At 39.5% G+C, this 72,089-nt stretch overlaps 2 protein-coding genes across 2 annotated transcripts; one reads left to right on the top strand and one right to left on the bottom strand.

The window, feature by feature from the left end:
• Window positions 1-16,413: 16,413 nt before the first annotated feature.
• FBXO15 (F-box protein 15) lies at window positions 16,414-44,442 on the bottom strand. The gene is made up of 10 exons (XM_062568523.1): window positions 44,330-44,442; window positions 41,127-41,246; window positions 39,115-39,219; window positions 33,065-33,307; window positions 32,605-32,814; window positions 29,956-30,085; window positions 27,517-27,599; window positions 26,239-26,384; window positions 19,994-20,118; window positions 16,414-16,746 (listed from the first exon to the last, which is right to left on the bottom strand). The coding sequence occupies exons 1-10, from the start codon at window positions 44,440-44,442 to the stop codon at window positions 16,477-16,479; spliced, it is 1,545 nt and encodes a 514-aa protein (XP_062424507.1). The 3' UTR covers window positions 16,414-16,476.
• Window positions 44,443-45,438: 996 nt separating this feature from the next.
• TIMM21 (translocase of inner mitochondrial membrane 21) lies at window positions 45,439-53,114 on the top strand. The gene is made up of 6 exons (XM_062570067.1): window positions 45,439-46,027; window positions 48,288-48,350; window positions 48,463-48,560; window positions 49,916-49,989; window positions 52,433-52,538; window positions 52,634-53,114. Exons 1-6 carry the CDS (start codon window positions 45,724-45,726, stop codon window positions 52,724-52,726), a joined length of 738 nt encoding a protein of 245 aa, XP_062426051.1. The 5' UTR covers window positions 45,439-45,723; the 3' UTR covers window positions 52,727-53,114.
• Window positions 53,115-72,089: the final 18,975 nt, after the last annotated feature.

Genomic DNA, 72,089 nt, shown 5'->3' with positions numbered 1-72,089 from the left:
TAGTTAGACAGGCTATTGCAACCTACCTGCTTTGAGCTGGATGTCAGCCGCCAAATTAGGGTTTTCATGGACTTCACTCCCTACTGCTGCTAAAATACTCATTTTAACTTGAGAGAAATATTCACAATGCAAATAAAGTGTAACAGTACAAGGGATAAGAAAAAATTGGCAGAGTTGATGTCACATACAGCATACTAGACATACTAGATGCCATAGTAGGCAGGATTTTTTTTTCCTCCTCGTTTCCCCTCCAAGTCAGACTTCTTTGAGTCAATTCATCTAACCAGGACAGTATTTGAAAACCTTAATGAAGCTTATTTACTTCTATTTCAGTGTTTTTCTGTTCTGGTTGCTCACATTTAATGGCTTATCTTTTGTTGGGTAGGGAAAAGACTACATATGAATCTAAAGGAGGAAGGACCCTTAGGAAGATACACTATGCAGTCACATAGTAAAGAAAGAAAAGACCACTCAGGAAATTTATTTTATACAGTTATGATTATTTACTCTGTAACAGTTATTTTGATTGAAAGATTTTATTTCTGTTAAGTTATGCCATTAACTTAGATGACTGTGTCCACACATGTGCATGTGTGCACCCCATCTCCTTCCCCACAAATACACTTTTTCCCTACTGGCCAGGGACTGCAGTTTAAAAAAAAAACGCAGTACAAATAATTACAAAGACTATGCACTGTTCATACCTATCTATTTATTCAAATACATACCAAAACTAATAGGGTGCAGTAAAGAAATCCAACTGAGTCTACAATAAAAATGCATCCCCTACAAGAAACATGTACCGCTGTGAATAATTCAAAGCTTTTAAATGCCATCAGCATGCAAGAAAACAGAAGATTACAGGTCAATTTATACCACAGATTCAAGTGCACTTTCCAGCTGTTATAATAAATTATTCTTTTATGCATAACAGAGCATTTGAGGCAAACTATGTCCTGCAAATACCTGATTAAAACCAGCTCTGTTGAGTATAATGTACAGCATGCAGCACGTTCCTTACACGGGAACATCAAATGTCATTTGATGAGAAGCAATAGAGCACAGAATGACCACTATTATTGCATTTTTCCTTTACCTTTTCTACTAAAAAAAAAACCCTACAAAGTTTGCAAGTCGCTCAGCATCTATGGCATTTTCCATAACACAGTAATGAATTGTCCCAGTTCAATCTTACTAGAAGTTAGCTGCTGTAATGCACAACTTTCTTATCTCAGAGAAGTCCGTATCTACCACTCTTGGCTAGAATCATCTTTCAGCACTGCACATCAGGTCAAATTACTTACTGCAAACAACAGCAACTTGCCCTGTCATTGGGCTTCAACACAGGCTGACCCATCCTTGTCCATCAGATATCAGAAATATTGTAGGGTCTCTATTATAGTTACGTCTCATTTAACCTCAATCCCACACATAACAGAATTGTTCTTGGCAACCTTAGGATTCTGCACATCAGTTCCAGAAGCAGTATAGCCTGTAGATTTAATTAATTTATTTTTAAATCAGGAGAAGGACTGTCTAACAACTGAGAACCTTCACAGATTGATTTTCAGCCTTGAGGCTGCTTTTTTTTATTATTATTAAATCATTTAACATTTTGTGTGCTGTGCAGCAGCACTCAGCAAAATACCCAGATAATACTAATACTATAGCTTCCAGTTCCAGAATTGCATCAATGCAGCCCTACGTCAACACATTAACCCGATGTTGTCATAGCTACTCTAGTCTTTGAACCTGCACAAGGATCTCTGAATGTTCTTGCTCAATGCAGTTTCAGTACCTATCTCAGAGTCATCATTTGCACTGCATTGCCAAAAGCAGTAATGTATCACATGATGCTAATGTGTCTTAAGGTAGGCTTCTTTCTCCACAGCACAGTTACAACCTAAGAATAGTGAATAAAGAATATACCAATGGTGACAGATGTAGAACAATTATTCATATTAAACCTCTAAGTTCTCAAACATTTTTATAGTCAGTTCTCACAGTCAGGATAAAAAAAACTTGTCTATATAGAAGCACTTCTCTGTAGATGCTGGTGCTCCTCAGGATACCATTATACCTTGCAAAGATCTTCTTAGGCTGTTTGTTTGTTTTACTAACTGCTGGTTAAATAAATGCAGCCAAGGCAAGGACATCTTCAATTATTTTCAGCTTCTAAAGCCTGGCACATAGAAGCTTCTATGCTTTACATCATCATAAGTAGTAAGAAACGCTGGTAGACCTCTACGACGCTGCCATTTGTACTGGCAGCCTGCTGACTCTCAGCAGGTAACAGAAATTCCAGGTCAACATTTAGGCATGAGGGAAACAAGGTTGTCACCTCCAAAGCTCAGCATACAAAATGATTTTTCCAACAGTGACTGTGTAGCATCTCAATGAGCTACAATAGGCTTTGGAAATGAAACACAGGAAAAACAAAATAGCAGAATGGAACAGATGAATCTGGAACAGAGGCTCTAAAACACCAAAACCACAACCCTGTCAAAGGCATAAACACAAATGACCTGATCTTTCAAACTACAGTAAAAATAATACAGGATTACTCCCTAAGAACTTTGCTCTTTGAGGTTTTTTGTTGAAGATGGAACATTATCTGAATCTTTGCAACTTTGTGCTCTGTAGAAAATGAAGCAGTTCTAAGGAAGCACTGGACAACGGCAGAAATAATTGCAAATTGTTATGATATTGAAGTCAAATATATAGCTGTTTGCATAGTGTGAGTGACAAAGAGTTTTAAAATCTATACAGATTCTTGAGCCTTCAGTCAAAGGACTGCTGGCATAAGAAACTTATTTCAAAGCAATCTCCTGTTTCAGCTTAGAGGAAGAGTTATGTTTTCAATAAGAGCAGTTAACCAAGAGGAACTGAATTATGATCCATTTTTAGTGTATAACTTAGGAAAGTCCATCTCTGACTGCATTTGCACACTGTACAGTGGAACCTTCCCGGCTCTTCCATCCAAAGAAAGTGACTCTCTGTGCATTACAGAAGTTAGTGCTGCAATGTATAGAGAGGCTGCATATGGACACAAGCATGACGAAAACAAGAAGCCTGGAACATAATTCACAGGAGAGGCTCGAACTGCTAGATGGTAGCTAGAGAGCTACTGAAAGAAAAAAAAGAAAAAAAAACTACATTAAAACAAAATATGCAGAAGCCCAATGGCAAACAAGTATGACCTAGGACCGCACATTCAGTAGCTTTTCAGCTTGACTCTAGGGCAGTAATAACTAAGCACATATAATCAAATTAATCCTGACCTACAAACTGAAATTGCTAATCAGCGTAACCACATGGGGAGAGCATTTACTAGGAATGGATATTTGTGTGACTATCCCTGTACTTAGTGCAACAGTTTCAAAATTACGTTGGCTGGAAGCAGAAAAACAGAAAGGAAAGGACATGAACTTCATTCTGTTCAGTTAGCTCAGCAAAAGTAGCTCTGTACTCCAGCCATGCTTGGAATTCTTTTCCATACCCTTTCAAATCATTTGTCCACCTTCACTTCTCAGAAAAAAAAGTTTTTGAGAGAGAAAAAAAATTATCCCAAAACTAACCTGACTATGAACCATTCAAAAAAAAAAAAGGAATGTTAGCATTATATTTTAAAGTGCCTGCACTTTAACACAAGAACACTGCTTCTCATACAGTACTGAAAAGACACAGAAAGAAATATTCCAGTGATAGCATTAGATAGGAATAAAACTTCTCATAAAGGCAATGAGGCAAATGTGATTGTAAAAAGCAAATGATGCAGCAACAGAGATTTAGACTTTCTAATGCACGCTCACATGCTTAACTACTACTGTTGCCATCTAAGCCCTGCTGGTACGAAACCCCTTCCCACAGATATATTTCTGTTAACATTCTCACTGAAAAATTCAGGACTATGGGAAAAATAGGTGGTGATTTGATTCCCAAAAAGCAATGGTATATGTATGCATAGATATTTTAAGTGAGATTTTGTAATAAAAAAGTAATGTTTCAAGTGTGGTTAAAATTCAGTGAAAGGAATCCAACATAGCCTTTTTTCATTATCAAATAAGCTATGCTACCTTACAGTTATTCCAAAATAGCAGGTTACCATCAGCCATGTAACTGCAAAGCAGGTAACACAAATATAAACTGCTTGCATATCAAAACCTTTTTGTCCCCAGTTACTCACCAAATTGGTGAGTTCATCCCATTTCAGGATAGAATTAATGAATGAGGATGATGCTAACTTGTTGCATCATCCTGAGCACCTCTAGAGGCAGCAAAGATGAAAGGATGCTGAGATACTTGTACATGCCCTGAGGTGACCTTCCCAAGGTGCTGCTGCTGAGAGACCTCAATGCCACCCATGCTGTGCCATTCTTGGTCTACTTAGAACATTTCTGCCTGAAGGAAGCACTTTCCACAGCCTTAAATCCACTTAAAATGCAATCTAGGAAAAACATCGCCTCTACTATCATCATGAACTTTTAAAACCTAATGAATAAGATTAACCAATTTCAGGGCAAATTACAAAATTCTTTTCAGTTAGAATAACTCATTGACTTCCATTACATGCTAACTTTTTTCTGGCTAAACATGCAATTTCTACTATTGAATTGGAAATTCACAGTATAAGTTAAGCTAAATATTTCTACCAAAGCTCCATCTCTTTTTCTCCTTCCTCATTTTACACACTGAAGATGCTACCAGCTGGGACAGATCTCATACCTTTGTGATTTCTCTCACTGTATGACACAAGAGCGTAATGTGAAAATAAGCATTAATGAAAGGGGCAGGGAAAGGTGCTGATTTATGACCTTTACAGAATAGATGGTTAGAAAGTTCACTAAATCTGTTTCCAGACCGCAGGTAACATACGTAGTATGTATTAAATTTATGCTTCAGTTCACATTTTTCTTTCAAATAGCTGAAATGTGTTCTATTAACCCGTTCTGTTTCTGCCCGTGGTAACCAGATGCTACCAATACTGGCATATTCTGTACAACCTCTGCTGTTTTACAGGTATTATAGCTGAAATCTTCTGTTTCCCAATTGCTTTAACCCCTGGACTACTGGACAGTTACTGTTATTTTGAGGAGCGACATCAGGAATTGCCCACAGTAAAATACTTAGTTCCATACTTGTTGGAAGAGATCAGACAGGATTTATTGTAAACACCATTTGATAATATCATTTGCCTGACACCGATGAAGTTGAGAAGGGTCCTGGCAGTTCCTAGCAGCAGTCTTCCCTAATACTCAGCAGATATGCAAAAGAGATATCTCTCTGGTCTCCTCTGTGGTTTCCACTGGGATTAGGAAAAGATAGGCAATGCCTAAGGGGAAAAGCTTCGCAAAAAACGGGTAAAGCAAAAGTTACATGAAAAATGAAAGAAAAAGGGAGACAGAGGTTGAAGTCTGAAGTACAGTACTTTTTACACCTTCAACTCCTCCCCTTGTCTACTTCATTACATACACTGACCTGTTTCTACTTTTACTTGCAGTCTCCTGATGCTTTCTCCAAGGAGGATGATTAACATTTATTGTCTGGATTTGCTGCACCAAACTTGCACTGCATTTCCTGAATCCTCAGCAGTGGTCCACGCCACAGGAGACTAGCAAAAGCAATGAAACAAACCAGAAAGGCTAGTCCAGAACTCCAGTTGTGATTGAGACTGCCAGCTCACGACTAAACTTTGTATTATGAGGATTTCCTGAAAATAAAAGAATTCACCTATGCGTAAGGATTACAGCTAACCAGTGAGCTACTTGGGTCACCCAAACCTCCTCCCTGCTTCCTCCCAGATACCATCCCTCTTGGGACTACTCATGACAACCTCTTTGACAATGAAGATCCATGCTGTAGCTTGATGCAACCCCCCCCCCCCCCCCAAAAAAAAAAAAAAAAAAACAAAACAGAACAAATAATCCCATGGACTCAAAGGCCTACATTTGTCTCACCTGCTTCTATGTGCCTTAACAGAGGCATGTGGGGTTGAAATCTTGTTCCTGCAGTCTCCCACCAGCTCCGGCAGCAGGGAGAGCCGAGCAGGAACAACAGTTCCTTTTCCTCCATGACAGCAGATCTCAGTGCTGCTCTTTGGTTTTTGCATGGTTTGGGACTCTGCCTGGTACATGGCAAACATCGGTAGCGGCCAGTTCCTGAAAGATCTGCTGTTGCCTGTCTTGTGCCTGTCAAACACATTCTTCCCCTGTCCCTGTACAAAAAGCTTTATGAGAAGGGCATGCAGCAGGAGAGGGAAGGAGAAGAGGAGAGAGCAGATAAGCGTATACAAGACGGAATCTTTCAACAAAAACTGATTACAAGGGCATCCAACCGCCAGCTATCCTGGTGCTTTGAGAAAAAGCTAGTGAACAGCAGGGGAAAAAAAAAAAGAAAGAAAAAAAAAGCTTAACTGCAGGTGACCTTGCACAAATTCCAGCTACTAACCACACAAAAAATAGAGCGAGTTATCATGGGCCATTCACTATGAACAAGACTTTGTGTGTGCTCCAGTTAGTGTGTGTTATTTTATACATCACACTGAAATGAGAAAAGGAAATGAAAGGAATAAGGTTGCTCCACACACGACCTGTCTGGAATGCCAAATGCACACCAAGGTTATTAAAAGGTGATGTGTGCTTCCATGGGGCTAGGGGAAAAAAAAAAGAAAAGTACAAAATGAGAAAACATCCTGCCTGAAATCTGCTATAATGCTTACAGCATAGGACTCAAGGGAAAAAAAAAAAAATCCAGGTCCTTAAAATCCTCTTTGGTCTTTTTGTTTCTAAGCCAATTTTTCAAAAAGCTCAGAAAAACTTTCAAGTCATAAACTTATAAGAAGGCAGCACATTATAACTCCAGCTTGTCATCATACATTTTCTATCTGGGAATAAACAAGGTTGCACACACATGCGTACTTTCTACCTAGGTGAGTATGTCTACATTATAATCGCAGGAATGTAATGAAATCCCTGCAAAAATCATTAAGGAAACAGGTAAATCAAATTTTATTATTCTTATCTCTAAAAGAGAGGACATTACTGAACCTCAGAGAAAGAAGTAGCAGTCAAATTGTGTGCATCATTTTCAGTTATATTGAACAGTCATGTATTTGGTGCAGTTTGGTAAAGTCTGAGAATTAGTGTCTCTATAAATTTCCAGGAGCAAGAATGAAAACTGCTTTTATGCTGATTCCCAGGCATTAGTTGCAGCCTGAGGTTATCTGATTAAACTAGATTTTTAATAGTCAAGGAAAAACTATCAACATGAATCACAAAACTTAAATTTTTTTCTTCCTCTTATTGAATTTACTTCCGCTCAGTTTCACTGCTAAAAAAATTACTGCAGTTCTTGCAGAGACACATTATAAGTGACATTTACATTGTAAATTGTTACTGACGAATTAGTAAGAATGAACATAAAAGAGATGAGCCAGATTAAAGTAAACCATAACAGACTGAAACTCTAGTTTTAATAAATGCAAGAATAAATGCCTCGTGTAACACAAATATGCCCAGTTTGCTGATGGGTCTCTATTTGGCCTTTAAATCTTCAGAAATTTGACTGCTCTGCACCCAAATTTTATTGCACACTATTACTGCAGGTGCAAAATTAGGGACCAAGGCACAGTATGAGAAGAGTCTCAGAGACAGCTTGGTGACAGTGAATTAAAATTCCACCTCTGAGGGTGTCTCTATCGTATCAGTAACGTACATGCAAGGCACCTAGTCCATGTGAGATTACATTACACTTGCAGGCAGTCACTGTGGAAAGATGCAATAAAGTAGTCGTTTTTTTTCTTTCTCAAGAGCAACCAGCTCTGCAGCAGCTGATTTTTATTTCCCATTTTGTTTGTTGGAAATGAGGCAATGTGAGAACATCCTCATTGGAAATGGATAAGTCTTTGCATTCATGCTTTTGAGAAGGAGCGTACTGTTTGGGAATCGGGTTTTAATGGAACAGAGCTGCAGTAAAAAAAAAAAAAAAAAAAAAAAAGTCTACATACAGATAGATTAACCAGCTCTTCAGTTTCAAAGAATATCTTAAACCAATCCCACACAAAGGTCTTTGCCTGCACAAAACTGGAGCCCAGGGAGCTTTGTTCCCACGGGAATACTGAATAAACTGGGCTGGAGTCCTTGTGCTCCACACAAACCTACAGATAAAAAAATTAATCCAATTTATGGTCCAAAATATGTACTTTCTCCTCATGCTTTGCTCATGTCAAAGTCTGTTACATGAATTTAATCTCCGGTGAATTAAGTGCTGAGTTGGCCCCTCACTCCAATCCAACACCTTGCTCAATCTTCTATACCGTGCTGATCTCAAACTTCACTTCCAGCAGGCTCAGACAGGTCACATGCCCATTTCCAATCAGCTCGACCAGTAATTTCACATGACCTGCATATTAATTCTGCAAGAGCATTACAGATCTTTAACTGGGCCTTAACATACATAAATATATGCAGATGACTTATTTCTTCAGGAAGCTCCATAACAACTAACTGTGGAGAGAAAAATGGAACAGGATTGTTAACATCAGAACATCACCTGCTTAATATGCAACAGGAAGCAAGATTCAGACATAAATCTGTGGGTCTCACAGTAAGGCATAGCTCAAGTTCAGTAACTTAAAGCTCTGTCCACACAAGCACAATTTGTACTTCTTTTTTTTTTTTTTAAGAACATATACAAGATGGCAAACTGAAATGCTGAAATAAGAGAGACATCGGCATGTCGTTTTACTTGTACGAGTTAAAACCAGCGTATTTCCAACTCAATCTATGTCCTACAATATGTGAAAGTAGATTTAAAGTAAAAAAAAAAATCTAATAATCCTATTATCCATTATTTATTCACGAAATCTCTTTTCAGTATAGCAAAACAGGAGCATTACACTCTACAAAAATCTTTCTTACTTCACACACAAGTACTCCACTTTTTTATAAAAAAGCTCCCTACAAAAGAATTGAACAGTAGGAAATTTTAAGATCCTTATATATTTGTAGAAAAATAAAATATGCTGGACATTTTTTTCTCATAAAGATATCATTTTACTTAACACACTTCACCAATAGCAAACGTTGAATATAATCACCTAATTTCAGAGTGTGTTACCTCTCTTTTAAGGTTTCTGTCACTCATTTTCACGTAGTATGCACACGTGTATGCATGCGCACCCCACCCACTCTGTCCCTTCATCAAGGTCACTGTTGAATAAGCTGAACAAGACTGGCCCCGGTACTGACCTCTGGGGGACATCACTAGCTGCAGGCATCCATCTAGCCTCTAGGCCCCTGACCACGACCCTCTTAGCTCTGCCTTTCAGCCAGTTCACAGCCCACCTCACTGTCCCCTCATCTAGCCTGTGCTTCCAGAGCTTCTTTAAAAGGATGTTATGGGAGGCAGTGTCAAAAGCCTTGCTGAAGTCAAGGTACACAACGTCCACTGCTCTCCCCTCGTCTACCCAGCCAGTCATCCCATCACAGAAGGCTATCAGATTGGCTAAGCCACGGTGAATCCATGCTTACTGCTCCTGATCACCTTATTTTCCTTCACATGCACAAGAGAGGCCGTTCAGGATGATCTGGTCCATCGCCTTTCTGGGGATTTTTCTAAACATTGAGAGTGTTTTTCAGTGTTTCTAAAATTATTTTTTATCTTTAGTAAGGACAAAATAGATAGTACTGAATTCTGGTAAGCTAAGCATTTGGCATTGGCTCAAAGGGTTTGTGGTTTGGGGTTTTTTTTGTTTGTTTAATAGTTAAATACTTTTCTGTCCCTGAGGACTAAACTGATTTGTGGTATTTCATCATTCAGGGAATAAACAGAACATTACCTCACTATGACACATTCTTTGCTGTCTTGCATTTATTTGGATAAGATTTCATCAGAGCAGCTGAATTTAACTTTGTGCATGACTGATTCAGAGCAGAAAAAGTTTCTGTGCATTAGAAGTGGTCTGGATGCAGAAATCCTACCTGCTAACATATGATCAAGTGCATTTCTCTCTATAGGTTCCTAGGTCCGGTACAGAGAACATGCTTCTGGGAGATAAAAAACTTAAGATCAAATCCAGAAAGTGTAAGTTTTCCACTTCAATTTTCAATGTGTTCAAAAGCTTTCTATTTTTCTACTTTATTATTATCACTTCTTTAGTTAGCAAGTACAGAGTAACGTTACTCCTTTTTCACAGGCATTTCAGAGAGGTCACAGCATGAGAAAGACTCCTAAATGGGCTTTATGTTTGAGAACAAAAACAAAGTGATGCTTTGACATTCACTACATCCTCCCTTGTCACACACTGCTCACTGCAGCCATCCATGTTACCATCATTTCCCTTTTTGATTCATGGCAACAGCCATGAAAACAGCTGATGGTGTTTTAAAATGCCACAATGCCCTTCCAACCCACTACAAACAAACAGATTGAAGCTCACAGCTTGTTCTCAGTGTGATTTGTAGAAGCACTGTTTCTAATACAGTTATATTTGAGTTTAGATTCATTAGTTGATGAGGCCTTCTACAGACAGCTGGAGGTAGCCTCACGACCACAGGCCCAGGTTCTCATGGGGGACTTCAACCACACTGACATCTGCTGGAAGGGCAACACAGCAAGGCACAAACAGTCCAGGAGGCTCCTGCAATGCATTGATGATAACTTCTTGTTGCAAATGGTGGAAGAGCCTATGAGGAAGGGTGTCCTGCTAGACCTTGTCCTTACCAACAGAGAGGGACTGATCAGAGATGTGAAGATTGGGGGCAGCCTTGGCTGCTGTGACCATGAGATGGTGGAGTTCAGGATCCTGCAGGAAAGAAGTAAGGCAACAAGCAGGATTGCAACCCTGGACTTCAGGAGAGCAGACTTTGGGCTCTTCAGAGACCTAATTGGTGGAGTCTCACGGGTTAAGGCCCTAGAAGGAAGGGGGGTCCGGGAGAGCTGGCTAGTATTCAAACATAACCTCCTCCAAGCTCAAGAGCGGTGCATCCCTATGAGTAAGAAGTACAGCAAAAGGGGCAGGAGACCTGCATGGGCGAGCAAGGAGCTCTTGGCCAAATTCAGACAGAAGAAGAAAGTACACAGAATGTGGAAGAGGGGACAGGCTACTTGGGAGAATTATAGGAATGGAGTCAGAGTATGTAGAGATGTGGTGAGGAAGGCTAAGGCCCAGCTGGAATTGAGTCTGGCAAGGGATGTCAAGGACAGCAGGAAGGGCTTCTTCAAATACATCAGCAGCAGGAGGAGGAGTAGGGACAATGTGGGGCCGCTACTGAATGGGGCGGGGGCCCTGGTGACAAGGGATACAGAGAAGGCAGAGTTACTGAATGCCTTCTTTGCTTCAGTCTTCACTGCTAAGGGCAGCCCTCAGGAATCCTGTAGCCTGGACGTGAGGGAGAAAGTCTGGAGAAGGGAAGACTTTCCTTTGGTTGAGGAGGAAAGGATTAGAGACCTTCTGGCCAAGCTAGACATCCACAAATCCATGGGCCTGGGTGGGATGCACCCACGGGTGTTGAGGGAGCTGGCAAATGTTGTTGCCAGGCCGCTCTCCATCATCTTGGAAAGGTCCTGGAGAACTGGAGAGCTGCCTGAGGACTGGAAGAAAGCCAGTGTCACTCCAGCGTTCAAAATGGACAAGATGGAGGACCCAGGCAACTCTAGGCCCGTCAGCCTCACCTCCATCCCTGGAAAGCTGATGGAACAGCTCCTTCTGGATGTCATCTCCAGACAGATGGAGGAGAAGGTGATCAGGAGTAGCCAGCAAGGATTCACCAAGGGGAAATCCTGCTTAACCAATCTGAGAGCCTTCCATGATGGAATGACTGGCTGGGTAGATGAGGGCAGAGCAGTGGACATTGTGTACCTTGACTTCAGCAAGGCTTTTGACACTGCCTGCCCTAACATCAACCTAGAGAAGCTCAGGAAGTGTGCGTTAGACGAGTGGACAGCGAGGTGGATTGAGAACTGGCTGAAAGGCAGAGCTCAGAGGGTCGTCATCAGTGGCGTGCAGTCCAGTTGGAGGCCTGTGGCTAGTGGTGTCCCCCAGGGATCAGTCCTGGGTCCCATCCTCTTCAACTTTTTCATCAGTGACCTGGATGAGGGGACAGAGTGCCTCCTCAGCAAGTTTGCCAATGATACCAAGCTCGGACAAGTGGCTGACACACCACACATAACAGAAGGCTGCCATTCAGAGAGACCTGGAAAGGCTGGAGAGTTGGCCGGAGAGGAACCTCCTGAGGTTCAACAAGGGCAGGTGCAGAGTCCTGCACCTAGGGAAAAAGAACCCTCGGCACCAGGACAAGCTGGGGGCTGACCTGCTGGAGAGCAGCTCTGCAGAGAAGGACCTGGGAGTGCTGCTGGATGACAAGTTGACCATGAGCCAGCAATGTGCCCTTGTGGCCAGGAAGGCCAAGGGTCTCCTGGGGTACATTGGGAAGAGTGTTGCCAGCAGGTCGAGGGAGGTGATCCTCCCTCTCTACTCAGCCCTGCTGAGGCCTCAAGTACTGCGTCCAGTTCTGGGCTTCCCAGGACAAGAGAGACAAGGAGCCACTGGAGAGAGTCCAGCGTAGGGCTATGAAGATGATCAGAGGGCTGGAGCACCTGCCCTGTGAGGAACGGCCGCGAGAGCTGGGCCTCTTCAGCCTGGGGAAGAGAAGACTGAGGGGGGATCTTATCAATGTGTACAAGTACCTGAAGGGAGGGTGTCAAGGGGACAGGGACAAACTCTTTTCAGTTGCCCCGTGTGACAGGACAAGAGGCAATGGGCAGAAATTGAAGCACAGGAAGTTCCGCCTGAACGTGAGGGGGAATTTCTCCCCTGTGAGAGTGACGGAGCACTGGAACAGGTTGCCCAGAGAGGTTGTGGAGTCTCCTTCTCTGGAGATCTTCAAGGCCCTCCTGGATGCAACCCTGTCTACCATGCTCCAGGTGACCCTGCTGAGCAGAGAGGATGGACTAGATGATCTCCAGAGGTCCCTTCCAACCTTACTGATTCTGTGATTCTATGATTCAGATACCACATCTTAGTGACTCATTACATGTCAACTGAGTTGTAAGTAATGCACCCGAAATGCTTTTGCCTGAATCTCCTCCTGGCCCTTTGAATGTGTTGGAACACCAGGTCAACGCAAGGTAAGCTACTGCTTGTTTGTTCTTGTGCAGTAACTTATTCAGATAGAGTAACTTGATCACTTGTCTAAATCCTTGGTCTGAAATAATATTAATCTATTTCAGCTTATGCTAATCTTAGTATAATGTATTTTTCCTTTTGCTAAGTACTCAGCCACTAGCACCAGACAGCCCTTAGCTCTCTGAACAACAAGACAGTCCTTGTCTCAAAATGCATGCATAAGGTGATACTGGGAACACTTTCACTGAAACTGAGATCATATGTAGAGGAACAATGAATGAATCCAAATCAAAAGCTGTCTGCTGAGTAGGGAGAGCGCTGTGATGAGGCATTCTAGCATAGAACTGCTTTATGTATACAGACATACCAAAAACACATGTGCAGCAGAAATGCATCATGAAAGCAAAGTTGCTCCCTAACAGCAATGGCAAAAGCTAGGCAGAAAAAGCAGAACTGTAAGGCCAGTTTGAGGAAGAAGTAATACAATTACTAGCCTACACTACAACAATTTCATAAATACACAGCTGCTATTATTTCCCCACTGAAGGAAAGCATTGTAAAGAGCATCAATCCCAGAATGGCAGTGTTACAATTAAGGTCAATTCTTCAGCTGATATAAATCAGTATAGTTCCAATTCATATCAGTGGAAGATCATGTTCAGAGCCCAAGAATATTAACGAATCATCTGTTTAAAAGGTTTGCCATTACAAGTATCCCTCTCCCTCCTCCACCAAAAACAAAATAAAAAACCACTCCACAAGAACAAAGAAGCATTTGTGTACACAGTAAACATCTGGCAAAGCAGTAATAAATAGGAGGGTTAATATTTTGATGTAGTTCCATTAAAAAGAACACTCTTCCACTGCTGGAATAGTTTCAAAAAATGTTCTTTCATTAAATCAGTCTGTCACACTAATAGATTCCTTCTCAAAGCAATTTAAGCTCATTATGTTAAATGAACACTATTATATATGCAATAAAGTAAACATAAGTACTATTTTTACGCTTGCCTACCAGGTAAATCACCCTTTTAAAGATACCACAGTTCTATCTGATGCAGAGTAGTTAAACGTACACATTTAAAAGTTGCTGGTGTTTCCTCTCTTTTCAATTTGACAAGCTGGTCCCTGAAGCACACACAAATTACCAAAAAAAAAAACACAAAGAAAAAAAAAACCACTAACTTCTCACATTTCTTTCACTTAGAAGTGCTTATACTCTTGAACACAGAAATTGTCCTAATATTTGGCTAAACAATGCTATTAGGACCAATCTCGTCTTCAGTATGGAATACTAAAAAATAAACAACACAAACAAACAAAAAAAAACATTAGAAGCAGCAAGAAACCCTATGCACATTCTTGTTTGTGAACAGTGGAAATGATGAGCTGGCAATATATCCTGAGGAGAATCTGTTTTACTCTGTATCACGTTTTAGAGATTGATAATAGAGGTTGACAATATTAAAGATTTATCCTATTTCCTCATTAACTCAGGTAAACTTGTGGGCTGCTAGATTCCAGTGCTAGAGACAAGAACAGTGTACTTTCTTCGTTCATTTCTAATAGTGATACAAGTAATTTGTTATAATGCTGTCTGTCAATTGTTAATACAATCAAATGCTTTAGGACTTGAAATTAGCCCCCCCACCCACGCACCTTTTTAACATCGGACATGTAATGAAAATTCAGCTAGAGTAAGCAGCAATGACACACTTACCATCTCATAGCTGCCAAGTGGCCAGTACGCTGGTGGTTTCACAGCAGGTCCAAGAACACACTTGCACATTACCAAGTATAAACACAGCTAGAACAGTCCTATACCTTAGTTTACAGGCTTGATATGAAGACAAAGACTGAGAGAACATTGGGACTGAACTACCATTTCCTTGCTAAAGATCGTCCCTTAAAAATCAGGCTTCTGGCAAAAGAAAATTTTGACTGGTTGCTTCATATACGGCACCTTTCCACACAGCATGAACTTCAGCATCTATTGTTCATCACAAATTCACCACACACACACACACCACACTTACTAAAATATTTACATTATTCCAAGGGATCACAGTCATCAGCAGCAGTCAGGAAGAAAGGAGATGGAATGCTTGTTACAGTGGCTAACCATCAAAACTACAAGTGTTTTTACTTCTTCATTAGGCAAGGTTACAAGTCAAACTGGAACTGAATCACCCTTAACTTTATTATCTTTGAAAGTCACACTAAGAAACAATCCATATCAAGTGCTTATGCATAGACATTGTTTACATGAATGAATAAATCTACTTAAACAAATGAAAGGGAACACAGACATATTTTCAAGGAAATCACTTTCATAATACAGTCACAGAAACCAACAATATAGTTGTGCTTTTTTCTTAACAGCATACTAAGAAATTGCACAGATTTACCCTGGTGTGTAACACATCACAGAAATGACACTATTACTTTTTTCATCAGGGAGTAGATTAGGTCATAAAGTTACTTCAAGCAACCTGAAAAATCAGGCACATAAGCCCACTGCTTTTATGAATACCTATCATCAGATAAATCATGTAAATAATTCATTGTTTCTGAAGCAATCGAATGTCAGCTAGGTTCACGAGGACCAGATGTCAGCTCAGCCCTTCTGATAATCATGACAATCATTCAAGGGCTAATACATGAGGCAAGCGCATAGATTTGAGTTAGAGAGAAGGTCAGAACAAGGGAAAACAAATAGAGCAAACAGAAATTTGGACATCTCACAAGAGATATTACACAAGTGATTTTCTTGACAAATGCCTTACTGCCCCTACTATTCAGATATCAATTCTAGTCTACCTTTTAATTGTTCTACTATAATGTATTAAAGTATTTGTACTTTTAAAATATAGTATTTCTATATTTAATAATAGTAGTCATTTATCAGTAATACTCTAATGAATCAGAACACAAGAGCACACATGCTATTTTATTATTTTAGGCATAAAGTTCAGTGTTCTCAAAAACAGTGTAGCTCACATAAGAATAAGGCTTCTTCACAGTATGGTAAGCAGAAGGCGACATGCATTCATATATATTAAAAGTATCTATAGTAACAATTGTTCCTAAAATAATTTCTAATATGCCCAGTACCAGAAGCAGACTAACCATACGGTGTTCAACAGGGGAGAAAATCATTAAACTATGAATTTATATAAACATCTCTTTACATCCCTCCAACGCTAATTAAAATGAATACATGCAACTGTACTTCCACTACCGAAAATCTGAAAAGCACAAAACCTGCAACAGCAGTATTACTAATTAATATCAATTTTAATAATCAAAAATTTAATTTCCTAACTTAAAACGTTACCTACTCAATTAAATCAGTAATTTGTTCCATACCAGCTGTTAACCTTTTTGGTGCTTATGTAAAGAACCAGATTGACTACATAATATTCCTTGGTTTCTTCCAACCATACCAAGTCAATACTGACTTTACCCTCTGAATCTGCATACTCTGTGGTATAGATATGACCCATGCAGTCATAAAGGCCAGATGTCTTGGAGGACAGTTCCATGCGGACTGGTGCACTGAAACACCAGAAGGGCCTTCGAGTTTCATCCAAGACAGTAACATCCATCAAGTAACAACCCTACAAGCACAAGCAAAATAGATTAATTTCCTACGCCATGGCACAGTCAACCAGATCTGTCACCAATTTTAGAAGAAATACTAGGGGTTCAACACACAGCAAATTTTGGTATGAAGGCTAAAAATTCAAAATGCTCCATAATGCTCCACTGACTACTGCAAAGCAACAGATATTTACTTAGAAATTTCTAATAGACTTTAAAAATTGCAGCCTACAGACAGAAAAATTGTGTGTTGTCAAACTGTAGGTGGCACTGCCAATCTAGATCAGATGTTATTTCTAGAAGTCTAACCCCTGGGGGGAAAAAAATTTTTGTATTTCTAAATAATTACAATGCAAGTAATAATAGCTTTCTTACTCATATTGAAAGGACTAAGTTTAAACATAGGTGCCAAGTTTCTATGAATGCAGTAATGCTTGCAGAGAAACTTAAAGAGACCACCTCCAAAGCAGCAGATGAGGGAAAAGTTTATGTACGCAGAGACAGCAGTTGCCCTTAAATGCTAGTTGTAAGTGAATGGGAAATAACACTTTCTGAACTGATACAGGCTTCAGTTCCCCCCAAAATAATATTAATATAGGTCTCCCCTACAAGTAATTCTTCCTGGTAAGAATTATTGGAAATACTTCTTAAATCACTACACAATTACATCATTTTATAATACTAAAGTCAGGCTGCCAATTCTTAGGCACTGCAACATAAAGGTTTCAAGTATAAGCATACAAGTTGTGCACCATTGTTAATACCAGCTTTTACCTACTCTCATGAGTTCTGAATCGCTCAAAGAATAAAACTTAATTATGTTGTACATACACGTTATTCCTAGGAGTATCATTTGTCCCAAAGGCTTAAACTAACTAACATCGCAAACTGAGTATCAAAATATTAATTTAGAATGCTTTGTTTCATTGTATTACAGCTGAGCTTCTGTTGCTTTAACAATTCTTTCAATATTATTGTACTTTAGTCAAATAACACAAAGCAGATTGCACATAAAGCTTATGATATAGTTTTCACAAATTTGATACTGTAGATTGCTGAAAATATGAAATTCAAATCAAACTTGCATAATACTTTATAGGAGCTAAAAATTAATTCAAACTAGAGGGAAAAAAAACAACTACTCCCTGGTCTGACATCTTTTATAAGAAAGGTAAATTAAGAGCTTGACTGAAGAGGGTTCTTTCTTTCTATATATCCCAAAGTGCCTGTACTTCAATGGTTAAGTCTCATTAAAAAAATCCCAAATTACCAGAAGAAAAAATTTTTTGAGGTGTCAGCAAAATTCCAAGATTTTCTATTTTTTATACATTATAAATTCAATGTATTGGTATATTCTGCTGCTGTGGCTGATCTCCTTTGGCCTTCACACATTTTAAGAATTTCATAAAGATCTATGTTAAAGCTAAATTGGACTCTATCTGTAGCTATTTGTTGACATGCACAATTTCTCATCAAAAAGTGAGAGTTTAAAAAAAATGATGTTGTTTATATTAAGTATTAGTTTTTGGAAAAAAAAAATTGTAAGCACATAGGACAGAGCTAAACTAGAAGACTGCTACCTTAGCACTCTGTTCCCTCTGACAGTTAATTTATTATTTTATTTTTAATTTATTTTTATGTGGTTATTTTCACAAAAAATAATCTGGTCATGCAACCGTCAATCAGGTAGTTTTCTGGTATCTACCTAGTACTGCAGCAAGTTTTCCTATCTCCTATTGTATTTTTTTCAGTCAGGTGAAGCACCCTCTCTAGTTATGCGCTGATACCCCATTAACTTTAAGCACGTGAGCAGTTCTTCTGAAATTAATAAATGCAAAACAAATAATAGCTCGGTGTGAACTCTGTGTGAACTCTGTTGACAAATTCAAGTCTGACATTTCTAAGAAACCTTAAAAAAAAAGCATCCATTCTGCATTTTGTTTCTGAATAAGTATTCACAGAAATAAAAAGCAAGATTTCAAACAATTGTCTTTAAAGTGTTGTTTTGTTGTTAGCTTGAATTCCTTTTACTTCACAAGGCACGATGTTTTTATTGACATGCATAACAGAAGGATTTCTTCTTTTGAAATAAACACTTAAAGAACAGAGTTTACCACAAGCTAAGAAAAAAATGCAAATGAACTAGGTAGTTCATGGCATTTTTTTCCTTCCAATTCCTCTTGTTGCATAGGGACACTTAGAAAGGGAGGGCTTAACAGGAATTGTAATGCAAGCTCGACTGTAACTGATACTCCAGACAAAAAAAAAACAATAGTAGGTTACTCAGCTCCAAGATGAATTTTCCATCTCTTTTTGCACAGGAATGCTGATTGATACCATAAACATTAAAGCAAGTATATTAATGTAACTGAACAAAGTGTCACAATATCAAACATTATTTCATTTTGCAGTTATGCAAGATTATCAAAAGGGAAGTTTTATTAACTATGTTTATTTTCTCCAAGTATTTTCAAAATGTCAAAATTGAAAGCAACTCAATCTTTTTTCAGTAGGGCTTCAATTATGCTTATCAGAATTTTGGGTAGTTTTGAAGTGCACATGCAGCTCAATTATGTTTAAAAATATGCACCTTCACCACTACTGTAAAATCTACAGGAATATTTTCAATCTCTCTTTAAAATCATTCTTGTAGGAACTTGATACAAGAGAATGAATGAACAGTTCTCTAGAATATGAACACTCAAATGGGACAATAAATCCAACGGTCCCATTTACATCACTCAGGAGCTAGCTGCCGACAGTGTTAACACAGGCCCTAGTTTCTGCCCATGTCCATTCGCATTTTAATATTCTCCAGCAGTACCCAGAGTTTCATTGCACATATACACCACAACAGAAATGCACAGTATTTCCCCTAGGGTTCCAGAATTATTGCCCATACCAGAACAAAAAAAAAAAAAACAAAAAAACACACACACACACACACAGATTTGCAGTACATTTTTTGTCCAGCATTTCCAAGAAGTGTTGGTCACACACAGCATCTCTGAGGAGCAGAAAGCATTGCAGTCACCATTCATGCATAGTGTGTCTATCATTCAATCTATCCTCTAACACAGAAAGGATAGATGCTATTTTTCTACACATTCATATTGTTTTAGCAATATTTGAATCTTAAGAGATTTTTCTAGTATATATACCTTCACAAAGAAAAACAGTTAAAAATTTGCATAATCAGGATGCATAAATTTCATTCTATTTTGAGATAAGCATTTCAAGAAACAAAAAATATTACTGACCGACCTTTACATTGCCTTTAAAGGCATCTGTTTTCCAGGATAAGCCAACTGTCCCAATAATAGGCAAGTGTTTCGCATTATCCTTTACGCTTACAACCGTTAGCCTCAAATATCCATTTTGAATGTCACCTGAAAATATTAACAATATATAGCATAACATTACTATGAATCAAACTAAGCCAATACACTCTGAATGTTCTGTCTGCTTCTCTCCCCATCTTCCAGCAAGGAACTCTGACACACACCAACAGCTACATATCTAGCACGTTAGAGTGAATTTGAGTCATTGTTCAGGGTTTTGATTTTGCGAACTATAGTAGAAGCAGCAGCGAAAACACTTCTTGGATCTGAGTACCAAAATCTGAAGCCCGCTGAGAGGGCCTACAGAAGGATGCAAGGAGCAGGTTCCATGTTTGATATTTCAATCCCATATCACCAGTGGCTCCATCATCTTGGAAGTCAAGTTCAACACACAACACATGAAATAAAAGGAAGGATCCCTCCCCCTCCTTGTTTCTTAATATAATCCTTCCGCTCTGTCTGATGAGTTAAATAACCCTACACTCTAAATGATCAGTCCTCCCTAGAAAGTCAGACGATCCATTTAAATTGATAAGCAGTAAGTCTTGATTTGAATCAAGGTTTTAAATTACAGATCTCGAGGTTTTTTGTTTTTTGTTTTTTTTATTGCTTCCCACAGGTTCACCTTCAGTTTTGGACAGAATTATTAGAACTTTGTTACTTTTTTTTTTTTTTTTTTTAATACTGAACAACCTTCTTTGTTTGGTATGTCTCTCTCTCCTCCCAGAGGAGACTGCTATTTTTAATTGCTATTTTTTTCTCCTCCTACTAGATAAAGGAGATTTAACAGGAAATCCAAAGGTCTAACTATAATTAGAGGTACATCATAATAAACTAGATCTCTGACTACCAAGGAGAAAAAAAAAAAAAAAAAAAAAAAAAAAAAAAAAAAAAGCTATATCATGACACAAGCAAGTGTCTTAATAGGACTTTCATAAAAGTTCTATTATCCTAGATAAAAGATACTAACTCTCTCTAAAGGCAGAAAGAAGGCACTAGAGACATGGAAGAAAAAGAGGATCAGAAGCTGTGCTTGCAGGAGGCAGACAGCGAAAGACAGGAGTGCCTCACAAAGATACAGCTTGCCAGTATCTAGGAGTGGGCTCTGGATGATAATTTAAGGAGCTTGTAGAGTGAGGTGGTTTAAGATGCAAAAGTGAGTAAGAGAGAAATAGTTTGCCTCTGGTTCTCCTTCGGTCTTCAGCAGCAAGAGACTGACGGTAGATCAACAACAGAAGGGCTGGCTTATCGTCTTCTTTGTGCTAAAAAGCTAAAGCCTAAGTGCAGGAGCAGGGAAAGCTTTGTGTGGTGGCTGCTGAAGGCAGTCAGCCAGAGGCAAAGCGCCAGAGAAAGATCGAGCCTAAAGCTCACCAGGGAAGCCAGAACCTTCCCTGAATGGGCGCTGTGGGACTAAGTGGCACCCACGAGAGGCCTGAGCACACATCAACGCCAGGAAAGCATCTCTCGCAAGTAAGGGTCCAAAGAGCACTCACTCTGCCAAGCATAAGGGACAGAGGAAGAGAGGGTTGGTACAGTGTTTTGAATGTGAATGCGAGTATGGTGTAAAACTCAACTGTGCCCATGGAATATTTTGTACAGTTTAAGGAAAAACACATCCAGACAGTGATACCGAGTGTCTTCGCAGTAATGTCCCAGAGAACTCAATGAAGAAAACACAAGCAGAACTCACATCCAGAATCCAGCTGAAAATGCAAAAAATAATGGTATTAGGTATAGGAGATACTTACCCAGTTAAGTTCCAGACCTCAGTAAATTAAATCCAATGACAATATTTCATTCAAGATAATAGATTTGAGATAAACAGTCAAGTTTTACTGAACAAACATTAAGAGCTTCCATTTAAAAATGAGCTTTTATAGATGAGCTTTTATACAGGAAATGTTAAATAAAATTAGTCAACAAGCTTTTTTTTTTTCCCCCTTTCCCCAAAGGGCTATTCAGTTATCTACAATTAAGATTCAAATAGAAACAGCTATTCTTCTCACTCACTCCAAATAAATGAAATTTTTACTTAAATTTGAAAAAAAAGAGAAAAAGAAAAATTGGAAAAAAAAATACTGCTAAGTTTAAGCAGCTCAGGACACTACCATTATTGCAAGACATTAATAACATCAGCTACCACATTGCCAGATGGGCCGCCTGGCTAAGGTGTAAGTTATAAATCCCCTTTTGCAGTTACTTGTCAGCTTCCAAGTCAGAGCAGAAAGAAGTGACACAGAACCAGGAACTTGAAGGCTAATTATTCATCCATTAATTAATGTGATCTTTATAACTTTAAGTAGAAAAGCTCCATTCCAGTCCTCACACCCAGAAGAAAGGAAACATATATCTAAAAGTTAGTAACAAGTCAAAGCGCTGCGCTTTGGAAGCATTGGGATCTCCCCTCTCCATCTCAGTCTGATAGGGATCAGAAATCAAAGGGCAAAGCAAGCTATATTAAAAATACCAAGGGAAACAACGAGAGCACAAACCAGCCAGGGCTCTCCTCAGCCTGATCTAGAATTTGCTTCATGAGCCCTATTATGATACAGTTGAGAGCTTCTACAAGACAGCAAAGAACCCTTTAATCAGTATAGTTTATAAGGAACAGGTATTTCCAAACAAAGAGAATGTCAGTAAAGAGGATCACGTACTCAATCATCAGAGGAAAGAAACAAATAGTCCAATAGTTCAAAGGTACTTATTTATGCTATAAGTTTGATTTGCTAACTAAAGGCTTTGTTGTAAGTTATAACTTAATTGTTAACCAAAGCGTTCCCTGTGAAAATAACAGGAATTCTGGCTGGCAACAACCAAACTTTCCATGATGAAATGAACATTTAAATTTGCAAATCAATCTTCAGATAAAAACATTTCAAGTTCCCATGGGATATTCTGAAAACACACAAAATTCATCCTGATACATTTTACAAGCAAAAACACATCAATTTATACTAAATAGGAATAACACTGAAAAGCTCAGACTACTATGCAGCTACAAAGCTATGTTTAAAAAACAAAAAGACTAGATAAACACATTTTAAGAATTTTTAATAAAAAGCTAAATGTAGTATTCACAACCTCTGTATGACTCGTAAGAAAAGCCTGCCATAGTTTCCTGAAAATAAGAAAAATTTTCTAACACATACATTCAATTTGAAAGTATTCAGCATATTTATCCTACATTACCTTCAAACAACACGTTACCAATCCTATTTAAATGTAAGGAAGCAAGAAAACAAACAAACAAACAAAAATCCCAGCCAAAACAGGGTGCCAAAATAGCTAGCTACAGCAGTGCAAGAATTAATAACAAAGAAAAGATATGAAGTCATAGATATTCTCTCTACTTGGTTCAATGAAGTGTGATATAGCTTCTAATTTAATGTTATGGATTTTGCAGAAAGAAATGAAACAGTAAGCAGTAAGTGAAGCACAGTATTCATGAAGACTAGTGAAAAAAAGACAAAAACTGACTGATCTGTTTGTCTGCATTTATATTCTTCTGCAGAGTAACATATGGCAATCCCTTGGTGACCTTGGAGTGTCTACAGCTTTTTAATGTAAATAAATAACCTAGTGTGAAAGTTGACAACTGGTCTGTGAAACAAGTCATGAAACCTGCTAGTGGCATTTCACATTCATAATTTAAAGCAAATCTGAATTGGGTAAGAGTTTTAAGAAATAGCAAGGCTTCTCACTCCACACTTAGAGCTGTCTTGGAGAACAGGACACAGAACAATGTTAGAATGGAGACTGAAAACAAAGCATAGGCTAGCAAAGACAATGACATTGGCAAATCCACCCTGTTGGCCACCTTCAGAAACATCATATCCACAAGACAGCAAACTGACTGACCCAAACATACAACTAACAATAACTTACTGTAAAGCTATGTGACAGTAGACTGCCATTAAGTGCCTCACCACATCATTTTTGAACAAAAATCAAGGAGGAAAACAAGCATTTTCCAAAAGTGATTCTTAGGTAAGTACATGGAACAGAAGAGATGATGGAACTGATTGCCTGCAGAAACCATAGTCCAGCCAGATGATGTTCTGTGAAGAACCCCAGTGCAGTGTCGCACAGTTAAAACACTCAAAATCAAGGCAGTTCAACAAATGCTGGTGATCATAGAACAGATTCTCTAACTATCATCCAAAGTGAGATGGTGTTACAATTTTACCTGTTGAAGCAGATGTCCAGCAATACGCCTAAAAAGCAGCTTCATCTTTAACGGAAATATCTTTTCAGTGGCAAAAATGTGATACAAGCAAAAGACAAGCGTGTCACTTATTGCTTTCTCCTGTACAGCTGCATTACTAGAAGCACAAAATTTTCATTTTAGCAAACAAACCATAAAATTCACACATACACTTCCAAACAAGAATGCAACTGTCTAGCAATTAACAGCAAAAATGAGTCAGCGAGTATAAGAGGACTCGTGTATTGACTAATATCTCAGGGGAGGTCTCCATGGCTACAGCAGCAGAATTTCATTGAATTTTTATCCTTGTAAGTGTTCCTCTATTTTCAAGTTTGGAGTTTAAGAATCTGAAACATGCATGTTTCAAGTACATGAAACTACAACACTCCATAGAGCATAAGCCTACAGTCTAAATGACAGTTTTGGGAGTCAAGTACAGATATTAAGAAGAGCCCCAAAGCTATGGAGAAGTTTGTTTTAAACAGAGTAAAACATTCAAGTCTGGCACCCTCTACCATCTTCAGCAAAAACAGTATTTTCTAAAATGAACAGATGGCTCATCAGTACTCTTTCTAGAAAGATGGTGGGAAGCAATAATTGATTAATGATGTTTAATTTTAAGATTTAAGTTTAACAAATTAATTTTAAAACTTGAATAAATAACTATTAAGTTAACTATTTACTGTATAAATGCATTCAACACCTGTGCTGGAGAAAAGACAAGACTTGGAGGGCTTACTATTTAAAAAAAACGTAAGCATAGAAATTGTCAATTTTAAACAATAAACCAATAAATTTAAGTTTTCTAAAGAGTTTCATTGTTACTATAATTTTAATTATCTTAGGGCATTACATTTTTCAGTGGGCATATGATGCTTTTAAAAGTTGAGCTTTTAGAAGCTACTGTATTTACTTACAAACATGTACATAACAAGACTTTGCATTAATTGGCATCTTTAGTCAGATCCTGGCAAGTTTTTGGCATAGCCTGTATCAGCATAAAATACAGCATGAAAGAGAAGAAACACAAAGCAACTCTGCCACAATGTTAGTACCACCATGCTGGCAAAACTTCCGCGTTGTGAATGCAGGATGCCAGCAAAGATCTTTATTGCTTAAGCTTGTTCAGTATTACAATAGCTACTCCAGCGGAAGAACTCTTGTTCTAGGACCACTACTTATACCCTGGAAGTCTGTGCTGCCAGAAAGAGGGTTGTGTAGCCTGAACTTCAGTCAAAAGAAAAGCACTCATGTTTTTCTGCCAGATCCTAGCAGAACTAAACTGACTTGTACATAAACAAAAGATGATTAATCATATCTTACCAAAAGAAATGCCAAGAACTAAAGGAGAGAGAAAAAGAAGCAGTACAGCTAAAAACGATCACTGAAATTGTTTAATACACAACAAAAAGTGTCAGAATAGATGACCATAAGTTAACCTATAAATCTTGAAGTTCAGAGTATTTTCTACAAATGTATTTAAATATTCAAACTGTCAATGTACCACACATATACTTCAAAAGAATTCTACAAAAACAGGTGCCCAGAAATTACAAGGACAATCTCACTTCCCCTTACAGTGCTACAAACAGGAGGACATCAACCTACCACAAGAGCTGTACCACTGTGTTATTAATTCAGTACTGAACCAGATGAAAACATCTATCCTGACCATCTGCTTAACTTACAGCTTAGGCTTGATACTACATTAATGTAATAATAAATGTTTTTGACAGACTTTATACAGAGTGAGCTTATGATAATACTGTGTGATATATCATGAAGTAACTGAATAATGCAAAAAACAAAAACATAGCTTACTCTTAAAAAAAAAAAAAAGAAAAAAAAAAACCTCTTCCCCCTGAGAGACACATTGATATTAAATGAGAAAGAAAAAACACACACACAGACAAGAGCAGGGATCATTTTAAGAACACACATTACAGTTCTGGCAACTCTACCTTTTCTGCAGAAGAGGCTCTTGAATGTTCCACACATGCAAGTATGGCTTCCACTATGCATATCTAGATGTAGACTGTAGTCATGCAGTCCATATTCTGGGTCAACATCATCCAGTACAGGTTTATTAGGTGAAAGGATATATTGTCTTTTAAAAATATATATATATATAATATAATTAAGAAAGGGAAAATGACTTAACAGAAGGAAATAGGGTAAGTAACTAACACCAAGAGGATCATTTAAGGAAAAGCTACAAGATGGCAAAAGTCATTAGACTAGATTGTGTGTTCATTAGAACACAATATTCTTAACGTTCAACTTTCAAAAACATTAGTAATCTCGTTTGTCATATTATTCTTTATACATCAATAAGCTGTCTAGCCTAGCCAAAGGCAGAAAAAAAATGACAGTCAACTTGTACATCTGTAAACTCCAAAATATGGACACATTTGGATGGAGAAAAAAAAATAAGAAAGTTTAACTACAAATCTAAAAGTCAACTGACCACAAGCTTCTTTGGAATAGCAATCATTAAATATTTTCACCTGTACCTAACCTACCAGAGAAACTATTGCACATAAATGATCAGAAAAATCCAAATTCTAGAGGCATTAAGCAACTCTTACAGAGGGTCCTATTTGCTATTAAGTTAGATGATATTAACCTTTATCTTCTATGCAAAAACAGCCATACTGAATGGCAGTGGGCAAATGAAAAGATTACAGGCAAATACAACAGTGTCTGATCAGAAAGCAGGGCTGGAGGGGAAAAAGAAGAGGAAGAATAAATCCCAGAAATCATCCTCTAAATCTTTTTTTAAGTACTGTTAGTATTTCAACAGGACTGAAATATAAAGGAGGCACTATATTAGTTTACTAGAATTTTCTCTCCTATTGCACTACTAAAAATTATTTTCTTACATCCTAAAATGCCTTCCTCTTCTTCAGATCTTTTAGATAGGACGAGGGAATAAAAGGCTGTGAAAAGGAAGGAAGGAAGGATGTACTTGAAAGGACAGTACATTTCTGTCTTTCTCAGTACAGCAAAACTTATACGATTAGGTTATCTCCTTGACAGCAAAACAATGGCAACAATTCAGTATGAAAATACTTCCACTACAGTTTAGCATACAGTTATCCTATTTCTTACTTAGATTGAACAGGAAAGGTAAGTTATTGCCTAGATATTAACCACTTACCAGCAAACATTTTCAACTCAGACTCAAAGCTTTATTCAAAATATTATCTTTACCACCAAAGAGAAAATCCCAAACTTACACAGTAGCAGAACCCAAAGTGCTTCTCTCAAGAAGATGATGATAATGAAGACTCGCCATAATAAAAGCAATTTCACCTTTTTCCTGAAAAGTTAAGCAAAGTAGATGCATTTTCATCCAGAATATTTTGGGTTCCCTCCCCCTCCCCACAAGGTCTTCTGAGCATTAAAGTTTTCAGATAAATGCTGCCGCTTATTACTCTGACACATTAGAATAAGGTTAATAATGGCTTGTTTTAATAGACAGATAAATGTTCTTAAAACCACTATTATCCTTTCACCAGGATGTAGACTGTATGTAAAAGACCACAGCACTTCCATACAATGGGGAAAAGGAGGGAAACTAGTTATGCCACAGAAAAGTTATCAGCAACAATCCATGAATCTTACTTCTCTAGCTTCTAGTTACCATTTGAAATATAATAAGTAAGAAGAATCAAGTGGACCTTACTCCCAGCTGCTAAAGACCTAAGCATCAAGTTTATTTAGATATTTAATGAACTGTTCACAAAGAGAGCTAGCATCAGTGAGGAATACAGAGCTACTCACTAAAAGAAACAGTAGTGAAGCTAAGATCCTAGGTGTCTTCACTAGAAAATGCACTCTTGACAAAGTGGTAAGACATACCTCCTATAGGCCTGTATAGCTCAAAGGAAACTTCTGAGATCAGTATCAGAACTAAACAAATCCAATTTGTCATGATCACAGAACGCCTGGAATCCAGCTCTTTCTTTGAAAAATGCATTTCTAACCCCTATATTTCCAAACACATAAGCCAATATTGAAATTATTCACCCGCAGCAATCTGTTAGAGTCCTGTGAAGTGGGAAACTATCTTTTCCATCTCACTAGGTTACTATATAGAAAATGAACCCACCACCATCCCTTACACCTCAAATCTTGGCTATTCCACTACTGTTGTGGTGCAAAATTAAAACTAAAAGAGATCTGACAACATGGATGGATTTATCAATCATAAAATGTCTGAGTATTTCTCTTCCAAATACCCAAAAGCCTGCATAACCCATCCTTGGCTGTCAAGACTACTAGTATGAACACCTTCTGTTAGGCAGCTAAGCTGTGTGTAAAGAACAAGATGTGTGGTACTTATGATTATTACACTCACCTACAGTTAAGTGCCTAATGCTACTCTGCCCACAGAGAGAAGAAAAACCACCTGTTCAAAAAAGTAAGCACAAAAAACAACCATTGACTGTCTCACTGCAGGATAACAACCTTATTAAACTGAACTATTTCCAGGTGCTGAAAGAATTATTTCCAAGCACAGGAAGCGTTAACACTACTATTGAGACAAAGACGACAGAACCGAGAGAATGCCATTCTACTCAATTTCTGAAGATTCAGAGAAAAGAATTGTTCAGTTTTCATGACTTTTCTAGACTTAGAGAGCTCATAACAGGCTTGCACAGGCCAGCTAGTCCCATGATTTTCAAGTAATGGACATCTTTGAGTAAGATTCAAACAAATTCCTGCTACGGTTTTAAACAATTGCTCTGGTCACTATGCATATTTGAGGTAACAAGTATTTTCTGCTAGAAAGAAGAAAATGCTTTCAGCAACTGTTCACAGACTCCCTGAGGGAAGTTCCTTGCCCCTGCCAAATAGTACAATCAGGTCTACAACATTAACATTGCTGCAGGAGCAAGGAAGGGCTGCCACCCCTGAATTCAATGCAAGAGCATTGAATCCTTGAGATGTACTGCAAAGAGCTCTAAACCAGGCTTTCACAGTACTTAACTATGCAACTTTAGGTAGACTTCTAAGTTCCAGCGTATTTAGTGCAAAGAGATTTCTTTGGAGCAGAAGTCCACTTCAGATGTTCTGTACTGCTCTCTAAAGCTGTCCGTCTCTATTTACGGCTTGCAGAAACTAATCTCAAACTTTGACACTGCAGTTAACCACTTAATACCAACAACCAAATATCCCCCAAAGGGCACAAATTACAGTATTCCTACCAAAAGGATAGGATATGACTACATGGTGACATAGAGTAAAGGAAACAACTACTGAAGTTGCCTTGTGGGAACTTATCATTCAGCGCTGTGGACAGGAGAAGTTGAGGAAGAGTACACCTTTCAAATTGAGCTATTTAAAACACCTCTGGAATACCCTACTTTGATAATATGAAGGTTCCAAAACAAATACAGTATCTACTGTATTACACAGATACTAGTATCTATTACATTATGATATAAAACTAATCTTTTAGAGTTTTTTGTTTGGAAAGTACAGACACTTCAACTACAGATTTTCAGAATAAAATAAACCAAAAATCTTTCCCTATCTGTATTTTCTGCCCTTAGAGTTTAGACAAGATCTTTTAAAATCTTGAGAGGCAGATGAAAAAAACGGTTCCTTTGCCTTGTATATTTTTTTGTAAAACAGTCATAATAAAATATTGAAACAAAATGTCATCTTACCTTCCAAAGTCCTAGCAAGAGTCCTGGATCCAGACCAAAGAGTTGGACAAGCTTATCAGCACCGATTGCTGCACTGGTTTTAGTCAGATTAGAAAGGCTGTATTTAGCAATCAGGGAACGTCGACGAGGTCTTTGAAAGAAACATAGAAAAAATAAAAACGGGACTGTGCCTCTTCATTTATGTAAGATTTCACTCACATTTCATTTTTAGTTCTGAAGCTTGATAAACAGCACATGATTAAAAGTATTTTAAAGGATTTGGCATGCACAGACATAAATTTTAGTTTTGGACAATAGCAACACACTAGCAGTTACCTAACAGGAAGAGAAACAAAAGCCACCACAGGATAGCCTAATATACTGCTGAAAAAAAGAAGTGGATAAATTGATAAGCCTGCCCAATTTTTAAAGATATTTGCAGAATTACTTTAATAACATACATTTGTTTATAATGTGTGTAGGTACCACATGGAATCACAGAATATTTACCAGAATGAAGTAGGCTACTTAGAAGGTAAATTCTTCCCCCACAGAAACAAAACTTCTCTGAAAAGCTCAAACTGTGAGTATAGTTAATTAACAGGCTTCTCTTAGAGGAAACTTTCCTCTTTGGGGAAAATTTCTAGATTTTGCCCTGTAATTCAAATGATTTTGTTCCATAAACATCCTTTTATTCAAATTCATGTTTCATAAGTATTCCCATTAGCTAAGGAAGCATAAAAAACAGCAGAAAGAAGAGTCTGCGTTATCTCTTCAGAATGGAGAGCCTACTCTCTAAAACACTTCAAAAATTTTGGCTATTGCATTCCAAATTGTTCCTAGATTACCCAACAGTATCAGGGCAGTGTCACCCACCAGTAGGTGCTATGAGCATAACAGCAGTAGATAGAAACTTCTTAACATTATCTCAGTAACTGTATTTGGGGCAGGGAAGGGACACTAGCCCTCTCCATCTTCAAGTTGGTCAGGCTGGTATAAATACAGGGACTTCCCTGAAGTCTCTGCATTAGCTCTTAGCTTTTCCTTACAATGAAGGGATCAAAGTCCTCACTTGAGTAGGACTCTATTGTAGGACAAGCTCTCTCAAATTTATCATGTCTGTTAAAAGATGACAGCAGATGCTGCCAAAAATAAAAAATATCAAATGTAATTCCCTCCTAGTCTAGAAGCTTTACTTTCACTATACTTCGTTTCCCAGACTGTTAGGTAGCCAGCTGCAATCTGAAATAAATCCCTTGCCTTAAGCCTTGAGAAGAGCTCAGACTCCAGACCAAATTCTGAAGTTTCCCCATCAAGAAGCAAGTTGCAAGCACACTGTACATAGTGCAGGCTCAGCTGGGTAGCCCTCCTCAAAAGCTTTAAACGCTTGCTTAACAGTGTGATCCATAGAAGAGCTATATTCTCTCAGTACATCATTTAGATGACTTTCTACACAGCATTTCTGCCTAAGAGCCTAATGTCACAGACCTGAAAAATCACCCTGAGCAACAACTTTGTATTACCAATAGGCCATACTAATATAATAGCATAGTAAACCCTTCTCTGATCAGGGCTTTTTTAGTGGTTGGTTGGGTTTTTATTTTAAAACTGTGGACACTAACAAAAAGAACAATTATACTCTTTCTACAGGGAATATCAAAGGTCAAAAGAATATCCTTCAATTTAACTAACTTCTAATGAATATTGCCTTCTTGAAGTTTTGAAGCATTATAATCTTACTCTTAACATTCTGGTAGCATTTGTGAAACTGTTATCCTCATGCATACTCACAATCTCTTATGTTTCATGATTATGTTAAACATATCAACTGCTTGAAACTTTTAAGTTACTTTCTACATATGAATCATCGTTTTTGTGGAAACAAGCTTTCCACATAATTAAACTCCAAGACTTCTTCCAGGCTGGGCTGCTTAGTCGAGTTCACATAGCAGGCTTATTTCTCTCATTCTTAGGCAAAGATTTTCTTTCTCTATGAGGAAATTTGTTTTCTGTAGTTGAAAACAAAACTCTTCGCACAGGTGTACTACCAGTTCTTTGAAGTGCACTATGTAAGAAGAATGTGGCTCATGTTGCATGCTAACAGCAAATACAACACAGACATCGAAAAGTCCTTGACGACAAATACATACATACTTCAGCTATACACTTACCTACAGCTCTAGGCATGTATTCATACGTACACATACAACTAAAGGCCAAGTTCTCTAAATTTACATACACATCTATCAGGTTAAGTAAATATTATTAACAACCTATTAAGTTATATGATAGATTAGGATATCCAAGTAAACACTGACAAGTTGTTCCAGTCCAAAACTCTCACATTAAATTCCTCTAGATTTGCATTTTTCATTGGTATCTCTGCTTTAGATTTAGCTTTCCAAGGCAGGACCTATCTGTTAGTCCAACTCTTGTATGCCAGTAGCTATAGTAACATATGAAATAATGTCATAGCTGGGTGGATTATATCTGTTTCTTGTTAAAAAGCTTTACCAGTGAAGAACAGAATATAGGCTTTGGAAGAAATATCAGAGAGGCTTTCTAAGAAACAATTCACTTGTTAAATCAAATTCACGTAGCTCCTACAAAAGCATTATCAACCTGTAACATAAAAACAAAAACACTCAAAAATCCTCTGTTAAGACTCACCTGTTCTTGCTCACAGCTCTGTTTTGATCAGGAAGCAGTGGCGTCACTCCACATAGTTCTAGGGTTGATAAGACATTTAAGCATGGCCAACTTGCACTATACCAGAATATAGTAACAGATGTGTCCTTAAATGAGAGATCTGCCTGCTCCATTACATGTTCCTTTCCACTTCTGTCCTTCAGAACAATGACCCAACTCAAGCCAGATGCTCTGTTATTTAAGAATTCACCAGGTGCGAGGAGTTTTTTTTAAAAAAGAGAAAGTTAAATTCCTATTAACTGCTACTTATATTTCTTGGACTAGATCATTTATAGGCTATATTCATATCTTCCCATCACAATATGCATTTATAACTCTATTTCCCCATCCCCCCAGCTTTTCCAAAGCCATTAATATTCTCTACATAGTTCTCAAGTAAACATCTTCTGTGACAAGGCATTGCTTGTCACAGAGGCATTACCTTATAGCTTCTCTGTTTTTACATGGAAGACCTGTATGAGGATCTATAGGTTTAACAAGTTGCATTACTCTAGTTTTGACAGCAGCTATTTGTCTGAAGATGTATTCTCTCTTCCAGTATCCAGGCTTTCTATCCTGTACAGCACCACAGCCCATGGAAACAGTTTCTGTCTCAACAGAATTCATTTTCCAAATTGTTCTTTTTGGTGGAAAACGACTGGAGTATATTTTCAGCCAGATTCCACTGAAAATTATTAGAATAAAGAAAAAGCATATAAATATCAAGAAGAGTTACTTAATTAAAAGTATAGACCAAAACATTAAATTATTTCAGCAGCACAATAAAAACTGTACTTAGCATGTGGATTTGGGGTACTGTGAACACTATGTTAGTGGAAAAATAGAGTCTAGGGTTACCAGCAAATGCAGTCTGATCCAAGACTAAATTTATAGAGGGCCAGAATGTCCTGCTAGGTACCAGTCAAGAACACACAAAGGCAGTTTCCTCGGTTCTGATATTCAGATAGATTGTATCAACTCAGTTCCTTGCAGCAAACAAAGGCTCAGGAACCAACACAAACAAGGAACCAAGACATCAGCATTCCTCATGGGCTACCATATACAAGGTTGTCTCAGAGGATATGGATTCTCTCAGAATATTTTTTCTTCTGGAATGTATGTGCCAAATGAGATTCACTTATAACTTTCCGCTCCACTATGTCAAAAAAAGGTAAGTAATTCAGTTAATTTCTATTAGATGCCAGTGAGGCTTTTTCACACACCAGCCACACCCAGCCCCATCACACCAGCCACCCACCGACCACCCACTTTTCATCTAGTACTCCAACCAGAATCAATCATTATATCTTGGGAACTTCCCACCATTTTATCCCTCTCACTAGCACACTGAGTATATGATTTTTAAAGTCTTCTTTCTCCTTGTGCTAATTACTTCCTTCAGAGATTACCTGTTAAACATATTGAAGTAGAATTAAAAAAAGTAGTACAGATCAGAGAGAAAACAAGCAACAGGGAAAAAAAAGGCAAGTCTTGTCTGTCTTTCAGAAAATGCAGAGTCCAAGATGAAGCTCAGAGATCCCTGGGGTTGGCCGAGACATGCTTGCAGGGAGTTACAAGAAAACTAAGCATGCTTAAGCAGTTACTTTTGAAAAATCCAGACTGAAATAATGATGTATCCTCCTTATACAAGATTAACTAGTCAAAAAAGCATTTTAATTCCTCTGACTTGACAGTCAGGACCCCCCAAGTTTCTCACACAGATCCAATTGAAAATGGGGTAGGGAAGGTCTGTTAGAACTACTTATGTTTGCTGGAAGTACCATCGTCATGTCAATCCTCTTCTGTCTTCCTCTTTCAACAAACTCTGGATACAGCATTCAAAGAAATATCCAACAACAATAGTGGGCTTAGCATTTTCCTGTTAAGAAAAGTGAGGTCACATTCCCCCTGCCCTTAAAGTCTTCAGGAAACTTCAGAGAAGAATACTGAATACAAGAAGGGACAAGAACTCAAACAATAAGCTCTGAATAAAGAGGAGAAATGTCCTTGATAGCCAGTCTTATTCAGCCCAAACAGTCCAATAAGCACGCACCCCTATTATACTCTGCTGTTAAACAGCACCCCACTTCCAAGAGGGACATTCTCTTTTTAACAGGGAGAAATATTCAGCATCTGGCTGCATGATGCAGTTAGCAATAGGCATTTCCTACACCCTCTGTCAGCGCAAGTCAAATGAATTAGATTTGGCACTAGGGGAGGCAGAAAGTGTCAGAAACATTTCCCTGCTCTCAACAGTTATATTGAAGTCTCAAGGAACAGTTAAAGTGCAGATATACTTGAAAAGTTCAAAGACAAAGCATACATAGCATTGAGTCACAAATACACACATCGAAAGACTGTCAGTCCTATTGCATCAAGAGCCATTGAACCTGATGACAATAACTACATTAAGAACAGCAGAAATAGTGATTACTACACTTCTACGTAATCCTTCTTCCACCTAACAGCATTGTGCAAGCACGCGGAAGCTCATAAATCTACTCATGGCAGAGAGGGACAGCAAAAAAGAGGGAGACTTGGAATCAAAACTGTTTGGAGAAGTATCAACCTATCAACCTCCTCCTACCCTCAACTTCTGAAGATCAAAAAGGCAGTCAACGGGGAAGCATAGATTTACCTCTTTTAGAGCAGAATACCTGCCACTTTTGCCTCAGAGAGCTAAGTTTAAGACTAATCTCAAGGCCTCTTATTGGACTTTGTTATAATGAAACTAGTGCCAGAATCACATGAAGTTATTTGCAGCCAAGCCTCTGACAAGCAATCACAATGCTCAAGGCATTGTCGCTGTCAGTCATCATCTGACCACAATAGCAAGAAGATCTGGACAAGGCTGAAAGATCTTCCTCTGTGCTCTAGCTTCTCAGTTCTCCTGTTATATAAGCACATTCTGCTGGTGAACAAAATCCTTGGGCTTTCAGATCACCTATGTGAACTTCCCAGATTGCATGACAGGAAGGCTGGAACTGTATTACATGCTGGGGCCAAAGAGAAGGCTATGGGGAGGCAGAAAGTGTCAGAAACATTTCCCTGCTCTCAACAGTTATATTGAAGTCTCAAGGAACAGTTAAGTGCAGATATACTTGAAAAGTTCAAAGACAAAGCATGCATAGCATTGAGTCACAAATACACACATCGAAAGACTGTCAGTCCTAATGCGTCAAGAGCCATTAAACCTGATGACAATAACTACATTAAGAACAGCGGAATTAGCCTCTGCCTAAAAGTAAAACCAGATCTGTCAGAGATATCCAGGCACTTCAATTAAGACTTCCATTGATTCACCAAAAGATGCAGAAGACTTTCCTTTGGTTGAGGAGGATAGGATTAGAGACCTTCTGGCCAAGCTAGACATCCACAAATCCATGGGCCCGGGTGGGATGCACCCACGGGTGCTGAGGGAGCTGGCAAATGTTGTTGCCAGGCCGCTCTCCATCTCTGAAAAGTCCTGGAGAACTGGAGAGGTGCCTGAGGACTGGAAGAAAGCCAGTGTCACTCCAGCGTTCAAAATGGACAAGATGGAGGACCCAGGCAACTCTAGGCCCGTCAGCCTCACCTCCATCCCTGGAAAGCTGATGGAACAGCTCCTTCTGGATGTCATCTCCAGACAGATGGAGGAGAAGGTGATCAGGAGTAGCCAGCATGGATTCACCAAGGGGAAATCCTATTTAACCAATCTGAGAGCCTTCCATGATGGAATGACTGGCTGGGTAGATGAGGGCAGAGCAGTGGACATTGTGTACCTTGACTTCAGCAAGGCTTTTGACACTGCCTGCCCTAACATCAACCTAGAGAAGCTCAGGAAGTGTGCGTTAGACGAGTGGACAGCGAGGTGGATTGAGAACTGGCTGAAAGGCAGAGCTCAGAGGGTCGTCATCAGTGGCGTGCAGTCCAGTTGGAGGCCTGTGGCTAGTGGTGTCCCCCAGGGATCAGTCCTGGGTCCCATCCTCTTCAACTTTTTCATCAGTGACCTGGATGAGGGGACAGAGTGCCTCCTCAGCAAGTTTGCCAATGATACCAAGCTCGGACAAGTGGCTGACACACCACACATAACAGAAGGCTGCCATTCAGAGAGACCTGGAAAGGCTGGAGAGTTGGCCGGAGAGGAACCTCCTGAGGTTCAACAAGGGCAGGTGCAGAGTCCTGCACCTAGGGAAAAAGAACCCTCGGCACCAGGACAAGCTGGGGGCTGACCTGCTGGAGAGCAGCTCTGCAGAGAAGGACCTGGGAGTGCTGCTGGATGACAAGTTGACCATGAGCCAGCAATGTGCCCTTGTGGCCAGGAAGGCCAAGGGTCTCCTGGGGTACATTGGGAAGAGTGTTGCCAGCAGGTCGAGGGAGGTGATTCTGCCCCTCTACTCAGCCCTACTGAGGCATCATCTCAAGTACTGCGTCCAGGACAAGAGAGACAGGGAGCTACCGAAGAGGGTCCAGCGTAGGGCTACGAGGATGATCAGAGGGCTGGAGCACCTGCCCTGTGAGGAACGGCCGCGAGAGCTGGGCCTCTTCAGCCTGGGGAAGAGAAGACTGAGGGGGGATCTCATCAATGTGTACAAGTACCTGAAGGGAGGGTGTCAAGGGGACAGGGACAGACTCTTCTCAGTTGTCCCGTGTGACAGGACAAGAGGCAATGGGCAGAAACTGAAGCACAGGAAGTTCTGCCTGACCGCGAGGGGGAATTTCTTCCCTGTGAGAGTGACAGAGCACTGGACCAGGTTGCCCAGAGAGGTTGTGGAGTCTCCTTCTCTGGAGATCTTCAAGGCCCGTCCAGATGCAACCCTGTCTAGCATGCTGCAGGTGACCCTGCTGAGCAGGGAGGATGGACTAGATGATCTCCAGAGGTCCCTTCCAATCTTACTGATTCTATGATTCAAGGAGGTCCAGGAAATCCAAAGGGAAGAAGTGACCTGCTCCACTGAATCAATACGTCTCATTAATAACAGAAGGCATCTCTTCTTCAGCTATTCGTGCATATACAGCAATCTCTCTCCAGATCAGAGAACGGAAACAGACACTGTTGAAATGGATACATATGAATCACTTTCTCTTAAACAGCTTCAATGGTTTTAGCCTGCCTTGCTATCCTGAACTGGAGAAAGCATGTTAAGATAAATAATCAGCATCAATGATGCAATTTTATCTATGTGCACTTGCTAACATACTCAAAAAACATAAATCTGGACTATGGCCTTCCCTTTAAATTCACTAGGTGAGAACATCAATAGTAACTAGTTCACCGTTCAAATTTTGGCAAACGAGTGAGAAATGCACAAATAGTAAAGGCAGCAACTATATAGGAAGAGATGTTCTCGTCTAAACACCAATGCAACAGAAAGCTGGAAAAAATAATTAAAAAAAGCTATACCCAGAGACTCTAGTTACTCTCATACAAGCCAGGCTCTCTCCTCTTGATCCTCTCATGAATTTACTATGATACAGGTGGGAGCTTTTCATGAGCCCAAGTTTTGACTGCAAGGAAAGCAAGAGAGGGCCCGATATCAGCAGAAAGAGACACTTGAGTTTCATAAGGGGTTTAACAGGATAGGTTTAATAAAGAACTTTGCACTACAGACTGCACAGAGAACACTGGGAACCGCTCACAGAGGTCAACAATGGGAGGCTGCTGGAGGCACGAGTTGTACACATGGGCAGGACTCAATTCGTTCATAAGAGCCCCTTAAATCTCCTATCTCAGTTGGAATTATCTCAGTTGTGTTAACCCTGAGCAGCTTCTGCCCAGAAAGCAACTAGACATTGTGGACAAAACAGAATATGCATGCCTGGCTCTGATAGGAATTTGGTCAGTGCGCAGTTTCACACACTGGCCCTGCTGCTACCATGTACTCTGCCAGTCATTGACTCCTTGCTAGAACTGCCACAGGTGTTCTCACTACACCTGTATACACAACCACTTAATAAAAAAGCTGTCAATATTTTTCTGCGTTCTTTCTGTTTTCATTTAAAAGAAACCAACAATCTGACAGGAAGAGGTAGAACAGCTAAAATCCATCAATGAATCACCAGATGAGATCAAATCCCCTACAAAAAAATCTGAAGAAAAAGCTAAAAAAGTAGGACTTCAAAAGCTATGAGAGCTATGATAATCCTACAAAGCTACTAGCTACACTTGCCACTAAGGACTGCTTGAACCAAGTAGCCTCTGCTGGTGCACGTGAACTACAAACAAATATATGCAAATTTTATATAAAAATAAATGCTAATAGCAATATTTTAAGGCAGTGTATTTAGTTTTCACTACTAATTCACATTAAAGTTAATAGGGTTTGCACAGCTGGAACTCCACACAACACTTTGTGCTGTGAGCTATGCAGTACATTTTCAACAGAGTAATTGCCAGTAGGTACTTGCATCAATGCTCTGACATCAATGAAACTAAATTAGAAAAGCTCATAATTTGGGAAAGCTCAACTGCTGTGAGATCAAAACCAACACTTATGCTTTCTTTTTCCTTACTTGTCATTGGCCAGATCATAGAACCGCTTATTCACACAACCGGTACACAACAGGGACACAGCATCCAAATAGGAAAATATCTTCAGCAGCATTTCTGATGGCATGCTGATAAAAAGAAAAAAAAATGATGTTAGACTTACCTGCAAACTACAGAAATGACAATGGCTAAGAATTCAACTCCAGACTACAACAAAAGTGACAGAAATTATGAGTTCGTGAATTAGTTTGCAGAATTTCGATTCAAAGTTGTTTCTCTGACCTAAAGCATTTGCTTAAAACAATTCACAACTTATTCAAGTGACCCAGGACATTATGTGGAAGTTATCATTTTGCATTTCCATTATAACTTTTTTAACATTAATCCCATTTGACATGAAACTACTTCATACAACTTCACTCTCTCACTGCTTTTATCATGATTTTACTACTTAGTCACTAACCACCAGCCTTTACCAGAGCTGTGTCATCAGGATGCATCAGCACAGAAATATCATAATCAGACAGTGGGATCGTGGTATACCTCATCAAAATCCTCAAACCATTTGTGCTCAGGGGTATCACAGAGTTTGCATTTATGTCAACAGAAAGATGTAAACTTCAAAGTACGTTGTGTAGCACCTTAAGAATAATTGAATATTTCTGTGCATCTGTCTGGCTGCAGGTGCCAGTGTCATCTGTGAAATCCCACTGCTACTAGTTCTTCACAGCCAAAGTGCACCATGCATGTATAACGTAGAGTTAAGTCAGCATGATTTTTGTATTAATAGACAGACAAAGCTTATACCCTCCGAACAGTATCTAGTAATTGCACATAGGGTTTTTTTTTGAAGAAGAACTTTTTTTTTTTTTGGAGCATGGTAGTATGCCAACATCAAAATCGCCACTGAAAATATAAGCTTCTGTGGGGGGTGGGATCAGTATCTCAGCCAAGTCTCTCTCCTCCATTTAGAACTAGGTTATTTACAACATTTGCTGCTCTATAGTAATATTTTACGCCAAAAGCATATACCTTTTAAATGCCTTTCAAATACAGGATACTGCCAAGACTCCAGGGTTCGTATTAAAACTCAGGATCTCAGCTGCACTAACAGATTGGCAACCATGCCAAAACTGCTATGGTTAGTATGTGAAATTATTCAAATATTGTAAGCCCAAAGCAGTTAGTGCATTACTTCTAAATTCTGTCTGGAATAAATCAACTGCTTGACTAGTTGCAAATAGGCTAAAATATAATGCTTGATCTAGAATTCTCAACAGTAGTTTTCACAACCATACTATTATTTTGTTGCTGAAGGGAAGTAAGAGAAAGGAGGAGGACGCCTTCTTTGTCTGCTTAAGTCTTTCACACAAAACTAACAGCGTAAGGGATTGAACTGGCCTTAAAAATGGAAAACAGAAAAATGACTTACACAGGAAGTTACCAAAGTTACAAATATTCCTTCTTCTATCCAGAAAAGGAAATTGATCTTTCATGTAAAGTAATCTTTTTTAAAATACAAAAAAATTCAATTAAATAAAGAAAATAATTCAGGACTATTTTGAAAGTGTCTTTCACAGTCAAGCAGGGAGAGAACACTTACCTAGCAGCAAATGAGTGGCAACCACTTTATTCCTCCCCCTCATCCCACTCCACCATTCTAAGTCTCCCTATATAAAGCAACAGGTATCAAGAGAGATGTCAGAAAGTTTATTCCAAATTGGCTTTTCTGGAAGTAACACGGTAATGATTTTGATTTTTAAGGAACAACATAGCTCATGACTTGCAAAGAAGTTGCTGATGATCTTGTACAACTTGGAAAACTTCTACAAGAGGTAAGGGAGAACCACGCCTGAAAATTTCAGCGGCTCAAGACAAGACCACAGAGTAGGCCAAGAAAGCAAATCTTTTCTTTTGAACAGAGAACATCTGACATGGAAACATCCAAGATATGAACATACATGAATCTCTTAAAAAAAACATAACTTGAAATCTGCAAGGGCTTTTTCCACTCTTAAACTAAAGACATTCTCACCTCTCAATGCTCACGTTAGATTTCCGCTTTATGGAAGATATCCAATACTGCCTTTTAACTTCTGCATTTTTGGTTTCAGAAAACTCCATGGGTCTGGCAGCAAAGCTCCTTGATCTATTTCTAGAAAGTAAAAGCTGTTAGGAATCAAATAATCATAAAATGAAGAAAAATGTATATTCTGCACACCTAGACATCATAGGCCAACTCAGATGAGATTCAAGGGATACAATGCGTGATAACTCATTAATAGCAGTTCACAGATTTGAACGATTACCACCAAATTCAAACATCCGACATCAAGAAAACATTCAACTCTGGTCTCTCTTCTACGATCATTGGCACTGCCACAAGATCAGTTTGACACTGGTGGAGAGATCTACTCCCATTACAGACAACTGCACCACTCTGGCCACCATAATCAAGCTCCAGAGAGCCCCCTACAGGAACTCAAACTCATTGTGTTAATCTTCTGTTTTGCGGCATGACTAGAAACATTTTGTGAACTGTCCAACATTGCCAAGCCATTAAAAAAAATGCATCAAAACACAACTAGTTAGTCCAATTGGTAAGATGAGTGTTGATATTTTATTTACTCATTAATACATAACTACTTGGATCCAGACTACTTTTCCCTACTAAAGTAATTTTGCATACTCCTAGAACAAATAGACTTGTACAAGCTAACCTGCCACACGTATTTTCCAAGGTTTTCTTGTAGAAATAACCTTGTAAGTTGTAATTACAAGTCCTATTTTCAAACCACACACAAACTTCTAGATGGAGTTTCAATCTTAATCAAATCCTGACTCTTAACACCTGCCGTTTCTCTGTGATACTGCAGGGCAGGCAGAGCTCTATTAGTGCCACATGGTTTGCATTGCCAGCTGGCTTTAAAACACCTAGTCAATCCAACTCTGGGTTTCTAAGCAACAAGTTGATATTGGCAAGAAAGAAATCTTTATTGGAAGTACATGCATACCTTGTACATTTAATACATCCATGTACACTGAATAAACACTAATCTTATTTTATGCTCAAGGAAAAATAAAATTCAGGGGGAGGGGGGAAAATAACTTCAACCTAAAATGTCAAGTCTGTTACATCAGAATCCCTGAAGTTTTACTGGGAATTGTTTTAAGTACCTGTCCTCCTCACACAGAAAGACATACACATGAGTTCAGGTGCTAATCTAAAACTCAGGAACAAAATTAACAAGAAGAAAGTAACCGCATGTCAAATACAACCCTGAAGATAAAGCAAATGTTTTATTGGTGTACATTACCACCACCAAGTACACTAAAAAACATATAAAGAAAACATATAAAGAAAAAACAGATAAAATGAAACCAGCTTGAATGAGTCAGTAACAAATGGCATTTTTCAAAAGCCATTAAAGGAATTTAGAGGCACAAGTCCTGTTCAGTAGTTGAACTAGCACATCTGTATCTGCTGCAGCAACAGTTCCAGACTACTCCACTGTTATCTACACTCAAAGCAAAAAGATGCCTTGTGTGGGCATACCCCACAGTGCTATACCCTCACAGATTCTAGATACCCTCACAGATTCTAGCTAGTTCTAGGATCAAACCAGACTGGGAGTTAGATCATGGATTTTGCACTATACATTTTTTAAATCTGGTATAAGCATACTCTGCATTTCCCGTATTCAGTCCTACTAGCTCTCATTTTAACCACTCCTTGCATGCCCCTCTTCTTCTCCCCAGGGAGGGATATCTGAAGTATGGGAAGTTGTCTTCAGCTGCCTCAGAAGCTTCTGCATCATTTTAACACCTTTTGTAAGCTTAGTTTTTTAATATTGAATTTTTCATTCTCTAAAATGATAGCATTCTCAGAACATGAAGAAATAAAGTCAGAAATGCTTGTGAATATGATTAAATAACCAGCCCTTGATGTGTAGGAGGGTCAACTAAATTAAAAGCACAAAATGAAAATCAAAGTAGCCACTGTATACTGAAACACAAGACACAGCTCCTTCTCAGGGGAAGGAGAATCACAACAGCAAATATGTTACATGAACTACTTCATTCAATTTCACAAATATTTCATATATAGAAGATTATAAATTCAACAGAATGCTCTCATGCCACAAAGCTAACCTGCCCATGTTAAAAATCACTGACAGCTACTACCGCCCTCTTTCAAGATTTCTTCAAGTAACAATTGAGAGGCTCTACCTTTGAGGCACAGCAACCTCAATTGTCATTTTGTGAGCTTTCAATCAGTGGTGCACAGTTTTGTAGCACAGCATTTGTTTTTACACCCCAGAGTACTAGAGATGTGAATATTCCTTTTTTTAGTGGTCAGAGAACAAGTCTATTTCAAAAAATGTATAGCAAGTTGTACGTAGTGACAAAATTTGGCTCCTTTTCTAAAGTTAAGATATACATACAGATAAACAGAAATGATGGCAATATTTTAACATCTTTTTTTTTTTTTAACTCAACTAGTAATTTCAAAGTCTCTCAAAAGGATATTATCCCTTTTTTCATTAAGTTAGTACAAGAGAAATGACACAGCTATTAAACCTAGGGTTATATAAAAGAATTAGTAGAAGAACTTACTTTCTCAACTCCACTTCTAACACTGCTCTAAACTTTTGAAAGCTGAACCTGTATAAGAAAAACTAAGCTAATCACACCTCTTACAGTGAAATCCTCCCATGCACTTGGTGTAAGCCCTGTGCAACTTGGACATACACGCCTCAACCACTAAGGCAGCCAGTCCTTCTTGGACAGGCTTATGACGCTACCTACTCTTAGCTCAAGCACTTACCTGGGTTTTAGTCCCACTACTCAAACAGAAAACCTAAAAAAAAGTAACATGTTAAAGCTAGGCTTTCTTGCACACCTGGTAAGACAGGCTGCAGCCGAGGTTTCATTCTCCCACACGCAATTTTACAGCGAAACTACCACCAAAGCCCGCACACCGTGCACCAGGGGGTGCACCACGTCTCCGGGGAGGCCCCCCGCACCCATCGCGGGACCAAGGCGGGGGGGGGGGGGGGGGGAAGCGCCTCGACGGTCCTAAACGGGCAGCAAGCCCGGGGCTGGAAACCAGAGCAGCGAGGCCGGGCAAGGCGCCTCCCCGCGGAACCGCGGCAGGGAAGGGGAAAAGACCAGAAGGCGGCGGCGGCGGGAGCGGCGGCGCCCCGGGGCCAGCTCGCCGCGCACGAACGCGGTTACCTGGGCGCGGGGACGAGGGAGGGCGGCGCGGCCCCGACGGCTCCCGGCGGGGCCGCCCGCGCCCAGCCGCCGCCACCGTAGCGTCGCAGGGCCTGGCCGCGGCCCGTCGCCATAGCGAGCTGCTCCGCCGCCTGCGCCTCGCAGGCGGCGCGGGGGTGGGGCGGCCCCTAAGATGGCCGTTAGCTGGCGTTAGCGCGTTCAAAAAGCAACAGCTCGTCTCTGCGGGGCCGCTGAGGGCCCCGGGACTTTCGAGAGGTGCCCTGCGGGCTCTCAGGCAGCGCCCGGATTTGTTACAGAGTAAACCGTAGTTCAAGCATTTCTTGTGGTTGCTCCACGGAACGGTGGACGTCGACTCCGCGATAATACTTGAACTCCACCTTGCCTGTTAAATTAACACCTTTTCTTTTTTTTTTTTTTTTTTTTTTGGGGGGGGGGGGGGGGCTAATGATGCCGAAGTTGTGAACCTCCTTTGGCAGCTGCCGCGAAGTCTTTACACGTATTCTAACTCATCGTAATTTGCCGAGTAAAATTTGACTTCTGCTTTTAACATGAGGTTTATAGATTTGCACGCAGATATTTTGTGACACGTTTCAAAAAAAAAAAAAAAAAAAAAAGTTTTAGGAAAGATTGACAAATAGGATTTGCTCTAACAAGTGGCTGGCTAAATACTGCCGAGACACGTACACATTTGAGTAATGGGACTTTATTTCCATCGGGTTCTGGATCAAAAAAACTGCACTTGCAAAGGGGATCCGCTAAGTGAACAAAATGAAACATATTGTTAGTTTGATTGTTCCTTAAAAAGAATGCGCACGTTTAGTTTATTAAACATATTGGATATTACTGGAAAAATCTTAATACTTACTAAAGAAACAGATTTAGAAAATAAAGCCCCCAACGGCACGCCAGGGCGCGGCGCGCGCAGTGCCTGGGCGTTAACGGCCGCCGGGGCGCGGCTCCGCTCGGCTCCGCTCGGCTCGCACCGCCTCTCGCCGCGCCGGCCTGGGGGCGCTTTGCATCGCGGTCTCTGTAGTTACTTTCCTGCAAGTCGTTTTCAGTAGCGGGCGCAAGAGGGAGCTTCTGTAAACTACGGTTCCCAGGGCGCGCCGCTACTTTTCTTTTCCCGAAAGATTTCCGCAAGAGCAATGGCGAGGGGCAGCCGCCGGCGGGCGAGGGGTTGCCGTGAGCTTCTGAAGTGAAGCGCCAGGCGCAGGCCCCGGTTCAGAGCGGGAGGCCGCGCTGATTCTCCTTCCCCGGCGCTCCGGCGCGGCACCTCGCGTGCACGTGTGGCAGAGGAGAGGGCCCGGCTCGCGGCGGCGCGCAGGAGAAACTTTTAGTTGAGCGTCGGTCACGCTTCGGTATCAGCATTTAGAAGCCGTCTGCTTTGCCTCAGCATGTTTTCCGCCTCTCTCGTGCGAGCTAGGCGGTGCGGCGAGAAGCTGCAGGTGTCCCCAGGGAAGTGGCTGCTCGCACCCTCAGGAAGGGTGCTCCCGGGGCCCTGGCCGGGCCTGAGGTGGGGGCACCAGCCCCCCTGCAGGCAGCCCGCCCCGCGCCCCTTCCTGTTTTTACAGGGTGCAAAACAAAGTATCTGGACACGAGCGGGGGGTCTGGGAGCAGGAAAATCTGCCGGTAGTAGCAAACACGTATCTGTGCAAAGGGATCAGAAAGAAGAAACTCTTCTGTCAGCTGCTCAGAAAGGTAAGACGGCCTATAGTCACTACTGAGTGGGAAGAGTGTGCGATGCTTGAAGAGGCTCAGCCATCGGAAACTAGGCACCGTGTTGTATGTTGTAGTTGAGATTTTAAAGTCCCCAGACTCTCGAGTTGAAAAATTGCAGTTCTTAGAAAACCAGCAAGTTGACCCCTCTTCTTTTTACATTATACTGTTTCCTGCTATGGACACTTTTTAGGCAGTATATCACACAAGCATAATAGAAATTCTCTGGTGTCTTGCTGAAAGCTTGTTAGTGTTTAAGTCAAGAATCTGCCACATGACAGGTAAGATATGGAGCCTGTCATTTCCATTCTGTAAAGGAAGACCTGTCACACACAATCCATCTTTTTTACTTATGGTAAAATTGGCAAAACTCTTTGTTACTGGAAATGTTTCTATTATAAATGAGACTTTTACTAGGTGACAAGTAATCTTTTAGCTCAACATTGCCTAATTTATCTTGCATTTTTTCACTCTTTCCCTTCTTACCTCACCTGTTGATCAAGTTGATTAGTCTGCTTAGAACTAGGTAATTTGCTTGCAGTTGCAAAGGCAACTCATATAGAGTTTACACTATACTTGTAGTATTAGTACAGTGAGATTGAATTTAATATTCAATTTCATTGGAAAAGATTGTCATAGATGAATGCAACATAATAAAAATTTAGATACTAGAGTAGCTGACAAATGGTTCAGCACTCTGAATAGCTCATGTACAGGAAGCTGATTCCCTGTAAGATCTGCAACAATCAGCTAATTTTTCTATATGAACTGTACCGGTAGAGATCTCCTTGGTCATCCAGTTTAGTCCTCTGCTGTCACAGGTATCCCTGTTTTTGTTTTCTTTTTAATGAGCTCTGCAGGCTAACCTTAAAATTAGGTACAATTCTTGTTAATACTTTTTTTTCCCCTGAGGATTAAAATATGCTGTCTTTAGTAACGCAAGGGGACAGTTTTTAAAGTGTAAACAGAAACAATTTGCTGCTGAAGTGTTAACTGTTCCATCTACTCTACTGTAACCTATACCAGCAGGTGATCTAACCTGCCTTCTGGTATGTGACAAACATTTACATTTCAGCTAGTAGTCCTTAGCCTAATAACTTGTGATTGACACAAATCACCGAGAAAACTACCAGTCTTGACTGATCTGGTATCATTAGCAATTTATTTAGTTCACAGATCATTCTGAAGGGGAAAGAGAGAGACTGGGTAAGTTGTTCTGATTGCTTGAACGCTGCAGGTGGTATGTTGTGGTGACCTAGTCTAGACATTAAGTAGAGAGTTGAAACATTTCATTTTACATCTTCACAAAACATTAAACTAAAGCTGGTTTCAGAGATGTGTACACTGAATGTCATGATTTCATCAATCTGGAATATGTCAAAATATAAATAAATTGCTTTTTGTATATTGCTGCTTATTTTTCTAAAATCTATTCCACTTCATCATCTTTAGTTCAGCTGCAGTTGAAGCAGAACTTAATGTTTGGGGATGAAGAGGGATGAAAAAGAGAAATTTCTCATAGATTATAGTAATTCACTCTGCTATTTACAATTTTCTTTCTGTAGTAATTGAGTAGTTTGTGACATTAGTTTTATCATAGGATGCCTGTCATCTTGGTTCTTCTCATTCATGTCAACAAAAAGTGGTTGCTACATAATTAGATTCAGAAATCTAAGTGCTTTGAAAAGGTCTTTAAAAACTTCAACTGATGAGAAGGCTGCTGGAGAAAGAGTTATTAAGTTTTCTCACTAATTTGCACTTTGCTAAAAGGCATACTTAACTACTTAAACAAATCAGTATTTTCCTCAATTCTCAATATTTTATAGCAGAGACTCATAGGATTTTTTTTTCAGTGTTTACACTGACACTTTTACTAGTGCTTTAAAACAAATTATATTGTAAACTACAGTTGACTGTCTCAATAAATACATATTTTGATATGGTAACCCTCCTTTTTATTGCTCACTTGACTGAGAATTCATAAAATCAATTAATTTTAATCAGTTTGTGCTATTTATAAGCTTACACTGTACTTTTACTTTTCACCTCTCTTCCTTTGATTAAAGATTTTAGTGTTGAAGTATTATGGAAGCTGCTACTGGAGCTTTTTTCTTCTGCAAATGTGAGGTCTACCAAAATGCTATTTGAACTGTAGACTAACAGAAGATAAATTTTATAATAAAGCTATTCAAATTTTATTATCCAAGCTTGTAACTCCCACATTGTTTTCTGTCTATTTCAGTGAAAGAAGCTGGAAGAGACTTCACATATTTTATAGTGGTTCTTGTTGGAATTAGTGTTACAGGTTTGTTCTTTTTTTTTTTTAATTACATTCTTTATCAGAAGAACCTTCTCATGAATTCCGTCTTGTTGGATTAGTTTTCATTTCAGCAAACTACTTCTTGTTTCTCTTCCAGGTGGTTTATTTTATGTGATTTTTAAAGAGCTGTTCTCTTCTTCCAGTCCAAGTAAGATCTATGGAGATGCTTTGGAGAAATGCAGATCTCACCCTGAGGTTGGTTTTTGAACCTTAGTCATAAAGGGTTTTTTTCTCCCTAATTATTGTCTCTTTTTAGTCAAAAGTTTGCACCAGAAATCTAACAAAGGTACAGGAGTGTCCATAGGGCAGTTAGCAGACAAACAGGAGCGAGATCTGCCTATACCCTATACATTTAGCTGGGCAGAGGAGGGTCAGCTCCAAATCAGAACCCGTACTAGATCAGGTTAATCCAAGCACTGCATCTAAGTGAATTAGCCTGCTAAAGGCAAGTATATTGAGTATCACAGCACAGCATGCTGATGCAACTACAGAGCCCCTGACCGTTCAGAGCGTGTACTTTTGTCTCTATACAGAAAATTCTATAGATGTACCTGAATGCCTATTAAATATGGGTACTTGCAGAATTCTCTAGATTCGAAAGGCAATTGCTCCCACTTGGGAGCTGTTGTTTTTCCTCCACAGTTACTCTATTGTGACACTTCATTAGGGTACTGTCATTGTGCAAAGAATTGCATAAACAGCCAGGAATTAAACTCTTTAATTTGAAACAAGATTAGCATATCACTATGGGTAAAAGAAGAAGAGAAAGAGGACAGTCACATGGTCACATAACCACATAACATAGCTGAATATAGATAAAAATTAGTCTAAAACTAGATCCTGAAAAGTCACTACTTCAGGAAGAAGTGACTGCATGAAATAATTTTTCAGCAAGGTTGTCTCTGAGGATAGTCTAGAAATGAAATGACAAGTTATCATAGAAAAACAAATTTTGCTTTGGAACAAGCTGTTATAAATGAGGTGTCTCTCCAATACCTAAACCATAAAATCATCCTTCCTTTTAACCAACTTGAAAGTAAGTCTAAAGCTTGGTTAATTTGATATGGTTTTATGGATATGAAATATATATATATTTCCTTAACAGTACCGTTTCTTATTAAATTACATGAGGGGGATTCATTTACATTTTAAACTTTGAAACAGTCAGATACCCTCTTAAAGGAGACATGAGCAAACATTTTGTGCTTCTTTTGTTCCTCTTCTACACAATATGTCTGCAAAGTGTGATGTATGCAGTAAGAATGGAGATTAAAATGGTATAATTTCAGAGGGTTGTACATGTGGAAGATAACAATAGGATTTATTGTATTTATATGCCTGTAAAGAAATCCACTGAAATACAGAAAGCATGCTGAGGCATTTTTGACACAATTCTCTTTCACAAACTCTTGCCTTCTCCTTGACATATCAGACTCACAAGGGGCATTTTGTTGAAAGAAAATATGCTCACAGCAGGAACATGAGCTGATACTAGAATGTCTGTGTGAATACGATACCTTCTGACAGCTCAAACCTCTTTTCTCTTGTAGATAATTGCCGTTTTTGGTGAACCCATTAAAGGTTATGGCGAGACAACACGACGAGGAAGACGACAGCTTGTCAGGTGTCCTTTGGTATTTTTTGCACAGCTAAGACACCTTAGGTTACATTGTTGCAAGTTAGATCTAGATTACTGAACTGACAGGGTATGTGACATATCTTGTCACTTTTGAATGGAAATGAATATTTTTGTGCAGCAGATAACAACATTTAAAAAATATTTGGGTGCAATCTTTAGGTCAAAGAGTTTCTGTTTGGTCTGTCTGATGATGTAGAATTAGAGAATACTTGCAAGTACTGTTAGTGTTGACATGTTGACATCACCCCAGAGTTAGTCTTACAAAATCCAGATGCTAGGCCCTTGTGTAGTGGGAGATTAGCTAGCTCTATTACCTGAACGGCTAACCTTTTATTTACAGGACAAGAAAACAAGCTGGAAGGGGATGTTGAAAGTGAGAGAAGTCAGCCAAAGTTAGGCTTATTTCTTTGTTGTAAGTGTAAAGAGGTACAAAGGGGCATGGTGTCTGATGATGTCTGATCTCTGGGCCTTTGACCATTAGAGGTGGATTTCACCACTGAGTTAGACACCTGAACTATATACTAAATGCAGTGTATATACAATATAAAATTCAAATTCTGAGTACCTCAGAACAAGAAATGGCCAGTATGCTAAAGGGAGAGCTCCTCCCTCCAAAAAATAGGACAAGTCTTAATAAGTTAGCACTGGGGCACAGGCATGCATCTAGGGAACAAGGAGACACCCAGATCAGATGGAAGTTTATATTTCGAAACACTAATTTCTTTTAAGAACAGTGGAGAGATTTTTCTCCCTTTGAAACAATAGTTCCTTATCAGACCACAAAGAATGAGGGAGATGATAACTTTCAGGCTTTCACAAGCCAAGCTGATCAGTTTAAAGCAGGTTGGATTTGGCTGCACAGGTTACAGTCGCTGTAGTGACTGCATGTCCCTGGTTGGTATGCAGCATTGACTGCTGGTACTGGTATTTCTGATACTTGAGGCTACAGGTCTATTGTGTTTTTAATAGAACAGCTCTCACCTAAACCATTTCTGAGTGCGTTTGTTTATTGCTCTCCTGATGAGGTAAAAAAACAGAACTAATTCTTACAGAACATAAATCTTCCCTGCCCCATAGCCCAACAGGGACTTTGTCTTTACTAGGTTCTTTGATTTGAGTTTATTCAAGCAGGTTTCATATAATATGGGATACATAAGCCTAAATATAAAATTTGAACCATGAAATTGAGATTTCTAGGAGATTGATTTTTTTTAACTTTGAACTAAAACTTTATGTTTTCATCAGACTGTGTGAAATGGTGGTGTTCAAAGTGGAACTGCTAAACAAAAAGAATACAAACAATAGTTTTAAGCATCTGTCTTTAAAACAAACTATTTGGAAAACTGAATGTACAGTCAGTGTTTTCTTAGTATTTGATTTCCATCTTCTTGAAAGTCAAATTTGTATAGCTTTTTGAGCCAATGACTTGGTAAGATGGTAGAGCTCATGTCTGTGATATGAAGATGACTTTAGATGTCTCAAAATATGTACTGATTTATTGTGCATATACATCTTGAACCTGAATTTACTGCAGTGAAATTCTTGATTTGTATTTATTCCTTGTAACATTCCATATCACCTTAAACTGTATTGAAAGTTTAATTCACAGTGTATATTTAGGTGCAACTATTGGAAAGAAGAGCTTGGTAGTATGCAGCAGTTAGTAATTTCAGTAGGAAGCCTAAACTGGCACAGAATGCAGGTCTGAACATTAGTTTTTGGAAATGGTCATCTAGAAAGTGACCTGAGTTTTCTGTTTATCTAGTATTTGGCTGTAACTTAAATACCACCTTTTGGGCTGGAGATCTGATACAAGTGCCAAAGTTATACAACTTCAGTAAAACAAAATTACTATAAGCTGTACTTATTTTGGCAATAAATAGCTTGACCTGATAGCTATGTTGATTAATAGAGTTCTTTTTGCATATTTTTGCTTGGTAACTTAGTTAAGTGCCTAAAGAAACTTGGCCAGTCTGGATGATTTCTTTCCTAAAGGTCAGGTTCTGAATCTAAGGATTCTTTAGAATAAATGCAGGAAAATTTCAGAATTTTCAGCTGTCAGCTTGTTGTTGAGTTTTTAGGGGAGGATTTGCATATCAATTTCTTTCAGTAAGCAATGAGGACATGTAAGCACCTAATCTGTTAACCATTTCTCTAACCAGTCTTACCTGTCTAACCATCTCTGCTTAACCAACTCTCTTTTCTAACTTGCTGCTGCTCCCAAGATGCCTAGAGTAAAACTTGGGAAGATAAATGAAGAAGGAAGAAACCCTTGATACCATGTAGACTCTACGATAAAAGTTGGAATGCACTTTCTCCCAAAGTAGTTCAGCAATTCCTCTAGATAAGAAGTGGAAATTTGAAGTTTAACTAGCATATTATAGGTAGCCTTGCCTAGTGGGTTGAGTTTTTGTTTTACTGTTTTTAGTCATGTGGAATACATAAAGGATGGACTGAAACACATGCGCTTAAAGTTCTATATTGAGGGTTCGGAACCAGGAAAGCGGGGAACAGTCCATGTGGAGGTCAAAGAGGTATGTTCATTTGCTAGATATAGCTGACAAGCTTAATCTCACATGTGTACTACTGAAGAGAAAAACAGAGCCTGAAATGTATTTCCTCATTACAGAATCCTGAGAGAGGAAGACTTGAGGTCCGCTACATATTTGTGGATGTTGAGACCTTTCCCAGAAGAACCATTATCATTGAAGACAACAGATAGCCAAAGATCAAAGTTGAATGAAGTTACTGTCTCATCTTTCTGAGTACCGAATGCATAGCCGGTGTACACATGAACTGTGTGGCGTTCTCAATTGTATCTTGAAGCATTGGGATTGTGCTGCAGGAAGTACCCTCTCAGAGCCTCCACTAAGGTCTTTCCTAATAACAAATATAGGACTTGATGTGAAGGAAGTGAAAAATAGAGCCATCGCTTATGGCAACTAATTGTGACATAGGAAAATAATGGCACGTAAGGGACTATTTAATGCTGGCTAAAATGTCTACACACCCAAAAGCTAAGTCTTCCAAGGTTTGAGGTCTGGGGAGGTGTTTGTTTTCCTTTGCTTGGATTTTCCACTAGCCCTGCAATAAAGTAAGTGATACTGAAAGTGTAGACAAACTCAGTGTTTTCATTCTGGGTGGCTTTGTGTAGGTAAGGTAAAATAACATGTGTTTACTGATCCAACATAGGTCTAGCCCAGGTGAATCTAAGAATATGAATTGTGGAGACCCATGGAAGGTGACTAGAGATAAAGAATGTTCAATATCAGTATCTTCTAAATAAATTAACAACACACGCATGCTATCTGTTCCTTCCAAGGTTTGCCACTCTGTTCCACTAACTATGACAGAGTGGTGTAGCTGCTCTCCACGGTCCAAAAGTTTTCCATTAACTGTTATTTAATTTACGTCTTCCAGAAATTGATTCATATAGTTTTACCCAAACTCAAAAGCTCAACTTAAGACTAAATTTATTACCTGGGTTTCTTAATTAGTTCAACATGGCAGAGAGCAAAAATAACTATGTATTAGACAGACTCAGTGGTATCCAGCTGTCAAGCAGTACTGTACAAAAAACTTCAAGCTTTGGCTTTGCTCTTCGTAACCTTTTTCTTAAATACAAACTAATGCATTATCTAGTAGTTATCTCCAATATGTCATGAGCTTTTTAGTTCACTTTTTTTTAATCCCTGCATTAAGCATACACTGACATACACTTATAAGCTCTTCTTACCAGTTGATTAAATAGTATATTTGAATGATTTTAACTGCAGACAGTACTTCATCATACAATACCACAAATATCATTAATAGCCCTTTAGTAATACTTTGCTTGACTTTAGCCATCATAATTTTTGCCTAGTATTTAATTGCTTATCGGTCTCCATTATCTCATTTGCACTGTAAAATAATTAGACATAATATTTTTAGGACTTAACTTTGCTTTATATTAAGCACTACAGCTTTAGCTTCACACACTCTCATTGTCCAGGAGTGTTCAGTGAGGAGGAATTGCGTTCTCCTGAATTCTGTAAGCACAGTAGAGAAGAGTAGCATACATACAGCAGAGCAGCTGCCAAGGTTACTCTGAATGATTAACTACCAGGTATTTTAGACATATATTACATTGTATGTAATATAGCTGACTTGTACTGTGCAGGCCAAAAGGATTTTACAAAGCTTCTAAAATCAGTTGAGACTGACCAAGCTATTTTCACATTTAGTAATTTTAGCAATGATAGATTTACCTGATTTCATTTATCCGTTAATGTATGCACATCAAAACTAGTAAGCCTACAATTCTGTACCTAGTCAAAAGCTGTGAAAGTCAAGGTTTGTACTATATCTGCAGCTCCCTATTGTTAGTATGGGAAATCACTGTGGTACTTGATATACTGCCATGAAGTAATTTTGATAAGCTTTTATTTTTGCCTAGTCGATGAAATCATTAATGCCAGTCTGAGAGGGTGTCTTTAAAGAAGAAAATAGTTGATTCCAACTGTTCATATCATTTTCTTGAAAGCAGTAGAGTCAATAACATCTTTTCATGCCACTCTTGACTTCCTAGTTTTTTGTGTTACACTTTACCAAAACTTTGTTTCAGGAGTAATTTTCAAACCAATCTGATGCTTGTAACACAGTACAAAAAGAAAAGTGGGGGTCCTCGTATCATTAAAGGCTGCTGCATTACTGATTGATAGCATTGCATACCATGAGTAGCTGCCTCCATTTATGTCTGGTTACTATGTCATGCCATTGCGGTTACTGAAAACCTCTGCAAGAGGTTTATCATGAATACAAGACATAACAGATTAGAGCATCTTAAAATACTGCAATCTATAATAATTTTTATAATTAATACTCAGCTTACTAGCCTTATGCCTGTACTATACCTTGATAACACGTAATCATTTTTTACCCTTTATAAAACAATCCTATATAAAAATACAGTTTAGTCTAGAAAATGTGATACTATTTTTGCTTTTCTTCTATGAGTTTTTCCCATATCGAGCTCCCTGAAAGCTGTTGTAAAATTCCATGTCAGCAACTGAAGTGACAGGTTAGACTTTTTTCCTTTATCTGTGTTCCAGTTTTGCTCTCTTACTAATCTGAGCGCAGTTTATTTTCAGTGTTTCCCTGCTGGAAAGAGGAGTACTTCCTAAAGCAAGATGTAAAAACCATTTTTTATAGTAAATGGTACAGTAAGAACACTGTGCCAAGTTCAGTCTTTTATGGAGGGAAAAAAAAGTCATGAGTCAGGGCTCAAAAGACATTTTAAAAAAAGATAACCCAACTACTAGGTTTACTTTTGTCTTGTTTTAGAACCTTGTTTGCACTGAAGAAAGCAACTGTCGGGGCTAGGAACTGTCTCTGGAAAAGGAAGGATGCTAACCTCACATAACAATGCTTTTTCAACAGTGCCAATAAGTAATATATCACATCAGGCTTGTGCTAAAACATCCAGACTTGTCAGTTGGGGTTAATTCTTGTGTTTGCCTTCAGATTGAGAAAATGGACTAGGAATTTTCTACTGAAAACAGTGTGAAGGAATCTGGGTGTAAACAAAGAATTAAAGAAACATACACAGAAATACATTTTTTCCCAAGAATTGTGTAAAAGACCTGTGTAAATGGGAATGCGATCCTTCGGCTACTGGTCACTTGAGAAGCAGACATCAAAGTCGAAGCTTTCAAAGTTGTCGGTATGGCTCTCTACTACCATTCAGCAGGTACAATAATTGCACTGTGCCCTCCTCATTGCTTAGGCATTTGTATCAAACCTCAATCTCTTGCTCTGTAGCTGGGAATGAATGGTGCAACTACAGGTGTCAGAAAAAGTCTTGGTGTAGTCAGCTGTTCTGTTTGGCTCTTTGGCAACTAGTCCAGACCCAGATAAAAATGCAAAGCGTGAACCTTTGTAATGCAGTACATTACAAGGAACTGGAGAATTCAGAGAAGCAAAGTGAGATTGTTTCCAAGCTAGTTTGGGTCAGAAGTAGCCCCAATATGACAGGGTTATAAATAAATTTTTTTCTCATCTTTACTCGTGTAGTACACTGTTGTCATTTCCATAGCTTGTCTTTCTCATATGGAGCTGCAGGAAAGCAGGCAGTTTAGCGCACATGCTTAAAGTGGGAGGATGTGCAGGTGCTGTGGCACTCCCCATAAACTTTGTAATAAGCAAAATATCTCAGGCTGCGAAGAAGCTGCAGTGGAGGAATGCATTGTATATAAAGCATCTTCATACCTCTCCTTGTGTTGCACCTAGCAGAACACTAGAGACACAGAACAACATTTTGCTTCTAAGAAGCAGAAAAATAAAAAAGCAATTGTAAATGGGTAATTACCATCAGGAACTGTTACTCACTCTTTCCTAATTAAAACTTAACAAGCTTTAATTTTGTGGGAGTCTTAAGAAACAGAACAAGTCAGTCAATCCCTGTCCTGGTGGAAGGGGTGCAGAGCCCTCAGAGTACCTTCTTTCTGATATTCTTTGCTGAAGCTAAAGTTGCATTACATGCCCCATCATGGCTAGTACTAAAAGCTATTCACAGACTAGTGGAGCTGCAAGTCTTGCAGCCCTATCTATATCCAACAGTCTCCTTTCCCTTTGGCCTCCTCCATCAACCTCCCCAAACCCCACAGAAAAAAAAAGGGGGGGGGGGAGAAGGACCATGTTATCTATAATTAACTTCTGACATTCGAACATTTATAACTAGATTGGCTGTGCCCCTAGATGAACTCTTACACAGATCATCCTCTTATGAACTATCCCGCTTGAGTGGACAAAGTGAGATATGCCTCACCATGTTATGCTGGTCCCACATACAGAGGAGCTTCTGCTGCTGTAATTCCAGAGCACCTCATAAGACTGAACGTGCCCTTAAGTGAAGATAGCAGGAGAGAAGATGGCCATTCAGTGCAAGACTGCTTTCCAGAGCTAGTTATTTTCCAGTTGGCAAAGGGCTGCCTAAGTACAGGGTGTTCTTGGCTCTAGGAAGTGTTATTTCAGGAGAACATTTCAGTACTTCCCTTAAAGCTGCCTTTTTCTGTGGAATAACCCGTGCCTAAGAAGCACAGTGCTCCATCGATGTGCTTGGCTTTCCAGCCATGTTACCAAAGTGCTAGCTAAATGCAGCAGTAAGAGACGGGCATACATCTATAAAATGTCCAGGAAGACCAAATAATAGTGAGATTTTCAGTATATCTCTCTTTCAGAAGACTATCTAGACCTAAATACCATTATCATTGCTATTTCAAAATATTTTGAAAGACTCAATATTCCTTTTAAACTTTTCTAGTTCTGGTTTTTGTCTATATGTCTGAAAGTACTATGTATCAGGAAGTGACCTCAGTTCATAAAGTGTTCTTAAAAAAAACAAAACTGCAATATCACCTCACTAGTTAAACTGATACCTGAGGGTGTTTTTCTTTACATTGCCTGAATGGAGGGGCATGTCTAAAAAAGAAATCACTTTTCCTGCTTTCTGAAAAAGCTGATAATGTGTTTGGTAAAATGAAAGCAAATTAAAAGAAGAATCAAAAGGAATACATCTTTACCTAGGTTTTAGATATATTAGCATTTTTAATTTGGACATATGACAAATACAAGGCTCAAATGCTTTTAGATCTTAGCGAAGGAAAGCTTTTGGGAATCATTTTTCAGTAAAATCTCTTCAGTGAAATAAGGAACTTCATAGCTTATTTTATTGTCCTCCTTCTAGCAAAATACCCATCACTAGCAAGATAATTTAAGCTTCATGAGATTTCAGGGGTATTAAGAACATGTATGTTTGTAGTTTATCTCCAAAAAAAAGTTAGGTTCTAGCTAACACAGAAGTCTTTACAAGAGCTAGTTCTTTCATTCCATATTCCTTGTGAGAACGAAGTAACTAACAAAAATTCTGCAGGCAATGCCTTTGGCTCTTCTCATTATTGTGGTTAATGATGGTGCACTGCATTTTGCAAATGCAGTGTTTCATACTGCAGCTCTTTAGTGGAAGGAAGTAGGGCACTGATCAGGAAACCGAAGACTTCTGGCATCCACAAATCTGGAGTCACAATACCCTATTTGTATGTGCTTAGCTCCCAGAGTGGAATCCAGCAGCCAATCTTACATGCCCAGGGTCTGAATGCATATGGTGAAAAGGGGGACAGTCCAAAAGCCTGCACAGGCAGAAGCGTGGAGCATGAAGTTCTCTCTGCCTCTGTGAAGTTTAGGGCCACCAAAGTGGTTAGGCTTTGGTGGCCCTGTCAACGCAAAGTACCTCCAATCACACAGCAGTGATAATAAGAATGAGCTTCAACTGTCATTTAAATTTAGTCCTAGTGGTTAGAGTATTCACCCAGAAAATACATGAGGTCAGTACCATCCAGAAGCTCTGCCCATATACCAAAATGAGCTTGGGAATCATGCAGCCAGGGAGGGGAAAAGACAAATATAACTGTAGTGTGGGGTTTAATACATACACCTGGAAACAGAGATGCCTTCATTTTGACTCCTCACATAACTGTTTCTGTATTTTATTGCTGACAGTTATAAGAAAAGCCACAAATTGTTCTGAGAAGTTGGACTGTAGTGCAACACCTCATGTGTTCCTCAGTTATCCTAGGCACTCAGCTATGCAGCAATACTCCCTCTTTCTGGTCCCTGGTAAGAGTTATTTCTGGAGGAGCTGGTGGAGCATTCCCCAGGCAGCCCAGTCTTTAACATTGTGTGAAAACCCTTTCTGGAGAGACAGAAGATGAGTAACTGAACTCCTTGAGGCTGAGAGAAAGGTAAATCTCAGTCTCTAACTTACCTACCCTCTAGGCTATGGATATGAAGGTAGGCACTACTGTCAGCTCTGCTGCTTTGAAAAGGACGCAGCCACAGCAGCCCTTTGTGAGGAGCTTGTCCGCACATGAGCGGGCTCCATGACCTTCACATCAATTCATGCTCCTCTACCATGCAAAACCTGAGCAGGCAAAGGCAACTTAGGCACCAGGCTGGCCAAAGAGCAGCAGCCAAGGGGCTTGTGAAAATGCAGTATTTGCAACTCCTTGTGGATTTTTAAATGAAAAGCAGAGATGTCTAGTGAGTCTAAAGGTGAGAATTGAGCATAACCAGCGTTAGCATTGCTGTTTTGCCTTTTGCACTGCAATTCCACTTATGTCCTGATTCGGGTACTTGGGTCTTTATTGGATGTAGCCTTAGTGATCAATGTGAGGTTTAACTCAGAACTCAGAAAAGAGGAAGACTCTTTATTCTGTCAGTCAGTATGGACCAAACTTGGATTCATGTTTAAAAATGATTTCCTCAAGCCTTGTTTAAAGCAGACAACTATATATAGGGACCTTCATCAAAGCTGGTGAAAATGTCTTGTCCAACAAGACATCCAGTTCAGAGAATACTGATCTGTGCTGCATCACCACTTTGCCTGGTGGTAGTTTTGCACTGAAGGAGAACAAATGCATTCACTGATTTTTAACATAAAGTTTTAGAACACCCTGTTGTAATTCTGAAGAACGTTACCTTAGATTGTTCCTTGAAATGTTCTTTCTGCTTCACTGGATCATTGTGCTAACATTAGGTGTTCCAGAGCTGCTTCTGCATGGCAAACAGCTCAGTTCTCTCACTGAACAATGCTTGGCTAGAGAGAAAACAAAATAACTGGCAGGTTCAGTTTTACATTTCGGTCCAGACATGATGGAGTCAACCAATACAAGCAATAAATACTTCAGTGTTTCCTTTTCAAACAGCTTTCCTCTTCTTTCTCTAGGAAAGCACAAAATTATAGCTTATGGCAGTTACTTTCTGATGTGAAACTGTCATGTTATTGTTACTAAAGCTATGGATTGGAAAAAAAATGTTAGGAAGTTGGAGCCAAAACAATGACATTTTCATGGAAAGCAAACACATTTTCCTATGTTAGCTTTGATTGTTGCAGAGCCGAATATATATATTTATTATATTTAAACTCCTTTGCTCCTTTAGGAAATAAAAACATGACTTACCAGTGAAATGCTGTTTTTCCAGAAAAAAAAATGCTGTATAATAGACCATACACAATTTATTTGAGGCAAATGCGCAGCTTAGTCTTAACTCAACTTTCAAGTCTCTGCCCTTGTTTTGGTGAATGCCAAAACTTGTGTTTAGGCAACTTGTTTCTAGTGTAGGCAACCAATATCCCCTAAAGCTGGTTTGTGGAAATAATAACTTTATTCTGACATCTAGATGGTGTGTGCGTGCGTGCGTGCGTGTGTGTGTGTGTGTGTGTGTATTAGTATTTACCTTATTGTAACTAAAAAAAAGATGCCTTCAGGGAATTAGTTTTGTTAAAACTTTAAAGCCTTAAAAAATGACTACCTGTCTTTTTTATTGCACTTCAGTAAACAGAAGTTCATGTAAACAATTTAGAATTTTAGATTGGGATAGAAAAATGTTGCTGTGCATGACTAATTTGATTGAGTTTTAAAATGACCTGGATACATAAATAAGCATAGAAATCAAGTGGCAACAACCCATTTAGGCAACAAAATCATGATCCGGGTATGCTTACAAATGAATATACAATTGATACAAGAAACTTCAGCAGACTCACCTAACAGCAGCAGAGAAGGCCTAAGCCCTAGAGATGGTCATTTGCTCAGTGCAGAGAACAACAAAACTCCAGTACACATTCTCCCTAGGCAGCTGGGAATATGTAGCATTATGATATGATAAACCAAGGATTATGAAACATTGGTTTCAAACGAGGCTGTAAATAACTAAATTTGTTGATTTTTCTTAGTAAGAGCTCAGGGGTTTTTTTTTATTCTATATGTCTTATGTAGAAAATTCTATGGGAATTGTAAAAGAACATGAATTAATACCTTCCCATGCATAAGCACAGTATACTAACAATATCTTAAGAGTGGTATATAGTTTAAAGTTGAACTATATAGCACAAATGCTTTGCAAGAAAAAGGAAAAAGAACACCTTGTTTGGAAGTCTTATGGTTGTCCTAGGAGGAACACATTCGATTCCCTTCTCACACAGGTCAGCAAGCAACTGTGAGACTTCTAAAAGTATAAGAAATAAGTGCAATTATGTGTTTCAGTGAAGTAGTTCAGTTTGGAATGCCTCTGTTTGAGGTGAGTCATATAAAGGTTTATGTTCTCTGTGTTCAGTATCAAACTACATTTCAATTTAAATATCCACATAAAAAATAAGACCAGCTATAAAAATAGCGTACTAAGTAAGCTTATAATTATCTGTGTAAAGGAGATGACACAGTACTTCTAAGAAAATGTCAGGGAACTTAAACTAATAGAAATGATCAGATTTAATTGTCATACGTGGCAAGTACAAATATTTACCCACATACATGAGAGTGCTCTGTTGCACCTACTCTGAAGTTGGCTTTTGCCTGACCTGGAGGCAAGGGGAGGGCAGAGGCATCCATTCGCTCCTTGTCCTCCTGGCTGAGGTTGCAATGCCCTCATTTACCCCAGGGCACAGAGCCATGGTAGCGAGGGGCCTTGCAGCTCTGCCATCTGCTATGCAACCAACCTCCAGGCATCAGCAACGCTGGGAGCTACCGCAGACCCCAGGAGAAGCTCCACACCTTACTGAATTCTGGTTCTCACTTCTGTCTTAGCTTAAGACATACCTGAGGGTCTGTCTTTCTTGCTTACCTTCTAGCTACACTGAAAAATATCTAGCTGAAATCTAACAGCACTTAAAACTTGAGCTGCTTGGCCCAGGAGGCTGACGCATGACCTTGCTGCAGCATGCTGCTGACACAAGGGTTGTTGCATGTTTTGCAGCACACTCTTAATGCCAATAGGCTATTTCCAGAAGTGTTAGCTCCGGTATAGAGAACTTGCACTAACTTTGCAATGATAGAATACCCACAGAGACTATTTCTGATGACTATCTAATTCCAAGTCACGTATTTGTGTCTGCTTCTACATCTTAAAGCTTCCTGTCATTGTGCTGAGAAACCTTTACAGCATAATCATGTTTATCCAGCCTCCATTTAATTACAATTCCTCTTTATCTGAATCATAATTAAGTTCTCTAGCATGATTTGCCTTCTTGTCTTGCTCCCCACAATTAACTCCATTAACCTTCATTTATCCAAGTGTGTTTTCTTTGCAATTTTTATATGAACAGGATTGTTTCGTAATTTCAATCCTAATTGCTTTTTCCACTAAAAACATAATGATTTTAGCCATAACAATGTCTTATTACAGCTTTTATACACACACAAAATATGTGGCTCTGTTCTCTAAGATCCATTGTGCTTTATTAGTGTTACAACGTCAGTAGGGAAGCTAGAAGTGAATTGATATTTTGTAGGCTGTCTGGGGTCATCCGTTACCCTATGCGTGATAATACCAAACTGAATCTCAGTAGAGCAGTGCAGATTTTCAGAATGTCACTACCTGATTTTCACCATTGTAGTTACCAAGTTGTGCGCATCTCCTCCTCTTCTGTATGGCTGCAAAATCACCGTATTGAATTGTATGAGACTGTTAAAGATAAAAGTGGCAGAATAAAATAGATGAGAAATTTCAAGATTTACAATCAAGAGTAGACTTCTGTCAACCATCACAACTACTTTTCTTTGAAAACATCCATGAGAAGTGTCTTACTTCACTATTTTTTTTTTTATCCTTCCCACTTATTTTCCCCGAATTCCTCTTTTTCACACTGTTTCAGAAGTACTGCCAGGCTTTTCATCTTTTCCTCTTTTTCTTCAAAATGTCATGCCTAACTTCCATGTCTACATTTGTCGTCTTTACCCGTATTTAATTTAGTAGAATGGAAGCTGAGGAAGAAATACTCACCTTCAGTATCCAAGGTTTCTGGAGCTGGCAGCTTTTCTCCTGTGGCTTTCTCCAACTCTTCCACCATGCCGACTCACTGAAAAGGTGGTGGGAAGTCAATTTCTGCAGCCTCTCTCTGAGGGCTGTTTGGGTGGTAAATAATCTTATAGCCACCAGTCAAATATACTTTACCAGAACTTAAGGTTATATTGTGAAATGTGCTTACAGTGAAGTGACTTCAGGGAAATCATTTTCATTTGACCAAATGACTGATTTTTACATAAAACAGCAGCAGTATAACATGCAACACATTGCCTATTAAGATTTGGAGGTATGATTATATCAATTTACAATAGGATGTACAATGTTTTTGTATCCAAAATGAAAGCCAGGGAATTCAGCCCTGTCCCATCAAATATTGTACAATAAATCCCAAAGAACAATGTCATCATGTCATTCAAACAAGCCTTTGCCTCATGCTGCAACTACTTGCATTTTCATTTGGCATATGGGTATATATAAATGCATGTATATAAGTATATGTATGTTCTTGACCTCATCTTTGTAACCTCATACATGATACGTAATATCATAGTAACCCAACTTCTGACGCCATTCAAAAATAGACACCTGCCATTACTGATCAAGACATAACTGAGATCAGGTCTCTAGTGCTGTTCCTGAGATCACTGTGATCTGCATAAGCCATGCAGAATTCACGCATGGTGAATTCTGGAGGGTGGATCAGATCAGTCCCTTCTGAAGTGAATTTCTGAAGTGTTTTGTCCAGCACCCCATCCAGAGCTCCATCCACTAACATCTCGAAAAGATCCAGATATCCCCCAATGGCAAACACTTCAAGGAGAGTTTAAAAGAATTCAAATAAGCATTACAAGTGTATAACTTTTGTTAAGGTTAAAGCCAGTCAACTTCAATCTTTTCTCCTGGGCTGAGTGAATCATGATGGCAGTTTTTCCTTGATAATCCCTCACGCCATCCTGCGTTGCAATGGTAAAGGCCAGAAAAGTATTGCTTCATTTGCTGGAGGCTGTCAGCCTTTGGGGTGGAATACCAATGTGAAAGCATTCATTTCTGGTGAAGTTTCCTGGCTTGGCCACATGAAAGGCTATGCTTAAGATCTCTTCTGGCCTAAAACCTACAAAACCAAGGAATTCCTTTATATTATGTCCAAAAGATAATCATTGGATCATACAGTGAGAGTCTGAGTAAGAATGAATTACATGTACAATGCCAAGAAATATGTTCATGTTTATAAGTACAATGGAGTACAGTAACCAGAGTTATACAAAAAAAATTCTTGCCACTAATTCTCAGCACATCTGATCTAGCTTATAATTAGAACTATCTTCCCCCTTAAAAAGGTATTATTAGTCCTGCAAATCATTACTCATGTTGAAACAAGGTGTACAAACATATGAAACAAAACTAAATGCAAATCTATCATTTTTCATTTTTTTCTCATTTTTCCCCCCACAGCATTGAATTCGTGACTAGCACAGACATAAAATTTTTAATTGATTACAATTTGCAAAAGCTGAGTGACTAAAGGTTTCTGGTTCCTATTCCAGAATCCTACTGCAGAAGAGGAAGAATCCCAGACAGAATACCCACAGCTGAAACAGTCCTGCCAAATTCAGCTTTGCACAGTACGGTGAGATGGAAAGCGGCACCTTTTCATCACAGCACTTCCGAAAGACCCACAGTATTGAAAAGGCCTGTGAGATGCTCTGATCTGACTGTCTTATGATCAAAAAAAAAAAAAAAAAAAAAAAAGAAAAAAAAAAAGAAAAGAAAAGAAAGAGGACTTGACAGAGGGTAACTTTTTCAAAAGCAATCAACTAACTTTGGACTAGACCATGCAGAAAATTCTCAGATGCAACTTTTCTTCCTGTTAAAAAAAAGAGCATTTCATGTAATTTAAGATACTTCACACAGCTAGCTGTTGGCTGTGATTGACCTTGCTTGCCAACCCAGATTGCACTGGGAAGCCCCTTGACAGTCCCGCTGGGGAGCTGCTCAGGAGTTTGGCTTTTTGGCAAGCCAGATGGGGAACAGAGGTGGCGTTCACAGCTTAGAAATCCCCACTCGCAAGCTTCCTAGGCCATGAAGCAACTCCAGCTGCTCTTCCCATCTGCAAGATGCAACAGGAGTCAAGTAGCCCTGGGAGAAGCTTCTAAGCTTATACCTTGTTCCTACACAATGCTTTGGAGGTCCATAGTTTGGAGGGAAAGGGAGCGGGAGTCCCAAGAACCGAAAAAGATATATATTAATGAACAACTCAAAGTCAGAGGTTTTCCCATGTACTGTTCACCAAGCAGGGAACACAGGAGCTACATAAATAACTTCTGAAGATCTTTACTAAAAAGTGGAAATAACCTAGTAAGATGAGGAAATGAGTATCAAATTTAGAGGGTGCCCTGTTTGCCAGGCACCTAAATAAATTGCTCAAGTCTCACTGTACCAGAACAGTAAGCATTCAGATTAACAAGAATTCCTACGTCTTTGACATTCATTATCCTGAGAAGCACCAGCATCCTAAAATGAAACAGTTTCCTCTGACTTTGTTACTGCTAGCAAGAACTTAGCAAACAAGAAGTTTTGAATTCTACAACAGAAGTGTGATAGTTTCATTTTGAACACAATATCCTGGATTGTTTTCCAATGCACTGTGTTACAGGAAAAATTAAAATTCCACAAGAACACATAGGCAGTTAAAAAAACTTGCAATTGAACACACCCTAAAAGAATTTATAGATAAGCAGTCACTGCAATTTCATAAATATATACAAGATTTTATACGCGGATTCAGACACGCGTAAAGGTGCCTACAGATTAAGCTGACAGTACATAAACTTAGTGGTTAACCTAATATACCAGCAACTTCCTAGCTGCTGGAAAACTAACCCTAAGCTTTTCATTCTGGTCCATGATATACAAAGAATTTGAACCTAATGACTTAATGACTTATTCATTTCTTTGCCTTTCTAGCAAAAAAGTAGAGTTGCTAGACAAGAGCAAGCTTCTAGTTCAAGGTCACTCATCTTCCCTCTGTGAATACAGGGAAGGTTGCTGGAGACCAGTGGTAGACTCTGTTCTAGATCCCCATATACCACTCATGTTCCTCAGGCATCACTTGCTGCAGCCACACACTGCGTGGCTCTGTGCAAACCTCAGTGGGATTTTAAAGACAAGACATAGCATGAATATTTTTGTAACTATGTGAGAAGCACACTTTCACACTGAAGTATTTTACTTGGTAGAAATAAGGACTTGTCAATAACGATACATATATGTTCTGCATCACATAAGACAGTTATCAAGCAGAGGGCTGGGACTCAGGAAATACCGATTCTCTACTAAATCCTGTCACTTGTCCATTCGGTGGGTCTGAAATGAGTATTTTTGTCTCTCTCCTTGCTACAACAACTGCTTGCCTCAAGTGACTTTTGTAAGACTCAGTTAATGAATTCAAGCTTCACAGAGCTTGAATACACAGGTAGAAGTCTACAAAACAAAATGAGTTTATGCACCCCTTCTGAGAAACCCAGAGGGACCAGTTTACAGAAATGCTTGAACACCTTTTTAAAGCACTTCTTTAAATCAGATACTCAAGATCATTTGTTCCAGGTAGAAAGTCTCATCCATTCTGGCTATTGAGTGATAAGTAATGAAATGATTGCATAGTATGTCATGACATACAAAGAAAGAAAGAAAAAAATAATGGTATCAACCTTCTTACAAGGCCATATCTGAAGAAATCCATGATTATCCAAGAAGTTTCATAGGAAACTGGTAGTATTAGCTCTGGTAATGAAGTTCTGATCCGCACTCTTATTCATAAGCAAATCCAGGTACTGTACGAAGTTCACAGCACTGTGTTCTGCAGAAATAATTGCTTCCAAAGAACTACTGATGAGTTCCCCAAAGTTTCCCTGGCCAGTGTTCCTGCAGAAGTTAGCCACTTTTTGAGTCCATAATGAAGATGAGACAGCACATGCAGATAGGGTGCCACAATGTTTTTTTCCTATAGCCAAGGTGTTCAGTAGCCTAAGGAAGCTTTTCCCTGGATATCCCACATCCTCTTGCTGCAGTTTATTTCCAGGTACGATGAAAAGCTCCTTGGACTTGGAAGAAGAATCTGACCAGAGGAGGAAGCTCACTTTTAGGTTCAGATTAAAAAAAGTAGAATGAAATAAACAGCCTGATGCACAATAAATAAATCCGTCACTCTAGATTAATATCAATTTCTCTATTCCTACAAAGAATACATTTTGCTGAGCTAGATGCAGCTTTCTTCTGATGCAAGCAGGAGCCATCGCATCGCATGCACTCATGGGTGGGAGCGCACACATCACTCCGGAATATAATCGGCTGCGTGAGTAACAGCTATTAAAAGTCATTAAACTGCCACCTACTGATAATTATTGTAATGATAATGCTGTAAATTACAAAAGTATGATCTGAAAGATCATTTGAAGCCTAACCATCACACAGCACTGCGAGGTTTTCTTTTTCCCCTTTTATAGTTTAAAACATCAAGAAGTTTTCTTTCACTGAGCCAGTGGGCCAGGAGAGGAGCAGCGGGAAGGGCCAGAGCACATCTCCTCCTGTCCAAGTGCAGAGCTGTGAGCACGATTGCCTACGAGCACAGCTGTCTGAGGTGACAGGCAGTGAGTTAGAGCAGGTCTGAACCTGAGACCTAGCTGAACACATGCGGATCAAAGCGATCAACAGGTGGAATGGCAGAGATTTTGATCCCTCAGCCGCCTCTTAGCGGGTATGGTGAAGCATCTGCAAATGGAAATTTTCCAAGTCCCTGTCTTGGGTGTGCGTCTCATAGCCATTAGCCTACAGCTGCTTTTGCCCTAGAAAGATTACACAGATCATTCCTGCTCAGGAGCTGCCGCCTCTCCCTATGGTCTGTGCATCCAAACTAACTAACTGTGGCACCTCACAGTCCATGTCCCCCAGCTCAGGTGTGTCAACAACGGGCAAATTATATGTGAGCGTGAACAAATACATGGGAACAATACAACAGTGATCTGTCCATCCGTAGTGCACGAAGAACACGGCAGTAACTGCTGAGTATGTGCTCACTGTAAAAGCATTTTCAGTCACATCGTACTTTGCTCTCACTTAATGTTTGCTTGAAAGTTTGTGGAAATAAGCGGGAAGACTTATGACATCAATGAACTCTCGGTCAACGCTTGGAAGTGTTACATGATTTAATCTCTGCACACACTAATTAAGCTTTCTAGGAGTTTTTGATGGAATCTCACCAGTCATGGAACAAAGCCTCAAAGCTGAGGGCAGATCAGAAACTGCTTCTTCTCGCATGACAAAAGTAACAGATGTTGCAGAAAGGTTGATCTTTCCTAACTCTGAACTGGGAATTTTAGTAGGTGAAGATAAATAGCATTCATCTTTCCAAAAGGCCATTCATCTTTCTTTTTGCCTTTCTACATCATGCCTTCTACAACCTTCCCAAATATCCAGAAACAGCACATACAAGTCCTTCTTTATCCTGAAGGAATGCACACACCCTGGCTTTTGCCATAATTTGTAGTGTAGCACCACCTTCCCCGCAACCACAGAATAACAGCTTTGCAACTGCAGGTGTACAAAGGCAAAGAAAAAGCAAAATACAAAGAAAGGTGGTTATGTTCCAGACAATTTTAATTACTAAAAATTTTTAAAAATGAAATGACGTTCTTCACTCTCGGTAGTTTTTAGGCCTCTGTAAAATACTGAAGCTACCTCACAGACTACTACTCCTATTGGTACTTAGCTACAGCAATCAAGTAAAGCTGTCTTGACAGCTGCAGATCCATGTTGTCATGGTTTCAGAGCCCATGGTTTATGTTTCCAAATCAGGAGTTTCTAATGCAAACTGCAGCTGAAGTTTATACTGAATATGGCGTATTTGAATACTAAAAAGCAGACTGTGAATGCCTGATCTGAACATAGCGCATTTATTCAACACTCCATGTAAGAAATTTCAACTTATTTTCTATACATCATTGTAGACAAGAGTTACAGAAAGAGACTCAATGATTCCTTGGAAAACATAGGATCAATCACTGCAGTTCGTTGGCAGCCTCATGATCTACACTATAAATACCGACTTCCATAATCTAAGGAAACGATACTAGAACCGCAAGGGTGATAGACGTAGGGACAACCAACCCGTGTTAGAGTCAAAGACAAGCCTATCCTTCAGACAAAATTCAAGCCAGGCATCTAGATTTATTATCAAATGCATTCTTCAGTTTTTCCCCTTCTGCGTGCTCCCCCAGCATGCCCTAACATGCATTGGGCATGTCCAGGATCAGCTAACCAAGAATAAGCTTAATCACAAAATTACCTTTGAGTCACCCTCTGCAAAACCTTCTTCTACACTGAGCTCCTTATCTTGTGACCCAGAAGCTGCATATGACCCCCTGCGACACAACCTGTTTTACAGAAGTCTCACATGTTGATACTTCAAAAAACCAAGAGGTCTGTGTCTTTTCAGCTGGCTTGATGCTTTACTTCAGCGCAGTATCAAAGGTGTTCCCTCTCTGGTTATGTAAATTATTCACTACCTAGAAAATACTTTTGAGATTGAGGAAACCTCATCGACATTTGGCATCTCAGTTTCTTTGCCTATACAATCCAACAAGTGCAAATTGATCCTGAATATAAAGCAGTCCCTGACTGTTGTATTATTTGGGGAAGAAAAAAAAGATTGATATTGAATATAAAGCAACCATTGCATTTTCCCTGCCCAGGCCTTCTATACCTTAATATCTCCAAATCATACTCCCAAAACCACAACCAGTGGTGGTTTTAGTTATAACGGTGCGCTAGGGAGCAAGAACATGTGAATTTCTGCCTGCTCTGAGCAACAATCGCTGATAAATGAGCAGAGGGGAGCTGTAGGCGCCTGCCTTTAAAATGCTCCCCCTGCCCCAGAGGTAACTCCATGTACCCTTTCTGGAGGCACCCTCAGGAAAATGCACATGAATGAGCTTTCTGCAGCAGATTAGTTCAATTCTGTTATGCTTTTGTGTGGATATCTTCATTCAGAATTTAAGTGGCCTTCATTTGATTTCCTTTACCTAATTTCCCAAAAGAACCAAAGCAGGTCAAATTAAGGACGCTTCAATTCTGACTAACGGTGTCCACACAGTGCAGTGTAATGTAGTTTAATTCATGCCTTTTCAGGTCACATCTTTAGCTCCTTTGGACGTTTCCAGCGTGGCCCTGAGTAGGCAAGCACGAAATGCATTACAGTTTGAGGGATGTCCTGGTAGCCTGCAATGCTAAACGGATACATCCTATTTTCTTGTCCCAGCTAATGGAGCACATAAATATTTCTGCAGGTTCTACTGCTCAACAGAGACAACAGCATAAGTAGGTCGGCGTGAGCACCTAGCACGCGTTTTTGATGCTTCTGTTAAAATTTGAATTTGACTTTAATTGCATCTGGAGTTTGCATAGGGAACAGGTAATATCGGGTAATATCGGCGAGCTCTTCCAGCTGTCTCTGGTATAGTTACGCTTGCACATATTACATTGGGCACGTCCGTATGAAAAATGGTTAGCAGATTAGCTGCTGCTTAAAAGGAAAATTGCTTTTGCACGTCGGCATTTCCCTCGGCGCTCTGTGCGTTTCCAGCCCTGTATCTCCAAACGCCTCCTTGAGATCAGCTGCGGTGTGTGGTAGGCGGCTCAGGCTCGAAGGCCACGGTGGAGGCTCAAGCAGTTTGATCTGCAGAAGAGCAGCAGCGCCGGGGACGTGCCAGCAGCAAACTCGGGTCAGGTTAGTAAGCTGGGGGCGTTCGTGTCGCGATTGGAAAATGCTGCGGGGCGCTCCACAGGTTCTCTCCTGGGCAGCTGCAGAGGTCCTCCCCCACGAGCCGCCAGCGGGGAGGAAAGGACCGGAGGTTGTGAGTGATTTCTACCTCTAACACGCTAGTCCAATGAGGACATTGGCTTGCCAAGAGGTTCTCCATCTTTCAGGGGATCGAACTTCACAATTATCTCCCTGAACATCCTATTTGTGCAAAAGCCGTGCCCTTAAGGACGTTCTGCTTTCCCTTCAGCTGCTGCACTCCAGGTTTGGTGGTACTGACAAATTTGAACAGGATGAAGGATATGCAGAGATTGCTAATACTGTGGTATTAGTAATTCCTGTTATACTGATGGCACCCACTATTAAAGCTAGAAAAATCCCATTTACAGTTGTTTCACGGCTGGGAATTAGACTTTGCTTAATAAGAAGCTGCTTGCAGCTGGTTCAGCCCCCTCTCGCTCCCCGAGAGCCTCCGGTGACAGCTCACGCCACCTCCTGCTTGAGGCAGGGGTTTCTGCCGTGGGCAGATCCCGTGGTGGCAGCGCGGCCCTTCGGCCCTGGGAAAATCCACACTGATTCAGCCAGGGTGTAAAGCAAAAAATGGTAATAATCCTAGCGCGCGTGTAGCAGCAACGGAAGAGGCACTTCCCTCCCCAGTGCAACAGCTTGTACCTAGTGTTTGCAAACTTCCGTGCCCTGCCAGCAGCTGAAAAATTCGGAAATTTGGCCAGCTTGGCTTAGGTCACGCAAGTGCACGAGCGGTTTAATCTGCACCAGATGTGCTGGATAGCAGCCTGCCCATGGAGAGCACCGAGAAACAGCGAGAAGGAGACGCCCCAGCATCCCTCCACGTGCTCAGGTCGGGAGAGGATTTGCTCCCGCGGCCCAATGACTGGAACTCCTTAGTTTTAAACACAGCTCAGACTCGTTAAATCCACTCTGATGCCCTGAACAAGCCTCTTTTTCCATTTCAGAGTTCCCAAAGTGGTAACTAGATTAACTGGTCTTTACACAGAATTTTGCAATGGAAAGTCCTGCTAAAATGCATTCTGCAGATTTAGTGCTGTTAGGACTACAGACTCAAAAAAAGCTGCTGCAGGACTTATTTATGGCTTCTTATTCAGCAAAATACTTAAGAGATTGTTTAAAATTAAGGATTTGGTCCAGAAGTCTGCTAATTTCAAGCCAAAGTTTAGTAACTGCTTATACAAAATGAGTAATTTTGCATGTTGGCCCGCATGCCAGATTTCAGCAATTTTTTTTAATAGGTGTAAGCAAATAACATTTTTGTCAGTCAGCTGTGAACCCTATTGAAAATATATCTAGGTTGTTTTGCATCTATCTATATGTAACTTATGGTAAAGTTAGAAGTAGCCTGTAACCCTGTTAGCCTGAAATTCAGAAAATTTGCAAAAGTACATTGGGAGGT

This window comes from Rhea pennata, chromosome 2, assembly GCF_028389875.1.
Source record: "Rhea pennata isolate bPtePen1 chromosome 2, bPtePen1.pri, whole genome shotgun sequence".
In the NCBI taxonomy this organism is placed as follows: Eukaryota; Metazoa; Chordata; class Aves; order Rheiformes; family Rheidae; genus Rhea; species Rhea pennata.
This window is presented reverse-complemented; position numbering and strand designations above follow the sequence as displayed.

Excerpts from the sequence above, each read along its gene's own strand:
- FBXO15 (XM_062568523.1), bottom strand. The coding sequence starts at position 44,442 with ATGGCGACGGGCCGCGGCCAGGCCCTGCGACGCTACGGTGGCGGCGGC. Across the intron at positions 30,086-32,604 it reads AGAGCTGTGAGCAAGAACAG|ACCTCGTCGACGTTCCCTGA; the intron begins GTGAGTCTTAAC and ends TTTCTTTCAAAG. Across the intron at positions 26,385-27,516 it reads ACTTTGGGTTCTGCTACTGT|ACAATATATCCTTTCACCTA; the intron begins GTAAGTTTGGGA and ends TATTTTTAAAAG.
- TIMM21 (XM_062570067.1), top strand. The coding sequence starts at position 45,724 with ATGTTTTCCGCCTCTCTCGTGCGAGCTAGGCGGTGCGGCGAGAAGCTG. Across the intron at positions 46,028-48,287 it reads TCTGTCAGCTGCTCAGAAAG|TGAAAGAAGCTGGAAGAGAC; the intron begins GTAAGACGGCCT and ends TGTCTATTTCAG. Across the intron at positions 48,561-49,915 it reads AATGCAGATCTCACCCTGAG|ATAATTGCCGTTTTTGGTGA; the intron begins GTTGGTTTTTGA and ends TTTCTCTTGTAG.